Here is a 72,089-nt window from a genome sequence, read left to right on the forward strand (position 1 = left end):
GCAAAGTGACTGATCATAAAGATCTTGTGACATGAGTAACAGTAAACCAGAGGTTTAGTAAAGCATATAGTGAGTGTGTTAATGTTCACTCTCTTTCATTCAGACGTTTGGCTGTTTGGTGTTCTGCGCCCTGTGCCGGATGATGCTGTAAATACTGATTTTCCTCTGAATCCACAACTTTGTGACGTCACGCCGCTTTGACTGTCAATAGGAGTTTGCTGCGAAGGCTTGGCAATAGTGCGCACTGAGGGAGCTAGTGGTGGAACTGATCACAAAATTCACGGTTCGGATCATTTACAGTTTTTGAGCCACAGATCGGATAATGTTTTGGATCAGCCAAAAAACAAACAAAAACAATATATATACATATATATATATATGGGGGGTGGGTTACTTAAAGCTCACTTGAAGTTCTTCGATACTACATCAAAAACTACTAGCCTAACTGATAAAGTTCAAACATTATTAAAAACAAGTGAACAGTCAGTAATAAAATAATAACAAATACACAAATTACAAGCAGAGATGAATACTAAATAACAAAGTTACAAAGTCTAACAGTAGTATTCACGTACAGAAATGAATAATTAACCCTAAATGTAAAATAACACTTTTTGTTCACTGTAGAAATTAAATTTAGTCTCATCCTTGTTAAAGCTGAATTTTGTTGTTAATCCACGAATCCCATGCGTGTCGAACTGTGAAGCAGCCGATCCTTACGGATCACGGATACATGTAAAGGCCCTTTCACACAGGTGTTTTATCGATGAGCAAAGTCCACCATATGCTGCTGCTCTCTGATATTCATTTTAATAAATTTGACTTTTTAATTTGTTTGTACAAAGGCTATTTTTTTTTAGCTGTATTGATAAGTTGGATTGTAATATGTTTGCTTTAAAAGTTTAGTATGTTATTTGTTATTCTATTTATCTGTATATAATCCTGTTGGTCTTGTGTGAGCTTAGCCTGACGTCGTCACACTCAGATTCTAGTCAGAATAGGCTTGTTTGAGATGCGCCTTGCCTCGCCTGAAATGTAGTCGAGAGTAGGCGGCTGCAGTGAGAGGAGGAGTGAAAAATGTGCAGGCAAGCCGGACAGATCTCTCTTCTCGCAGTGGATCAGACACCTGTGAGATCAAAGGCGGATATCGCGGGATTCACGCCCGTGCACATATGTCATATGTCACTGATGTCCTGCTGACATATGTCAGCATGACATCAGAGCAAGGCGGACCGCACTCGGACACATTTCTAACCGGCATGCATCTCGCGCTAGTCACCGGTGATCGGTTCTGCGCAGATTTTGCTCATCTCAGGCCCTGTCCACACGGACACGGGTATTTTTATAACCGTGACTTTTTTTACGCGGTTCGGCCATTCGTCCACACAAAAACGCACTGAAACCGAACATTTTTGAAAACCCCTGGCCAGGGTGAGGATTTTCAGAAACGCCGGTTACAGTGTTGTCGTGTAGACAGTGAAACCGGGGTTTTTGCCTTGCGACGTCAGAGTGTGCGCCGTTATCCGCTGTGTTTGACGTCAGATTTGTGCTTCTGATTGGCCAACGTGGCTTTACGGTTAAGGTTTATATCGCCGCCTGCTGGCGTGGCATGCTCTTGACCGCGCTTGATAGCGTGTTTTTGCGTTTTCATGTAGACGGAGACCGAGCATGTGTGGACGGGATTTTTTTTTAAACGCTGTAGGAAAAACCTGTGTCCGTGTGGACAAAGCCTCAAACAAGCCTAATATGAGTCTGATGCTGCTCCATTGGGCTGTGAATATGAGGCGTGTTTCAACCGAACCAGGAAAGAAAATGCCTCTGCACTCAATTGGATAGATCTACAACCAATCAGAGCAACGGACAAAATTCAGGGCTTCCGAAAAGGAGCTGGCAACGACCGCTGGTTATGTCCTTTTACTGTCTATGGTTATGTCCACCTCGTCGTGTGAAAATTAATGATTTCTTAATTTGTGATTTGTAGAATAGGATTTGTCCACCTGCAATGAAGAATTTGAGAAGGTGTAACTGTTTGCAAGTTTGCAACTCTTAAAACATTTCTCTCTTGTGACTTCAAATTTACTGATACACATGTGTGGCTATTCTCTACAACTACAAATTTCACTGTCACAGGCCTTCAGCTGTTTTGCACCACATATACCTTCATACATGGATGGATGGATGAGTGGATGGATGGATGGATTGGTAGGTGGATGGATCGATGGACATACAGACAGATAGATAAAAATTTAAAATAAATATAAAATATAAAATACAAAAATAAAGTCTAATTAAAAATATTAATAAATTATAATTAATAAATTAATATATAACTTTTATTTCATTTTAGATTTTGTAATATCCTGTTTAATAATTTTTTCTATAGGCTACATTGGTCAGAACCAACATCAAGAGTTTTTCTTTAAAGGCCTGCTAGTGTGTGTGTGATGATGATGATGATGATGAAGATGAAGATGAAGATGAAGATGATGGTGATGATGTACCGGATGTGCAGCTGAGAGTATCTGGGTTCTCCGGAGGTTCCGCTGATGTCCATCATGACGCTCCTCCAGTTCTCCTGCGGGTCCAGCAGGTCAGATAAAGCCCTCAGTGTGGAGAACCGGAGCTTCCGAACCGGCGTGGCCCGCGTGACGTTACACATGCCGAACCGAACCGTGTTTACTCTTTATAAACACGCGCAGAATCTCTCCTGAAGAGTTCACACACATTAACGGCTTTTCTTCTTGTGTTTACCGAGATTGAACTTCCTTGATCTGTGCTCATTTCCCGTTCCTTCAACATCCGCTTTAAACCGAAACTAAATGAGATTACACGCTAATAAAAGGTGTAAACAGGGATCTCCACGCTTCACCTGGTATAAAAGTCAGTTTTATACATAAAAAAAGATAGTTTTTACTATTTGAGATTATAGAACACAATGAACTATGACTATAAAACAAACTTGCTGAAAAAAAAACAGTTCTGCGGAGAAACACACAGTTCTTCATGAGAACACGGAAGTGAAAGGAAGTTCAGTGCTTTTGATGATCGAGGTGCCATTTCAGAGGACAAAGAAACATCTGCAAATATTGTCATTATTCAAGGTAAGTTAGGAAATATCTTAAGTTACTGACCAATGTTTAAGTGTCATGTTTCCAGTGATCACAGAAGATTCATGCAGCACAACTAATAGATCTTTATTGGATTTTACTAGTCTCTGAGTGTTAGTGTAAGTGAGTGTGTGAGTGTATCTAGTGTCTGCTGACTATTTTTTCCATTAATCATTTTTTTTATTATTTTTTTTTATTATTATTATTAACAATAAATGTTGTAACTTTTAGTATGTTCAGTGTCACGTTATTCTTTGTATTCCAGTCTGGTCTGAAATGTAAAAGACAAGTCTTCCAAGAAGAGAATGACAAAATGTGAAAGTAGTACTTCTGAAATCTAATCATGTTGAGACTCAATAATCACCAACATTCAGCTGAATATTTTAGAAACAATAATCTACTGAGCAAATAACTCTTAAACTGAATAACAACCTGAAGAATTAGTTTTAGACCTTAAAAAAAAAAAAAAATGCTTCATAATAGTTGACCTGGCCACAGTGTCATTTCATTACGCACATTTATGTGCACATACTGCATAGATATCTGTTATAAAAGTGCAATTATCTAAATACTTTTTCCTTTTCCTTTGCTCCAACAGTCCATCAAGGACGATGGCATCTGATTTAGTGCTTCATACTCTAGAAGACCTGGAAGAACGTGATCTGAAGAGATTTAAGTGGTTCTTAAAGCAAGATGGACCCGTTAGAGCTGGTAAACTGGAGAAGGCTGATGTCACTGATATAGTGGATATAATGATGGAGTTTTTTGGACCTGAAGAAGCTGTGAAGAAAACACTGAACATCCTGAGGAAGATGAACCAGAACCGGCTGGCTGAAGAGTTACAGAACAACTACGCTGAAGGTAATAAAGGAAATGATAGAGAACGAGAGGCAGCATAGATACATATTCAGATTATTTAAAAAAAAGATTATTGTTTACCAAGGCTGCATTTAATTATCAAAAATAGTTGAAATATTGTGAAATATTACCATTTAAAATAACTTTTCTATTTGAATATCTAAAATGAAATGTTTTTATGTTGCGATCACAGGAAAACCCTCAAAGCTGAATTTTCAGTGCTGATTCATGCTGATTTAGTTAATAGTTTAATAGTTCTGCTGCTTAATGAAGTGTTGAAACATGATGCAGAGCCTTTTTCAGGATACTTTGATAAACATAAAGTCTCTTTCCTTTCTCTCTCTTCACAGTGCAAAAATCAGGAGCAGCTGAGAAACAAGGTGAATTAACCTTAGACACATCCATATGGAAGTAAAATAATGTATTTGAAACAAGAAATCATGTTGAATTGCACTAAATGAAAATAAATCCATCGCATTACTCTTGCTTGCATTTTAATGCATTGTATTTTCAGGGCTTGCAGTTTTTGGGTCTAAAATCCTTCTATTTTTCAATTAGTGCAATTCAACATGCTTTTTTGTTTCAAATACATTCGTCATTATTTTTCTTCCATACACGTCCTTACAGTGGGATCAGAAATTATTTTAGTATGTTTGATGCATATTGATCTCAGCACAGAACTGCTTTCAGTGCTATGAATGTAAATACCATATGTTTGCACCTGTTGATTTTAATGATAATCATGCTAAAAACCTTTGTGTTTAATTTTCTAGTGTTGTTTTGTTCACACCTTTTCCTGTATATTTTAATTTTTCATAACAGATGATTTCTGGCTGAAGCAATTCATGAAAACTCACAAAATGAACATGAAGGAGAAAGTAGAACACATTTTTGAGGGTAAAAGGGAAAATGAAGCACATCTCAAGAATGTTTTCACAGAACTCTTCATTACAGAGGGGGATCTTAAAGAAGTAAATCAAGAACATGAGATTCTGCAGATTGATAAAGCCATTAAACCCTATAAATCACAGGACAGGCCAATCAAATGCAATGATGTATTTAGTCTAAACAAAAATAAGAAAAAGATTGTGCTGACCAAAGGCGTCGCTGGCATTGGAAAAACTGTCTCAGTGCACAAGTTCATTCTGGACTGGGCAGAAGGAGAAGCCAATCAGGATATAGACTGTGTTTTCCTACTTCCATTCCGAAAGATGAACTGCATTAAAGACAGAGAGATCAGTCTGGATGAGTTTCTACAGATATTTAATCCTGAACTGAAGAAAATAGAAACAGCAAAGATGTGTCAGATATATAGTTGTAAGCTTGCGTTTATCTTTGATGGACTGGATGAGAGTCGACTCCCTTTGGAGTTTGACAGTGGAATGGTGACGAGTGTTGAGGAGCGATCATCTGTAGATGAACTGTTTACAAATCTGGTGAACGGGACTCTGCTTCCATCAGCTCACGTCTGGGTGACATCACGACCAGCAGCAGCCAATCAGATCCCTCTTGAGTGTGTAGGGTTGTTCACAGAGGTGCGAGGATTCACTGACCAGCAGAAGGAGGAGTATTTCAGAAAGAGAATCCAAGATACGACTCAGGCCTCCAGAATGATCTCACACATTAAGAAATCTCGTAGTCTCTACATCATGTGCTACATTCCCGTGTTCTGTTGGATCACAGCCACTGTTCTTCAGGCCGTCCCCATTGGGAATGATGCAGAGTACATCAACACGACACTCACTGAAATGTACATTCACTTCCTGGTGATACAGATGAACATGAAGAGCCAGAAGCATGACAGAAAAACAGAAAGAGAACGTACCAAGTTCTTAGATTCCAATAAAACAATGATTTTGAAGTTAGCTAAGCTAGCGTTTGAACAGCTGAAGAAGGAAAACATAGTGTTCTATGAGGAAGATCTGAAAGCTTGTGGTATTGATGTGGGTAAAGACTTTGAGTCCACAGGAATGCTGACTGAGATATTTCAGCAAGAAGCTGGACTTCATGAGATGAAGGTCTTCTGCTTCGTGCATCTGAGTGTTCAAGAGTTCCTCGCTGCAGTGCACGTGTTCCTCTGCTACCTGAACAAGAACATGGACGAGCTGCAGTTTTTCAGTGAAGAAACACAAAACGAGCTGCAGTTTCAAGGAACACTAAAAAGGCGTGAATCTGTCAGTAACAGAACACAAAAAGAGGTCAGATATAACCATTCATTTCAGTTTGTAAGACACAATAATAAGATTGTGTCTTTCTTAAAAGAGTCAGACAAAAATATTGCTTTACATGATTTACTAAAGAAGGCTGTTGAGAAAGCAATGCAAAGTCAGAAAGGACGTTTAGACCTATTTTTACGGTTTCTGCTGGGCATTTCACTGGAATCGAATCAGAAACTGCTCAGAGGCCTGTTCACACACACTGAAGACAGCAAAGACAGCATCACAGAAATAACCAAACACATTAAAGAACAATTACAATACCAGTACAATTCCATCTCACCTGAAACTTCAGTCAACCTGTTCTACTGCTTACTGGAGCTCAATGACAATTCATTATGTACTGAAATTCAAAGATACCTCAGATTATTTCCAGAAAGAAGCCCCTCGTCTTCCATGTGCTCATTGATGGCTCATGTACTGCTGAGGTCAGAGGAGGTGCTGGAGGAGCTCAACCTGAGTATGTACAGGACATCATTGGGGGAATACATGAATCTCCTGCCAGCTGTGAAATGCTGCAGAAAAGCAGAGTAAGTACTTGTTGACGGCTGTTTAATCAAAGTTTTTAACTCTGTAAATCAATTTTAGCGTACGATGCAGTGTAAAGCAGTGGTTCCCAAACCTGTCTTGGCGACCCACCAACACTGCACATTTTCTTTGTCTCCCTAATCAAACACACCTGATTCAACTCATCAGCTCATTATCACATGGGTTAATGAGCTAATGAGTTGAATCAGGTGTGTTTGATTAGGGAGACAAAGAAAACGTGCAGTGTTGGTGGGTCGCCAGGGCAGTTTTGGGAACCACTGGTGTAAAGTACCGTGAAATCTGTATTTACTAAAATTGATTTACTAAACACTGATTTTATAGACATCAATTTGAATGTTATTTTCACTTGGCTGTCACATCAGTTCCAGCATACATGACAAATATATTTTTTTCTAGAAAGCTTGAATGTTCACAGAGAACATTACATAACCTATCACTGTTACAACAAACACTGTTCCTACAAGATAAACTCACAATACATGCCATGGACAAATATCCTGTTTTTACAGACTCTCCTACTGTTCTCTGGATGACACCTGCTGTGAAACTGTGGCTTTGGCCCTGCAGACACCAAACTCACCCCTGATAGAGCTGGACATGAGTGGCAATGACCTACATGACTCAGGAGTGAAGCTGCTCTCTGATGGACTGAAGAGCCCAAACTGTCAGCTAAAGATACTGAGGTTTGATATTCATTCAATCCTTATACAACACCCACCTCAGTATTACTTTTACTAAAATTATATTATAAAATGTATGGCATTATAAAGTATGACATTATAAAATGCTTAACATGAAAATACTTAACGTGCCTTAATGCACAAAGACAGTGATTTGAATATATCAAACTCTGTACACACTGTATTGATGATGCTTAATATATACAGGCAAGCAGATGAACCCAGAATTTGAACACAGTGCACTAAATTGCATGTTAATTGTTTTTCTTTATAATGGTTTCCTATGGGGGAAAAAATTACATGAAACTTTGCACGTTGCGTTCATATTCTGAGTTCATCTATTTGCCTGTACATTGTATATGTTATTAATAAGGTGTGTACTAATATGGTCCTTCAATATCACTGCAAGAAAGATGATGATGATAAAATCAATGAAGCATGTATTGAAATAGGGACGTTTTCTCTCCATTATGTCCACACATGACAGATGGTGTCAAATCTTGCTGTACGTTTTTAAGATAAACAAATTAAAGTACCATCTCTTTTTTATTAGATAATCTGACAGTATTATATCATACCACAAATTGTACAAATCAAATAGTATATATCAGGCTTGTGCACAATTCAGAATTGAATTGAGAATGACTCCTGATTTCCAATTCAATTCTTGAATTTGAATTGGATTTGAATTGATGTAAAAAACAGGATCTAGAATTACAATTCGAATTTGAATTAATGGAAACAGAATTGCAATTCAATAAAAATTCTAAGAAATTCATATACATATTTTAAGTGAAGTGTTTAACAATGAAGCTTTACAGTATATGTCAGATATGATTGCATTACATATTCTATAAATTATATTAGTTTGAACTACTTGTACAGATTACACAAACAGGATATGTTTTCCCCCAGCAATGAATGTTAAGTTAATAATTAATTTTGATTTATTGTAATTGTAATTTTGTGGAACATGATGGAACATGACTCCATTTCCCAGAATAACTTTAGTAAATCTTTAGAAAAACAACAAAAATTTGAAGTGGACATTTGTTTATATATATATTAGAAAAATGTGTATGCAGGGTTGAGGAGTGACTAGTTACGTTTAATGAAATTGTTACTAAATTATTTTTTTATTTTTTTATTTAAAAGGGACAATGCATATGAATGAACATAGTTTTTCAGCAATGTACATATGCCAAAATAAGCCCCCAGGCTATTTTACATTTGTAGTCCCATGTGAGGTCATCAAACATTAGCCAATAACACAGCTAAACATTTAATTTAAACATGATTCGACATTTTTTTTTTTTTTTTAAAAGGACACACGATTAACAACAACCTATACGAAATGACACAAATTAGTAAACAGGGCAAAATTAATGTAATTGTATTTAGTTATATTACTGAGGTAAAATGTGCAATTCAATTAATCAAATTAAAGGGAAATTGCTTTACATTGATAAAGTAATCAAAATAAAGTAATCCAAACCGCATTTATAATGGGTAACTTATAACAGTAAGCAATTGTGACTCTGTGGAATTTCTTTGAATTGCCATAAATTTAATTCCACTTCCTGTCATTCAAATTTAACTTCCTGTGGGGCGGAGTCAATTCAATTCAAATTCCAATTCATAAATTGAATGGAGGCCAATACTGAAATTCTGAATTTTGCACAAGCCTGGTATATATATATATATGAATAGGAATAAAATAAATCAATACTTATATTTAGCAAGGATGCATTAAATTGATCAAAAGTTACAGTAAAGACATTTATAATGTTATAAAAGATTCTATTTCTAATAGATGAAATAGAACTTTCTATTCATCAAAGAATCCTAAAAAAAATTGTCCACAAATGTTTTCAACATTGGTAATTATAATAAATGTTTTTTGAGCATAAAATCAGCATATTAGAATGATTTGACACATATTGATTGACTTTAGTAGCCCGTAGCCCAAGACTGGTTGCCCATTGAAGCTAAGCAGGCTTTAGCCTGGTTAGTACCTGGATGGGAGACCTCCTGGGAAAACTAGGTTTCTGCTGGAAGAGGTGTCAGTGAGGGCAGCAGGAGGTGCTCACCCTGTGGTCTGTGTGACCAATTCTGGCGCAATATGGCTGCTGTCGCATCATCCAGGTGGATGCTGCACACTGGGGGTGGTTGGGGAGATTCCCCCTTCCATATGTAAAGCGCTTTGAGTGCTGAGAAAAGCGCTATATAAATGTTACAAATTATTATTATGATTTCTGAAGGATCATTTTACACTGAAGACTGATCTGAATAACGCACCACTGACTTTAGACTAGGTTTTTCCTGGTCTGTGGCGGAATTGTTTTCTGAAACTGCAAAATAGCACCAGGGAACGTTTGCGCCGCAACACGCCTCCTCTTTTCGCTGAACCGCCCCGGGAGCGCAAGTTCATTCTCTTATTTACTGATGTGCGTAAATAGGAATGATACATGCGTCGGTGTACAAAGTCAATTGCGCTGGGTGCAAGATAGGGCCTGCTTAACCTGTTAACCTTCACCAGTGCGTGGGCGCTCTGAAGCGTTTTTTTTTTTAAATAGTTCAAAGTTACTATCATATTTAATGTTATTAACTTGACAAACTATACATCATTAAAACGATATAAGACTCAAGTTTCAGTATTTGACCACTATTGTATTCTGAGAAACTTATAGTGACAGTTATGTCTTAATTTGTGTCAGGAGTTATGAAATTAAAAAATGAGTCGTTACCTTTAATATGAATTATGAGCGTCAGCCGGTCTCATTCAGAAAAAACACCCCGTGCGATCGTCATGACAGCGATTCACAAAACAACGTCCCTCAGGGCTTTTAGCTCAAACATTTGCAGATTTGGAGAAATATTGATAGATTATCATAGGTTTACATCAGATTTCTATAGACAGGAATAATATTTATTGAATTTATACCCAAATGCGTCGATGTAATCATTTTGAGCGCTGTATACTCTGATGTACTGAGTTATCCATTCATACTGAAGTCTGGGGCGCTGTTGCACAGTAAAGTCCATATATGGATCACATGAAGAAGAGCCATAATCATGTGACATTCAGGAAGTCCTGATACATAAACAAAGCTATCCGAGATCGCTGTAAAGTGCAGATAAAGATGTTTTGAAGACAATAAACATGATTGCAATGATATTTGATTTACCTGTGTTCTTCGAGTCATGTCAGGTATTTTCATAATAATAGATTATATGTATAATGTAATGCTAATCGAGATAGACTTTCAAATTGTGCAGAATACAATAAAATAATATATTTTCTATCTGATTTTTTTATCTGAAGCCAAATCAGATTACAGAAAGTTATTTAAAACACTCGACTTCCGCTATAAAGTAAGTTTAGAGCACAAACATAGTTTTATTCTCATAAATTGTCGTGTATTGATGGTGTGCTAAGCTAACATGCTAGCTAGTACTGAGCACCTGCTACCTAACTTCGGTGTAATTTTTATGATTTTTTTTTCTAAATAAGAATGCTTACTGAAATGTTTCGTTTTTCAAAAAGAGCATTTGATACAGTTTCACTGTGAAGTGAGAACTTTTATAAAAGAAATGAGGGATTGAAACATTGTGAATTGCTAGTCGTTAGTGATTATAATGCAGACAAAAGAAAAGCATATTTAGAGCAATAATCAGGGTGGAGAGGTGTGAATATGTGCAGGGGAGACTGACACTGAATGGGGCTCGTTTTTGCATCACAAAACAATAGAGGCAATAGACTGAATAGATGCTTATAAGATGACAATAAACCCCAGTCTAATCAAAATAAAGTCATATGACATGATCTTGAAAAACATTGAACTAAATACAGAGTTTTAGACTTATCATCTTCAGATTTTAAATATAACATGGCCAGACATGTGGCTTTAGCTGCAGTGCATTTCTAGATTGCTACAATGCCAACTTCAATTTTATTTTCATGAATATGTTTCATAAAAATAAATGTATAATAACTTTACAAAACTTTGAAGCTATTTATAACTATTTTTTTCATTATGACAATAATTAATTCTACCTTTACAATAAACTTCCAGGTGTCAGCTTTCAAATGAGATCTTACTTGTGCTTTTAGTACAAAGGGTTCATGAACTGTATCTGTTTAAGTTTGGGAATGCCATATCTGGGGATTTTTCAAAAATGGGGTTGCAGGTTAACAGGTTAAAGTCTGCTTTAAGTTTTTAGGAAGGTTCATGAATGGAAATCTTCTTGTGATCTCCAAGCAATGAATGGAAGCCATATAAATGCTAGTAGCAATAAAGAGGCCTTCTACAACAGAAGACATAAACTTAACATTAGCAGTAAAGACAGTGAAACCAATCTCAAATAACACAAAAAAAGCATGTGCAATGATAACAAACCAATACAAATAACACACCAGAAAATATGTAGAATAAATGAAGCAAATAGAAAATACTAATATTAATTGAGCTTAAAACCAAAGTTTCCCAATCAAGACTCAAAGTGCTCCCCCCCCCCCCCCCCCCTTCAAAACCAGTTCAGCGGACTACAGCTGAACTGGTACAGCCCATTCTAAAGATTTAATTGGTGATGTTAATCACTGTACTGATTGCCTACACCAGTGGTTCTCAAACTTTTTGCTTGCGCCCCCCTTTAAACAAATCTCGCCTCAACCACACACACACCTCTGACTACCAAATAATTTCACAAACAAACATAAAATGTAAAGATTTTTTAAATTGAAAAACGTGCAATGAAAAACACCAGCAATAGTTTCACTTTGTAATGACATTGAATCATATAACAGTAAGAGAGAATAATAGATCAGAACTTTTCTTTTAATTTAAATAAACAAAAACATTTAAATATTTCAGTGATGCTTTGGATGAACAATATATACAGTAAAAGTGCCAATATATAACAGCTTTGACAGCGGCTCACGGGCTCAGCTTCTTATTGGTCTTCTCACAGGAACACGCACAGCAGTGAAGTGGCGCGTTCACAATAGCAGCTTGTGATTACGGTCCGCTGAAGAGGTGCTTTTCTACGGCAAACAACTTCTATGTTGGGCTTGTTCCAACGGTGACAAGTGTGATGGATTTTTTAAATGAATCATAACAAACATTAATTTTCCTTGCAGGATTAACAATTATATGCTTGTTTGTTCAGCAGAACTTATAGTTTATAAAATGAGAGATCTCTTATCAGTTTATATTAAATGGATGTGTAATTAATCAACAGATTTAACAATCTTTTGTTGTGAGTTCTGATGTCACAGTCTCAGATATATTCATTGTTTCTGTGTGTGTTTGTAGATTACGGGACTGTGATGTGACAGAGGAAGGCTGTGGTTATCTGGCTTCTGCTCTGCGTTCAAACCCCTCACACCTGAGAGAGCTGGATCTGAGCGACAATCATCTGGGAGAATCAGGAGTCAAGATGCTCTCTGATCTACTGAAGGATCCAAACTGCACACTGAACAAACTGGATACTGAGCAGTAAGATTTATCTCATCCTGTGAATATTTGTATTTGTATTTCAGTCTTGCCATATACAAGTGTACAGTGGAGTGAAATGTTGAAAGGCTCTGTAGTAGAGCTGCATGGAGGAAAATATTATTTATTTACTTTATTACAATATCAAGGAGTAGGCCTTATGAAAAAGATGGTTCATGCAAACATTTAAGATCTGTCATAATTTACTCACCCTCACGTCATCCAAACCTGTATGCCTTCCTTTATTCTGTGGAGCACAAAAGAAGACATTTTCTTTTCAGTCAGTGGTCACCAAAACTTCAAAATATCATCTTTTGTGTTCGGCAGAAGAAATCCATACAGGTTTGGAACGAGTCTTTGAGTGACTGCACATGATCTTCTGTACAGGTTTTACATGGCATTTCTGATTGAGTTCCTTCATGGTGTTTAAAACCAAAATACTCCCATACAATTGAGGTGCTTCCATGTTTTGACACTGGATCTTCTTCTGCATCTTCATTGTCTTTACAATCAAGGGATCATTTTGACAAGCTAATACACGTTTGAAGTCTTTCATACACGGTTCTTTCATCTGTCTTCACTATTTCTTATAAACAAGCATTAAACCGGTGTCTTTGACCGTTGTGATCCTCTCTGTTTTTTCACTCTTGCTCATGTGATATTGCTTAATTAGCTTTATCTATAAAACACCTAAATCTGGTATCTCTTTATATATACACTCACCGGCCACTTTATTAGGTACACGTGTCCAACTGCTCGTTAACACTTAATTTCTAAGCAGCCAATCACATGGCGTCAACTCAGTGCATTTAGGCATGTAGACATGGTCAAGACAATCTCCTGCAGTTCAAACCGAGCATCAGTATGGGGAAGAAAGTTGATTTGAGTGACTTTGAACGTGGCATGATTGTTGGTGCCAGAAGGGCTGGTCTGAGTATTTCAGAAACTGCTAATCTACTGGGATTTTCACGCACAACCATCTCTAGGGTTTACAGAGAATGGTCCGAAAAAGAAAAAACATCCAGTGAGCGGCAGTTCTGTGGGCGGAAATGCCTTGTTGATGCCAGAGGTCAGAGAAGAATGGCCAGACTGGTTCGAGCTGATAGAAGGGCAACAGTGACTGAAATAACCACTCGTTACAACCGAGGTATGCAGCAAAGCATTTGTGAAGCCACAACACGCACAACCTTGAGGCGGATGGGCTACAACAGCAGAAGACTCCACCGGGTACCACTCATCTCCACTACAAATAGGAAAAAGAGGCTACAATTTGCAAGAGCTCACCAAAATTGAACAGTTGAAGACTGGAAAAATGTTGCCTGGTCTGATGAGTCTCGATTTCTGTTGAGACATTCAGATGTTAGAGTCAGAATTTGGCGTAAACAGAATGAGAACATGGAACCATCATGCCTTGTTACCACTGTGCAGGCTGGTGGTGGTGGTGTAATGGTGTGGGGGATGTTTTCCTGGCACACTTTAGGCCCCTTAGTGCCAATTGGGCATCGTTTAAATGCCACGGCCTACCTGAGCATTGTTTCTGACCATGTCCATCCCTTTATGGCCACCATGTACCCATCCTCTGATGGCTACTTCCACCATGTCACAAAGCTCTAATCATTTCAAATTGGTTTCTTGAACATGACAATGAGTTCACTGTACTAAAATGGCCTCCACAGTCACCAGATCTCAACCCAATAGAGCATCTTTGGGATGTGGTGGAACGGGAGATTCGCATCATGGATGTGCAGCCGACAAATCTGCGGCAACTGTGTGATGCCATCATGTCAATATGGACCAAAGTCCCTGAGGAATGCTTCCAGCACCTTGTTGAATCTATGCCACGAAGAATTGAGGCAGTTCTGAAGGCAAAAGGGGGTCCAACCCGTTACTAGCATGGGGTACCTAATAAAGTGGCCGGTGAGTGTATATATATTAATAAATAAACATTTATAATGGGCTTGTTCTAATTAATGTCCTCATTAAGTAAATGTGTGGTTTTATACTGTAAATCATGGAAAATGACACAGGTATGTTTGCACACACACATATATCTGTGGTTAATGTTGTTTTGTTCTCTCTTCTTGTCTTCAGATCCTGGTATTCTCACACTAGATCCAAAAACAGAAAACACTCTCATTCTGTCTGAGGAGAACAGAAACATGACACACGTGAGGACCAGCCGTATCCTGATCATCCAGAGAGATTTGATGTGTATCCTCAGGTTCTGTGTGGAGAGAGTTTGACTGGACACTGTTACTGGGAGGCTGAATGGAGTCAGTCAATGAATATCAGTGACATATAAAGGACTCAGCAGGAAAGGAAGGAGACACTGTGAATTTGGATTTAACAAAATATCCTGGAGTTTATCTGTTCTGATTACAGATTTACTGGCAGAGTAGGAGTATTTCTGGACTGACTTTGTTCTTCTACAGTGTCTCTGACATTCACACACATTCAACACAATCAGTTTATATAGTTTGTTCTTATTTTTTTGGTTGTAATACAGTCATGATTATTTACTCTTAATATGTTTAAATGTTTCTAAGGGAAAAGGAAGAAGTAATCTGCTGAAATGCTTCTTTAATCTTTTTGTTTTCTCTGCTTCTTCTCATATTTGATGATTTCTGAGGATAGTTTTATAAAAGAGCTTTACAGGGCCCTGAGAAGAGCTTGTGCTGATAATCATTAAATCATCCATTAGCCAGTTGTACAGAATATCTTCTGCTTTTGTGTTTCACCAGAAAGTCTACAAGCACATTCATTCAAGCGCTATGATGGTTATTTGTGCATGTTCATAGTTGATGATGCATTACATTGTTTCGATTCAGGTGAAATGTAAAGATTTAGATAATGTTCATTTACAGTGGCCACTGAAAGTATTTAGACACTTAAGCCACAATTAAGCATTTATAAATGTCTTTGCATTTGTTTTTCAATCAAAAAATGAAAATATGAAACAATAGATTGTTTTTGCACTCTCATAAAAAAAAAAAGTAAAACTGCCTTTTCATAAGATACACCTTTATACCCTATTTAACCTTTAATGATACATATGAGTACTTTTGACAACCTTTGTACCGGTTTCTGTTTTTTTTATATGGCTATTATTGCTAATAAAGTTTTATGATGTTTGTCCATTTAAACCTATAGAAAAGTTTATATCAGTATCGTCCCTCATACCAAATTTAACAACTATTACTGTACAGCAAAGTGACTGATCATAAAGGTTTTGTGACATGGGGAACAGTAAACCAGAGGTTTAGTAAAGCATATAGTGAGTTTGTTAGTGGTTTAGATGAAATTCAATTTCACGCTCTTTCATTCAGACACATGGCTGTTTGGTGTTTGGCGCAATGTCATCACCATCACCATCACCATACATATTTTTGCCAATAAATTATGTATACATCACAAAAACATCCTACAATTATATATATCTGACAATGTTGGACAGTCTAAATTATCACTGTATTAAAAAAGTTTTGATATATAGCATAAACTTAAAATAAGCTTATATTCCAAGCCAGGGTAGATTGATGAATCAGAAATGTAGATACTTAAATGACTATAATTCATCTTACAAGTAAAAATCAACAATCCCATTAAGTTCAAGATAAAATAGATTCCATGTGAACCCACAAAATGTTTTAAAAGCACTGATTTATCATTTAAGTTTTATTTTTTTACATATATTCGATGATGTGATGGTAATGACACATTTACTTGACATAGTTTAAAAAATGGCAAAAAATCATAAATTCCCGTATCTTATGGTCTCAACCAAGCTCATACCGTTGTTCCTGACTTAAGGACTGATAATTTGATGTATACCAATTAGTCAAATTTGGAATTTTAATTTTCAAAATTGCAGCAACCCAATTTACATTTACATTTACATTTAGTCATTTAGCAGACGCTTTTATTTATTTTTATTTTTTTTATGTTAAGTGCTCCCGGAAGAGATGAGTTTTCAGTTGTCTTTTGAATGTTGTCAGGGATTCTGCATTCCGGATGAGGGTGGGGAGATCATTCCACCAGCATGGAACCGTGAATGAGAATGTTCTGGAGAGTGATTTTGTGCCCCGCTGTGATGGTACCACGAGCCGTCGCTCATTGACCGATCGTAGGCTTCTGGTAGGGATGTAGACTTGTAGTAGTGAGTGAAAGTAGGAGGGAGCTGAACCTGTGGTCAATCTGTAAGCAAGCGTCAAAGCCTTGAACTTGATGCGAGCAGCGAGTGGTAGCCAGTGCAGAGAGATGAACAGAGGAGTGACGTGGGCCCTTTTGGGCTCGTTGAAGACCAGACGAGCTGCAGCATTCTGGATCATTTGTAGAGGTTTAGTTGCACATGATGGAAGTCCAGCCAGAAGAGCATTGCAGTAATCAAGCCTAGAAATGACCAGGGCCTGGACGAGAAGTTGTGTTGCATGCTCAGTTAGGAAAGGCCTGATCTTCCTGATGTTGTGCATAGCAAACCTGCATGATCGAGCTTTCTTTGTAATGTGGTCTGTGAAGGTCAGCTGATCATCAAAGATTACTCCAAGATTTCTGACCGACCTTGATGGGGTGATTGAGGATGAATCTAGCTGGATAGTGAGGTCGTGCTGTAGAGACGGATTGGCAGGGAGGGCGAGAAGCTCAGTCTTTGCCAGGTTGAGCTGCAGGTTTTGTTCCTTCATCCATGCCGAGATGTCCGCCAGACAGCTTGAGATCCGTACAGCTACTGTGGGATCATCTGGTTGAAATGAGAGGTAGAGCTGGGTGTCATCAGCATAGCAATGGTAAGAGAAACCATGTGCCTGTATGATAGGTCCCAGTGATGTGGTGTAAATGGAGAAGAGGAGCGGTCCGAGAACTGAACCCTGAGGAACGCCTGTGGTCAGTTGATGTGCTTTGGATACCTCACCTCTCCATGTGACCTTGAAGGACCTACCTGTGAGATAGGACTCAAACCAGTTGAGGGAGGTTCCAGTGATGCCCAGTGATGAGAGGGCGGACAAGAGGATCTGATGATTCACAGTGTCGAAAGCAGCAGACAGGTCCAGTAGAATGAGAACTGATGATTTGGAAGCAGCTTTTGCGATCCGCAGGGCTTCCGTGACTGACAGCAATGCAGTCTCAGTTGAATGTCCTTTCTTGAAGCCAGATTGGTTGACATCCAGCTGGTTGTTCAGAGACAGGAAGGATGATACTTGGTTAAAAGCAACTCGTTCAAGTGTTTTCGCAATGAATGGTAGGAGAGAGACAGGTCTGTAGTTCTCTAATTTGGCCCTTAATCTGAGAAATGCCCTGAAACTCATTCTTTCCAAGAGGATGATAAGTTTTGGTCTAACCAAAGGGGTGATCGAATACTGTTTAGTCATGGGACCAACAAGTCTGCTGGTGTTGTAGTTTCCTTTAATAGGTTTCCAGGTGATATAACTGCATACAGGACAGATATTCAAGGGGATTGGCTGATGGTGGTCTTAAAAATTGATGGTTATTTTTTCATATTAACTAACGTATATGGTCATAGAACCATTGCCCAAAATAAACAGATGCTTGAAGATGTTACAAACACTTTATCAGAGCTCAAAACATTTTATCCAACAGACTTTATTCTAATGGGAGGTGACTGGAATATGTCACCTGATGAATGGGAAGATAGATGGCCCACTAAATTTGACAGACACATACAATTGGGGATTTTATGAATAATAACCACCTGATAGATATTTGGAGAAGTTTAAATTTAGGAGTTAAACAATACTCCTGGTTTAAACCTAATAACACCTGTAAATCCAGGATTGACTACTGGCTCATTGATCATTCGCTTACAGAATTTGTCTCAGACATCTTGATTTCCAAAGCCCCATTAACAGATCATTGTATTGTAGAAATTAAATTAAATCCAGTTGATAAAATAAGTAAAAAAAAAAAAAGGCTACTGGAAATTTAACTCCGGTCTGTTGAAAAATAAAGATTATTGCACAAAGATAAAATAAATAATAATTGAAACTGAAAATAATGAGACAATTGATAGTTTTTGCAAAAAATGGGAATTTGTACAATATAGAATTCGAGAATGTTCTATTAAGGTTACCAAGGAGATTGCCATGGAAAAAAAAGAGAAGAAGTGAATCTGTTTCAGGAAATTAGTAAATACTGTGATTAGAAGCAAATTATTGATATTGCAAGCCAAATTAGATGACATGATTTGCAAAAGAGCTCAAGGTGCGTTTGTGATATCACGAGCCAAGTGGATAGAGGAAGGAGAAAAAACACCTCATATTTCAGTAATTTAGAGAAGAGAAGACAAGAAAATAAGGCAATATCAAGTTTACTGATGATAAATGGAGTAGAGTGCAAGGACAATAAAACATGGAAAATGCATTTTTTACATTTTATAATAATCTTTACACCTCTGCATATTCCCAACTAGATTCCTCAAATTTTTAAAATGAAATAAAGGACTTCATACCCAAGATTGAGGTTTCGTCTAAAGAATTTTGTGAGTCCGATTTAAGAGTAGAAGAATTGGATGACGTGAGCTTGAAATTGTCAATGAATAAATCTCCGGGTACCGACGGGCTCACTGCCGAGTTTTATAGATTCTTTTGGAAAGAAATCAGACATTTATTATTTAAGGCAATTCAAGAATGCATATTGAAGAACGAATTAATGACAAGCATGAAACAAGGCCTAATAATACTTATTCCTAAACATGGCAAAGATAAAAGATTGTTAGATAATTTAAGACCAATTACACTTCTTAACATTGATTATAAGTTGTTACCCCAGATAATAAGTGAAACTCAGTCTGGCTTTCTTGCTGGAAGATCTATCCATAATAACATACGATTGGTACTAGACTTGATCGAGTACCAGTCATACATTTGTAGAACATGGTTTTATTGTATTTTTAGATTTTTTACAAAGCTTTTGATTCAGTTGAACACCCCTTTATTTTAGAAACTTTAAATCATTTTGGTTTTGGACAGATTATCATATTGAATTAGTCTACTCTACAATGATATTAACAGCGGTGTATCTCTGGAGCACGGCACATGCTCACGATTCGCAGTTAAGAGGGGCATTAGACAAGGCTGCAACAGTTCTCCTTTATTATTTATAATGGTCGCTGAACTATTCCACGTATACTGGATCGGAGGATCATACAAGTTTTCCCCCTCGTGTTGACATCATCTCTCAGTTTGAACGGACAATCATTTCTACCCGCGTTATCATCTTCCACCGGTGGGTAAATGACTTTCATTTTAAACCTATAGGCACGAGAGACGCTACGGTAAATAAGCGCCGACAATCTTTATCAAGACTCTTGCTCTCTGCTCTTTTAATGATTGGAAATATTGAACTTAACCCTGGTCCTGAAAAAATTACCTTTATGTCCACTTTTCTATATTTCCTGGGATTTTATACTCATGTTTTAAATAACACTCTGGGCCTGGGTTTATATGCAGGTGCCCCTTACATGGACCTATCTCAATTGCTGTGTATTCGACAACAACCTATTGACACAACGATAATACCTCAGTTGCTATTTAAATCTCCTCCTGTTATTCCAGTATTTAATTCTAAACCTGTTAAAACACAAAAAAGACCCTTGTATCTAAGGAAAAATCCAGTTACTTTATGCCAGCTTGGTAGAATTAGAGGTTTTAAAATGTGTCATCTAAACATGAGAAGCCTTGTTCCAAAATTGGATGAATTTAAAATCATGCTTGCTCAAACTAAGGCTCATGTTATGGCAATATCTGAATCATGGCTGTCCCCTACTATATCTGATTCCTTTCTCTCGATTGAAGATTATTCATTGTATCGCAGAGACAGGACTGATAGAATTGGTGGCGGTGTTGCTCTTTATGTAAATAATAGATATGCGCATTCTGTAGTAAAACTATCAACAATTTCTGAGTCACTTCAATTAGTTGTTCACTTTACAAATCAACTCTCAGTTACTATTATTGTCACGTACAAGCCTCCAAATGTTTGTCCAACTGCATATTTACTGCAGCTTTCTGACTTAATAAAATCTGTAAAAACTAAGGAGCTTGTTATTCTAGGTGACATTAATTTGAATTGGATCGATAATTCATCTAAACTTTTGAAAGCAACTGCCATAAAACATGGTCTTCATCAATTAATCAAAGATCCCACCAGATTTGGCAAAACACGAAATTCTATTTTGGACCTCATCTTCACTAATCAACCTTCTAAGTATAGTATATCTGGAGTAATAAATACAGCAGTTTCTGATCATTCACTAATATATGCCATTAGGAAATGTCTTAAACAGCCAAAATCTCATAAAAATAGTTACATTAAAAAAGTACCAAATTCAAAATTGTCTCAGTTTAATGCTGAATTTGCTGATACTGATTGGAGTAATGAGATGTATTTGCAAGATCCTGATCATGTTCTATCAAATTTTCATAAAAGAGTGGAGACACTACATCAAAAATTTACTACTACTTGTAAAATATATATCAGGCAAAATACAATACCTTGGGTAACTCCGGACATTTTGCAGCTTTTAAAAAAGTAGGCCACCTATTTGAAAGCATACAGATCATTAAAAACACCTGAGGCTAAGCATATTTTCACACAGTTCAGAAATAAGTGCAATTTTGAATTATTCAAAGCAAAACAGCTATATTTTGAAAATCAAATTAATCGAACGGTCTCCAACCCAAGAACATTATGGAAAACAATTAAATCTATAACTGGTGAAAATAAATTAAAAAATAATAACAGTTTACAACTATCCATAAATGGTACTCTTCTCACTGATCATGATAAAATTGCTAATTCTTTCAACGAGTATTTTGTTGTATCTGTTCAGAGGTTATTTTCTGGATTTATTGTTCCTCAGTTTCTCCCATCAGTACCGGCAGCATCTCAGCAATTCTCCTTTTCTGAAATTGCACAAAGCGATATAACTAACATTTTGGGTTCTTTGAATGCTTCTCATGCTTGTGATGCAAATAATTTAAATATGATTTTTCTTAAAACTCACGCTAGTACACTTATTCCGCTCTTCCATCATTTAGTTAATCTGTGTATTAGGCAATCAGTTTTTCCTGCCATGTGGAAAACAGCCCAGATCACCCCGATTCTTAAGTCTGAGGATCCAACTAATATCTCGAATTACCGCCCAATTGCAATTCTTCCAACTGTTTCTAAGTTACTTGAAAAAACGTTATATAATCAATTAATTAATCACCTTGAATACAATAACCTGCTCAGTGATTGTCAGCATGGTTTTCGACCACTGCGGTCGACTATGTCGGCTTTGCTACTTTTTACTGAGCAGATACGGGCGTCTTTAAATAAAGGTCAGGTTACTGGAGTCATATACATAGACTTTCGAAAAGCCTTCGATACAGTCAATCATCACATTTTGTTAAATAAACTTTTTTCTTTTCATTTGTCCTCCTCTGCAATAGATATGTTTAAATCATATTTAAGTGACAGATCTCAGACTGTAAGAATCGGCTCAGTAACATCACAGTCACGAGTGTGTTCTATGGGAGTTCCACAGGGCAGCATCTTAGGTCCTTTACTTTTCCTTATGTACATCAATGATCTTCCTAATGTGTTTGATGTTTCTAATACTTTATTATATGCTGATGACACTGTCATTTTTTTGTCTGGCTCAGATATTGATACAATTAATTACAAACTTAACTTAGACCTACAGCATCTACATGATTGGCTCCAGGATAACCATTTAACACTGAATACTAAGAAAACAGAATGTATGTATTTCTATTCATCTAGGAAACAACTGTCTATATCAAATTTCATCACCTTTTCCAATCAAAAACTTTCAATTGTATCCACGTATAAGTATTTGGGAGTCTCTCTTGACTCACATCTTACTTATCGTGACCATGTCCAAATTTTAATCAGAAAGTTAAACCAAAAGTTATTTGTTTATAGTAAAATTAGACCATATCTACTGCATTCTGTTTCTAAAACATATCTTCATGCCATTATATTGTCCACTATGTCGTATTGTTTACCTGTTTGGTCACTCACAACAAATGAGATCCTTGAACCTGTAGCGAGACTCTACAATAGAGCCTATAAGATCCACAACAGGCTTCCAGGCTGGACTCACCACTGTGTTGCACTATCTTTGAGTAATGCCTTGACATTTCAGAACTATAGAATAAGCCATGGTTTGAACCTTTTTTATCAGATCTTAAATGGTCATACTACTGCGGGATTGACTGCGCTGGCTCCTAAACTCAGTTCAAGGCTCGTATGCACTACGAGATCTGTTGCAAATGGACTTCTCCCTATACCGGCTTTTAGGAACTGCTATGGACAGAGATCTTTCTTTAATTTGCTCACTAGAGCCTGGAATGAGACTCCACAGCACATCAGATCTATAACATCAATAAGACTATTTAAACAAACTTGTGCTCGCCATCTGATGGACAGGTATATCTGTGACCACTGAGATGGCTTTATGGCCTCCTGCTGATGCTTGTTTACTGTCGTGGTTTGTGTGCTTGTTGTGTGTTTGTTATTGTATGGTCTTGGAGTTCTGTTGTGTTTGATGTATTCATGTTCTGCAGAACAGGAACCTGCTGAAAATCAGTTTTATGCTGAGTCAGGCCCGATTGCTCTTAATCTTTTCCTGTTTAAATAAATAAATAAATAAATAAATTGTCTATTAGGATTAGAATGAACAATTCTGATGGCTTCAACATTCTGGGAAAGCACATAATAATAAGTCAGTTTGCGGACGACACGACTTTATTTCTAAAAGACAAAAGGCAAATTTCCAGAGCGTTAGATTCAATCAGTCAGTTCTCAAAGGCATCAGGTGTTAAATTGAACACTAATAAATGTGAAATCCTAGCTTTACATGACCAACCAGCTCGCTTAATTGATAATATACAGGGAAAATAAGGGAATATTGATAAATGCAAAGTAATATTGGATTCGTGGCTGCAAAGGGATATAACATTTTTTGGCAGGGCTCTTCTAGCCAAGATGGAGAGTATCAAGAGCCATTTACCCTGCCTTTTCTCTAGAAATTTCAAATAAATAAGATAAATTTCAATTTTATTTGGAAGGGTAAATGCCATTAAATCCGAAAAAATGACATGATTAAGTGTATTGAAGAGGGTGGCATGAATGTCATAGATTTTTCTGTGATGAATGGTGTACTAAAACTAAAATGGTTGAATTATTTTGTGTGTCATAATGACTCTTTTTGGTTTAGCATCCCGAATGCAATTTTCCAAAAAATGGGGGAATTGATTTTATATTGCGGTGTGACTATGATTTAAACAAACTACCTGTAAAATTATCTGATTTCCATCAGCAAGTTTCGAACACTCAATCAGAAATGAGACCTCTGTGTATTGGAGTTATTTTAAAGGTGCATTGCGCAACATTTCATGTTAAAAATACCAGTTTTTCTAACCCATACATGCTTAAACAATTGCCTGATGGGCTGAATGAGCCCTTCTCTGATCACTGCGATTGCCTCTATAATCCTGTACAGTAAAATAAATAAGAGGGATTCGGGACGGAACGTGAGACTGGGCGTGACGTCATGCGCGTTCACGCTCACCTGGCTATGTCTGGCAGGTTTGTGTATTCGCCGTCATTCTCCGTATCAGCGAAGACAACTCAAGCGCAGACATCCAAAGTCTCCCGGAAGTTCCGGGAGTCTCCCGCATATTGATAGCGTCTCCCTGATGCCCGCAAATTAGTTCAAATCTCCCGGATTCTAGAACGCGAATGCGAGACAGAACATACTGCGCGCATAACATACATAGCGCGCGCATGCACAACAGAGAGGGAGAGAGCGAGAGACCTTGCGTGTGGAGGGAGCGAGCGAGAGAGAACAGTTCAACATGGAGATTGATGGAAACAAAAACCGAAGTTTTCTACTACCCCCGTTTTCCCCTCACACATAAGTGTGTAATTATCAAATGCCTTTCCTTTCATATATTTAAAATGACTTGCAGATTTATAACTTTATTACCTCTGAAGACATTATGACTGTAAACAAAAGATTTGTGCGGCTGATGCGCCTTTGGTTATGAACAGCTCGTGCTCGTGCAAGCGTGCGTGTGTGTGTGGTCCATGAGCGTGCACACCTCTGGTTGCAGTTTCGCTTGTCGCCAGAGGGGGCATAGTTCTGCAAAAACTCAGAGACTTGCACTATGCACCTTTAAATAGTAATTCACGAGTTTACATGTTAATGAAATCTGATGTAATATTATAATGCGTATTTGGCTTGCTGTCCGGGGGGAGGGCTCCGAGCTCAGAATTCGGCCCGACCCCAGAGTACTCCCCCCATAACCTTAGAGATTATAGGTAACTATGAGCGGACCCAGCCGAATGTGGGGTGAAGGGGTGGTGGTGGGATGCTGAGAAATTAGTCATGAGACAGGAGGTAAGGGAAGGCTTTATTTATACTGGCTTCTTCTTGTGCTGATTGGATGATTACCTGAACATGCTCCTCCCGAACTTTGTTACATAAAACTTCATATAGTTTACAAATAAGTTTATTAGAAATGTGTTATCCAAACAGTTTCTCTGGTCAACTGAAAAGAAAACATGTTCTAAAAGATTTCAGTGACGAAGAGGCTAAAAAAAATAAGGAAGCGGTATTTACCTTACCCAATCTTTCCTAAGGCAAAAGAAGTGACATTTAAAATATTGAATGACATTTATCCATCTAATTGCTTTTTACATGAAAGATTCAATTGGGAAAACAATTCATGTAGATTTTGTGAGAAGGAAATTGAGACTGTAGAACATATTTTCTTTCAATGCGAATTTGTACAAGAATTTTGGCTTACATTTCAGAGTTGGCTACAATCTAAGGAGATATCGCTTCTCCCTTTGAATGTGAGCTCAATTAAAGTTGGAGTGTTTTTGAATGATAAAAACTTGATAAACAATCTGATTGTTTTAGGTAAACACTTCATCCACAGATGTAAATATTTAAAGACCAAACTAAGGATGAGCGAGTACAGCATTATCTGTATCTGTTAACCATATGAACGATCTGTATCTGTACTCGGACTGGGCGGGGCCTAACCCGGAAGTGGGTGGGATTTAACCCGGAAGTGGGTCGGGTTGTCTTGAAATGGGCGGGCATTAACCAGTATGTTATTTTAAGCATGCAATTGATATGGGTTGATCAGAAATTGTTATATTTATTGCTGATTAGAAAACTATATTTACATGACTGCATCAGCATTGAGCTTCAGATCAATGTTTTTTTTTTTATCACTATAACAAACGAACTATATACAGCACAAGTTTTGCAACAATGAATACAACACATGCGGTTGCAATTATGAAGTAAAATGTAATGAACAAGAGTTTTCATACTCAACATTATTATTATTATTTTTTTTTTTACTTTTTTTTTTTTAACAGTTAAAAAACTGGTTGGAGCCAGCAGACGGTTAAAAAAAAGTTAATTTGTAATATAGTTTTATACCACTACTTCCTTTATTTTTTTATGAAATACAGCAAGAAAGTGTCAGACACACTCAGTAAAAAAAACTGGTTAGAGCCAGCTGACGGTTTAAAAAAGAAAAAAAATCTCCGACAGGCAGAGACGCAACGCGAGTCGCATTCTATCAAGCACCACGTCTGAACAAACCCCACGTTTACCAGAACTCTACTGGTTAATAAGTAAGTACTACAAACCGAAGTAAAAAACAAACTTGAAGCTGAAGAAACCCTAAACGTTAACGGAAAAGACCCGCGAACCTGAGTGACTGAGGGAGAGACAGAGAGAGAGAGCTGTTCTCTTCTCAGTGTTCTGTGTGTGAGTGAGCACTGAGCAGAAGAGCGGGACACAGCAACACGATAAATCTGTATGTGTGTAGGGGTAGCCTTTCACAGAACGCAGACACAGTCAGCTACCCAATGAGGATTTTTATTCAATCCGAGCACAGATATTGACTCGTATTACTCGTATAATACTCGTACACGGCAAAAGTGCTTTATCCGGACCGGATACTCGTTTCAGCCGAGTATCCGGCTCAACTCTAGACCAAACCCCATTTCAATGGATGGAAGAATGACTTGAAGCTATTTGTAAAATCTCTTCATTGGATGACGGACAGAAATGCCCTGAAACTTCTTTCCGTTTTGGAATTGTTATTGGACTAAGACCCTCACCCCTTTTCTTTTTCTTTCTTTCTTTTTTTCTTTTCTTCTTCTTCTATGTTCTTTTTTTCTAAGTGATTCAACACAAATACAACTGTATGATCGTTGATTTATGCCTTAATTGTTTGTACTTGAATTCTCTATATTAATATATATATATATATATTTTTTTACTTGGGCCACAAAAGATGACGTTTCACAAAAACACAAGTACAGACAAGAACACAGATTGAGAAAGGCTTCATGAGAACACGGAAGTGAAAGGAAGTTCAGTGCTTTTGATGATTGAGGTGCATTTGATGTAGCGAGGTGCCATTTGATGATCGAGGTGCCATTTGATGATCGAGGTGCATTTGATGATTGAGGTGCCATTTCAGAGGAGAAAGAAACATCTGCAAATATTGTCATTATTCAAGGTAAGTTAGGAAAATATCTTAAGCTACTGACCAATGTTTAAGTGTCATGTTTCCAGTGATCACAGAAGATTCATACAGCACAACTAATAGATCTTTATTGGATTTTACTAGTCTGAAACGAGGCTCTGAGTGTTAGTGTAAGTGAGTGTGTGTGTGTGTGTCTGTGTGTGTGTGTGTGTGTGTGGAAGTGTGTGTGAGTATATCTGGTGTCTGCTGACTAATTTTTCCATTAATCATAATTTATATAAATTATTATTATTATTAAGAATAACTATTGTAACTTTTAGTATGTTCAGTGTCACGTTATTATTTTTATTCCAGTCTGGTTTGACATGTAAAAGACAAGTCTTCCAAGGAGAGAATGGCAAAATGTGAAAGTACTTCTGAAATCTAATCATGCTGAGACTCAATAATCACCAACATTCAGCTGAATATTTTAGAAACAATAATCTACTAATGAGCTAATAACTCTTAAACTGAATAACAACCTGAAGAATTAGTTTTAGACCTTAAAGGGTCATGAAACCCTGAACCCAATTTTCTGAGATTTTAACAGAGGTATGTGTGTTGAACACCATTGAAGACAATGTTAGTATCTGTTAGATTTAATAGTAGGGGGAAAATAGTTAAATTTTAGTTTTTTCCCGCTATTTTTGTCTTCCGGGTTTAAAATCTTCATCGTGTCCAGGCTGTGACGTGGCAGTGCGCTGTGAGTGCTTTGATGACTCATCGGTGTCTCATAATTATTCATGAGACTGAGTTTTCTTATCCTATAAGAAGACACTGTCTCTTAATTATTCATGACACCACACGGATCTTTCCAATGACAGACATGTCAAACTGTGATATCGCGCAGTAGATGAGCAAAAGTTCCAGTGCGTTGCATATCTTTCCCCGCGATGCTGCCAGAGCTAGACTCTGGCTGCGGGCGGTTGGTTGGCCATCAACCACGGACACATCTAAACTACGTGTGTGTAGCAAGCTTTTTTAGTAGCGAGAGAGAGCTTCGAGAACTGGAGAATGGTGGACTTCAGCCTTGTTCACCAATCCAAGTTGCCTCTTGCGAGTGATGCGGTACCAAGTCCCAAGGACTTTTCTATCCCTTCAGAGGTGTGTGTGTGTCTAAAATGTAACCCTGACAGTTTTACTTGCCTTAGTTTTGTTAAACCTCTGGGGTCGACAAACGCGCCGGCGCGTTTTGCTGGATTTTTTTCAAATGGCAGCAAAATAGACTTAAAACACTCCGTTATTTATGGTGAAACAGACTTAAGAAATATGAAAAAATAAACTGTTAAATGTCTACTTTTTTATGTGTCCACTTACAATCGGAAAAAAAACAGTGTGCTTTTATAAAATAAAGAAAATAAACAGGGTGTGCTTTCTGCCTCTCCGTGTCCGTGAACTTTTTTTCTGGAGCACGTCTCTAAACTTAAACAAAACATAGCGAATACTATTCACCCAGACAAGAGCAGTATATCTTTATAATCATTTAAAATGAATTATTTTCAAATATATGCATTTATAGTGTATATAAACAAATATATATTTTATAATGACATTATAATTGTACATGTAATTTAATATGTTTTAAATAGAATTACGATTACTGTAAGCTAATATAGGCCTATGTAGCAGGGCATTCAGTTACTTTTGAAAGGACAAAAATAAGATGTCAGTGTATTTCATTAGACTTTAACTTTGCCAGCTATAAAAAATCTAGCATTTCCTCACGTTTTACCACAGATTTTTAGTGACAGTTGATATGCATGGGCCACTGGCCGATGACAGTTACCCCCTCCCCCTCCCCCTCCCCTGCAGTGCCATTCCACACCCACTCCCCTCCCTTCTTCTCTCAGCCATCTACGCCCATTTCAGTTGCATTTTTCAAAAAGATTGTGAGCAAGACTTGAGCTGAAGGAAGGGGGTTTCATGACCCTTTAAAAGTAAAAAAAAAAAAAAAAGCTTCATATTGTTGACCTGGCCACAGTGTCATTTCATTGCGCACATATATTTGCACATACTGCATAGATATCTGCTATAAAAGTGCAATTATCTAAATACTTTTTCCTTTTCCTTTGCTCCAACAGTCCATGAAGGACCATGGCATCTGATTTAGTGCTTCATACTCTAGAAGACCTGGAAGAATGTAATCTGAAGAAATTTAAGTGGTTCTTAAAGCAAGATGGAGCCGTTAGAGCTGGTAAACTGGAGGATGCTGGTGTCACTGATATAGTGGATGTAATGAAGGAGTGTTTTGGACTGGAAGAAGCTGTGAAGAAAACACTGAACATCCTGAGGAAGATGAACCAGAACCGACTGGCTGAAGAGTTACAGAACAACTACACTGACGGTAATAAATGAGAGAATAGAGAACGAGAGTCAGCATAGATTCATAGACATATTCAGATTATTTTCAAAAAAGAGTCTTGTTCACCAAGGCTGCATTTAATTATCAAAAATAGTTAAAATATTGTGAAATAACAGAATTTAAATGAATTTTTCTATTTGAATATATATATATATAAAAAATGAAGGAATAGAAAATGAGAAGCAGCATAGATTCATATAAATGTATATTCAAGTTTAAAAAAAACATTTATATGTTTAGAAATAGTTAAAATATTGCAAAATATTGCAATTTAAGACAATTGTTTTCTATTTAAATATCTTTTTTTTAATCCTATGTTGCCATAAAAGTACGTTTCACAACTGAATTTTCAGCATCATTACTCCAGTCTTCGGTGTCTTCAGAAATCATTCTAATATGCTGATTATTTAATAGTTTAATACTTGTGCTGCTTAATGAAGTGTGGAAACATGATGCAGAGGATTTAATACTTGTGCTGCTTAATGAAGTGTGGAAACATGATGCAGAGCATTTTTCAGGATACTTTGATGAACATAAAGTCTCATTTCATTCTCTTTCTTCACAGTGCAAGAATCACCAGAAGCAGCCGAGAAACGCCCAAGAAAACAAGGTGAATTAACCTTACACACGGCCTTACAGTGGGGTCAGACATTATTTCAGCTTGTTTTATTTATATTGATCTTAATACACAACATAACTGCTTTCAGTGAAATGAATTTAAATACCATATGTCTGCTCTAGTTGATTTTGATGAAAATCATGCTAAGGTAAAAAAACCTTTGTGTTTAAGTTTTTTTATGTTGTTTTGTTAACACCTTTTCCTGTTTATTTATATATTTCATAACAGATTTCTGGCTGCAGGAATTCTTGAAAACTCACAAAATGAACATGAAGGAGAAAGTAGAACACATCTTTGAGTGTAAAAAGGAAAATGAAGCACATCTCAAGGATGTTTTCACAGAACTCTTCATTACGGAGGGGGATCTTAAAGAAATCTACCAAGAACATGAGATTCTGCAGATTGATAAAGCCATTAAACCCAACAAATCACAGAACAGGCCAATCAAATGCAATGATGTATTTAGTCTGAACAAAAATAAGAAAAAGATTGTGCTGACCAAAGGCATTGCTGGCATTGGAAAAACTGTCTCAGTGCACAAGTTCATTCTGGACTGGGCAGAAGGAGAAGCCAATCAGGAGATAGACTGTGTTTTCCTGCTTCCATTCCGAAAAATTAACTGCATTAAAGACAGGGAGTTCAGTCTGCATGAGTTTCTACAGAGATTTAATCCTGAACTGAATGACCTGGAAAAACCAAAGATATGTAAGATATATAATAGTAAGCTTGCGTTTATCTTTGATGGACTGGATGAGAGTCGACTCCCTTTGGAGTTTGACAGTGGAATGGTGACGAGTGTTGAGGAGCGATCATCTGTAGATGAACTGTTTACAAATCTGGTGAACGGGACTCTGCTTCCATCAGCTCACGTCTGGGTGACATCACGACCAGCAGCAGCCAATCAGATCCCTCTTGAGTGTGTAGGGTTGTTCACCGAGGTGCGAGGATTCACTGACCAGCAGAAGGAGGAGTATTTCAGAAAGAGAATCCAAGATACGACTCAGGCCTCCAGAATGATCTCACACATTAAGAAATCTCGTAGTCTCTACATCATGTGCTACATTCCCGTGTTCTGTTGGATCACAGCCACTGTTCTTCAGGACGTCCCCATTGGGAACAATGCAGGGAACATCAACACGACACTCACTGAAATGTACATCCACTTCCTGCTGATACAGATGAACATGAAGAGCCAGAAGCATGACAGTAAAACAGAAAGACAACGTACCAAGCTCTTAGATTCCAATAAAACAATGATTTTAAAGTTAGCCAAGCTAGCGTTTGAACAACTGAAGAAGGAAAACATAGTGTTCTATGAGGATGATCTGAAAGCTTGTGGTATTGATGAGAGTGAAGACTTTGAGTCCACAGGAATGCTGACTGAGATCTTTCAGCAAGAAGCTGGACTTCATGAGATGAAGGTCTTCTGCTTCGTACATCTGAGTGTTCAAGAGTTCCTCGCTGCAGTGCACGTGTTCCTCTGCTACCTGAACAAGAACATGGACGAGCTGCAGTTTTTCCTTAGAAAAACACAATTCAAGGTCAGGCCTGACAACATCGACAAGCCAGACAAAAATATTGCTTTACATAATTTACTAAAGAAGGCTGTTGAGAAAGCAATGCAAAGTCAGAAAGGACATTTAGACCTTTTTGTACGGTTTCTGCTGGGCATTTCACTGGAATCGAATCAGAAACTGCTCAGCAGCCTGTTCACACACACTGAAGACAGTAAATACAGCGTCACAGAAACAACCAAACGCATTAAAGAACAATTACAAAGCTATAAGAACAATACCATCTCACCTGAAACTTCAGTCAACCTGTTCTACTGCCTACTGGAGCTCAATGACAATTCATTATATACAGAAATACAAAGATACTTCAGATCATCTCCAGAAAGAGAGCTCTCGTCTTCCATGTGCTCATTGATGGCTTACGTACTTCTGATGTCAGAGGAGGTGCTGGAGGAGCTCAACCTGAGGATGTACAGGACATCAGGGGGGGGCCGCATGAATCTCCTGCCAGCTGTGAGATGCTGCAGAAAAGCAACGTAAGAAACTTGTTGACAGCTGTTTAATCAAAGTTTTTAACTCTGTAAATCAATTTTAGCATAATATGCAGTGTAAAGTATCATTGTTTTACTCATTTTAGAGAGTAAAATCTGTATTTACTAAAATGTATTTACTAAACAGTGATTTTATAGACATCAATTTGAACGTTATTTTCACTTGACTGTCACATCAGTTCCAGCATACATGACATTTATATTTATTTACATTTATTTTTTTCCAGAAAGCTTGAATGTTCACAGAGAACATGATATAACATATCACTGTTACTACAAACACTGTTCCTACAAGATGAACACACAATACATGCCATGGACAAATGTCCTGTTTTTACAGACTCTCCCTCGGTGGACTCACTGAAACCTGCTGTGAAACTGTGGCTTTGGCCCTGCAGACACCAAACTCACCCCTGATAGAGCTGAACATGAGTGAAAATAACCTGAAGGATTCAGGAGTGAAGCTGCTCTCTGATGGACTGAAGAGCCCAAACTGTCACCTGAAGATACTGAGGTTTGAGATTCATTCAATCCGTATACAGCACCCACCTCAGTATTTCATCCACTAAAATAGAGTATGACATTATAAAACGCTTAACATGGAAATGCTTAACTTGCCTTAATGCACAAAGACAGTGTTTTTAATATATCAAACTCAGTATACATCGTATCCATGATGCGTAATATTTACAGGCAAGCAGATGAACCCAGAATTTTAACAATGCATTTTAAACCCATTAAAATCTTGCTGTACGTTTATAAGATAAACAAATTAAAGAGCCATCTCTCTGTTATTAAATAATCTGACAAATACAACAAATTTTCCAAATTAAATAGCGTGTGTTCATTCAAACATGAATGAACATCTGAAGGTGTGTTGACAGATACAGTACAACTTACTGAAACATTATATCTCGTGTAATCGCTCAATCAGAGTTTCAACGCCGGAAATGCATCAGTAAAACAGTTTTAAAACAATTTCCCACGTAGCATTACATTTACCTCAGGCAGGTCATTCAGTGTATGATAGCTTGTTAATTCGCAGGGAAATGTACTATTTCGCTTAATATCTGCACTATATTAGCCTACATATTCATTATATTTTATTTAACCTGTTAGTGATGTCTTGATTATTTAATGTATGATTAAAATATCTGTCATGAAAATGTCAGCAAGTGTGTAATAATTATATTTCAACAACGAATTGGAGTAAAAACATAATTTTATATTTAAATTTAGAAGTTAATGCAAATGTGCAGTTTACATGTTTGCATACAATTTGTTATTTGAGTGTATTATATCTCAAATTTAATAGCTACTGAATTAGGCTAAGATGTTTGGGCTCTATTGTTAACCATTAACCCTCTGGGGACCAAGGTGTTTTTGGGGTCCTTGAGATGTTATGACATGCCCTGACATTTGTGCTTTTTTCAGTTGCTTATAAACATAGTAATGGCACAGGTGAAATTACACTCTATTTAGCACAAACAGGGCTACCATAATATGTGAGCAACATGTATGTACATGTTTGTATTTTTGAGAGAATATTGTTTATGCATGGTTATTGAAAAAACTAAAAATTAAAGTTTCTGAAATAAAGCCACAAAACACATACTAAATATGTGTCCACAAGACATTTGACTAATGGAAGTTGTGGCCTAGAGTTTTTGCTTCAAAATGATCTGAAAATCATCCTATCTAATCATTCACATAACACAATAGATTCTTTTAAATTGTGAAAAACATTTTTTGTTATCCAAGGCAATATGCGAATGGGCGTGAACGGCCCAACCCCATTGTGAATAATTAGGTGGTTGAGAAGACAAAGACCCTGCATAGTAATGAGCCTTTCATTCAGATGTGTCACACAAGAAAGAATGCAAGGACAATATATATACACACACACACACATACATACATATATATATATACATATATAATCAAAATATAAATGAAAGTCAAAAGCACATTTTTAGTCATACCTGGAAACAAATCCTGTTCAAATAGGTTATATGGGCCATTCTATAGAATTGGTTCAAAGTTAGAGTTGGAAACATCTTGAAAAGAAAATTGTCTTTTTCCATAAATGTCTTAGTAGGCCAATACATTTTATCATGCATATTTCAAAGTTAAGGATTCATTATTTTGATATAGCTTGCATTGGAAAAAACACTATAACATCTTAGTTGATTAGTTTATTGACAAATCATACTATATATTTAACATATGAGCAGAAACTGCTAACAAAAGCTTATTTGATGTCTATTTTAGAGTTAAAACTTTATAATCTATCCAAAACTAGTCACACACACACACACACACACACACACACACACACACACACACACACACACACACACACACACACACACACACACACACACACACACGCACACACAGAGAAACATGATTCAAATTTAAACAGTAGGCTATTTTAGCGTTTACAGACACTAACGTTATTATATATTGTGATTAGAACAAAGCACAAGAATAAAACACTTACAGCTCAGCGTGCTCCTCGAAGTGAAAATAAACCAGCACTTGTTCTGAGGTAGCTAAATGTCCCATGATTATTCCTCATAGCCGCGCAAGACGACAGTACATTAATCTGACTAAATATAGTGTGTTTACAGAGTTTATGTGGGCGTTTACACGTCTCAATGTGTTGCTTCAGATCATTAGCGTTTGAATAGCGCGCGCTCTCCGTGGGCGTGTCACATTAGCGAAATAATGAGATGCGAGAACGATAATGAGAACGGCTGACATCTCTCTCTTTTTATATAGATTACATAAACAGAATATTTATTTTAGTTTTAAATTAGATAATTTAAAAGTACAAACTTGAAATGATCATAAACATATATTGCTCATGTCTGGGTGAATAGTATTCGCTGAGTTTTGTTTAAGTTTAGAGACGTGCTCCAGAAAAAAAGTTCACGGACACGGAGAGGCAGAACGCACACCCTGTTTATTTTCTTTATTTTACAAAAGCACAATATTTTATTTCGATTGTAGGTGGGCACATAAAAAAGTAGTCATTTAACAGTTTATTTTTTAATATTTCTTAACTAGAAATGATGGAGTAGTTTAAGTCTATTTTTCTGCTATGTGAAAAAAATCTGCCAAAATGCACGGGTGCGTTTTTGGTCCCCAGAGGGTTAATATAGTGATGTGCAAGGGCTCCGATATAATTTACAGCATTAGCAGAGATCATTTTTTTGTCCTTAATGGCGTTTCTGGTTTCCTGATTTATGTTTTCTTTTCCCCAACATTTTTCAGTCAGTTAGTCCCTGTTCTTCCACCAAGCTCATCGTTAACTTCAGGCAGCGGCCGCCTCAACTCCGATTGATTCTGTTCACGAGCTGGGATGGGACTTACAACAATTTTATTGGGTCCATCTGATGTTTGTCACTGACTGAATAATTAATAAATACTTTAGATTGGACTAAACCATTTTTAGAGAGGTAAGAGAAGCAGATATTTGGAAAAAATATTTAACCAAATTGCATGATTTTGTGGTTTTCATTTAAATCTCAGGCATACAACTAGGGCTGGGCGATATGGGCAAAAAAAATTATCACGATATTTTTTTTATATCAGTCGATATCGATAATTATCACGATAATTTTTTTTATATCAGTCGATATCGATAATTATCAAGATTTTTTTTTTTATATCATTCGATATTGATAATTATCACGATAATTTTTTTATATCAGTCGATATCGATAATTATCACGATAAATGTCAAATCTTTATTTCTTTCAAGTTTAAAGGCAGATTTTTGCCCCTAAGTGAAAGTTGTAGAGAGTGTTAATTGTGGTTTTAAACTACTCTTTATTGTCAGAACATATCATGACAAACACTTGCCAAACAGGTAAACATTTCACAAATCTGAGGTACAACATCATTTGTCATTTTTCCTTAACAAAATAAATATCTGAATAGAAAGATATAATTCTTAGTTTCTGCATGTGCTAATGGGGGATATTGTTAAGTCTTGAAACAGTACTAATACTACTATGTTAAATTTATGTTCATTAACAAAAACAGTAACATCTGTTAAAAAAATGTAACAACCACATTTTTATTTGGTAAAATGTAATATTCTGAGTTTTATTCAAATTAACCATTGATTATCCAGTATCATGCATTTAGATCATGATAACCACAGATAAAGCCAGGCACTGCCTGTATAGCACCTCACTATCATGGCAAAATGTAACTTTATGGTTTCTATGGTAATTTGTATGAAAAAAAGTAGCCTAAATACATTATTAAATACTGTAATTATATTCCATTAGTCATTTAAAACATTGTCTACATTAATAATATAATACAATTCAGTATGTATATCCCACATTTCATGGTGCAGTTAATATTACTAGGCTAACCTTACAGTAAATCCATGGTAAATGGATTCAGTATCAATTTATATTCTGACTGTATCACAGTGTTTCTCCTGTTCGCCAGCGCTGTTTCATCTGCCTTTAAACTGGTTTAAATCACTGAGACGTTTGTGTTCTTTGCTGAATTCAAGCCTTCTCACTGGATCTCGTGAGCGAGACGATTAGAGTTCAATGCATCTGCTCTAGTGAGCTCGCGCTGCCGTTTGGACTTTGAGCCGAGCGGATGAACACTCCGTGAGGCGCGCGCGGTTCAAATGAGTTTCGTTCCGCTTTTGCCGCATAAACATTATCGAACATTTATCGAACTCTTGATATCGTTTTATCGAGAAATTATCGATAATTATCGTTATCGTTTTATCGCCCAGCCCTACATACAACTAATATAACTATTAGAATTATTCATACAACAGGGGCCTATATAGTATAACTGCTGGATTTTGTAATATATAATTGTCATTAATTATCTATAATTGTCACCACCTTTCACCCCACTAGCGACGGCCCTGGTTGCACCCCTTATACAGTATCTGTTTGAACTATTTTTCTATCCTCCTGTCAAAGGGCTCCCGCTCACTGATAAAAAAAAATTAAACATTAAAAAAGTTAAAGTCCCTGTAAAGTCAAAATTAAGTATGTGTTCTGAGTTTGTCACACCACAGAACAATTTGTTATTAGCCACCCAGCCAAAATTGAATGATAAAAAAAGTCGGCAAGTACATAAAATAAGCTATCAAAATCTTGAAAAAATGAGCAGTATTCTCTGCTCTCAAACGCTGGGGGCGTGTCCGCTGGCTGCGCTGAAACCACGCCCACTCGCGGGACAGCTGCCGATTGTGATATTAGCTGATACTGCTTTCGGGACGGGGAGATGAAGGCCGAGGCGGGAGATAGTCAGTTCGGGCCCATTCACAAGTAACAGCAGATTATCAGTGAATCCCAGTTGTCTCTGACTAAAGTTTATAAAACTATCCGTGTAAAATGATCGCTACAGAGGCGGGTGTTGGCGGTGATCCTCAGCTCTCCATCAAGGTTGGCTCTTCACAAAATTAATCCACCTCTTCTTGATGTGATCGTTTTTAGGAAATTTAAAATAAAGACACCGATCTGTTTTGTACATGATCGCATCCAGGTAGTAGCCTACGCATTTCCGTGTCGAAGGCATAGCTAGCTAGCAAACTGTAGGCTGTAACTAATAGTACAATAACTCGCGATTGAGCGCCAAACTGAAGCGAATGTGCTCTATTGTTAGGGGAGGAGCCAGCCTCAGTGGCCTCATTGCGTCATCAAGTAGGGGCGTGTCCAGGAGCTCAGGGGCTCCAGTGCGTCATCGAGCCCCGTTTTAGCCCCGCCCAAAAAATCCAGAAAATAGTTCGTAGATCGACTGGTAGAGACTGTTTTTCAAAGATGGCTCCTGCCTGTATTCGCGAAGTTGACTGTATGTACTAAATATCTTCTTATTAAACTGTCTGGACACTGACAAAGTTCTCAATGCTTCGGTTTGAAGATAGGGACCCTCATTATGCTACCGTGCTAGTGTGGGGCTATTTTGAGCCTTGTTAGTGGTATTAACAAGCGATTTTTATTTGTCATTACTCCATGCCCAATATACTAGCGTTATACTAGCTTTATAGGCTCAACTGTTTTAAGAGATAAAACTATTTACATTCGATAATCATGAAAACAAATCTCAGATAACGGTTGACTAGGTAACAATGTGTAATTAGACCAAAGGTTCATTTTGCGCCGGAGTTCTCCTTTAACGGTCTAACTCCACAATTCAGTACTTCAAAGTTCACAGTCTTTGTAATATGTTTTAGCAATACATTTCTAACATTTATAATGGGTTTAGAATTTTTTTTTAGAATTGCCTTTACAGGGACTTTAAAAAGGACATCCATGGTGAATTTGATTTTGTCACTGTGGGTGTGTGTGTGTGTGCTGCTGCCCAGAAGTGATGTCAGGTGAGTGTGGATTGCATCCGTTTTCTCCAGATCTTCAAAGTACAACGGCACAGGCACTTGTTGGTGGAACAATAGTGGAAAAAGTGTCAAGCTACTTTGATTTCTTTTGGCTACTGATGATGGACTGTGCAGAGAAAGTTGAAAATTACATGTCCATGAATGTCTCTGTAAGTCGTAAAAAAAGAGATGGGTGTTTATAAGTTTAGTTTAAAGAGAACTTGGTAAAGACAGAGTATGATAAAACCAACATTAAGTGCACATACCCTACATTTTAGTCCAGATCAGTAAGCTATTTTAAGAAAAAAATTATATTAAGATATAAATTAGATAATTAGATCATCTCATTTATAAGAAACAACTCAAACCAGAATCTACATTCAAACCATATGCGGAAAGTTTTTAATGTGGATTTTATCATGTATGATGTTGCAAATAATCAAAATATTTGAGTGTGCATTTCAACTCTTTACTTAGAGAGAGAGATTTACGCACATATATACATATATGCCTCTTATAAATGTGTCTTTTGAGTGTTCACACCATAGACTGAAAAAAAAAAAAGTTCACATATTTGCAATTACCTACTGTAATGTTGCTACAGAAACCATGTAGAGTGTTTTATGCAAGGAGTAAACAGGGTCTTACCAGAAGAGGCCATCTCACACTAGCTAAAGACAGGCAAAAAAAGAAAATTAAAAAGAAAATTAATTTTAAAGTGAGTAGAGAAGACAAGGGGCAGCTAAACCTACACGTGGTTAGCTAAATTTAAGCCAGATAGAACATAAACCCATAGACAGTAAAAGAAATGGACAGAGCGACCCCATTGATTTCAACGGAGAAGACTGAAGCCCGATTATTGCACTTCCTGTCTGATGTCTGAGCGACTGCGCAGGCTCAAACTGAGCTTGACGACAGTCTGGCAGTTGAAAATCTTCTAGTAGGTGTGCCAAGCCAAATCTGAATCACCTAATTCCTCAAAAACGTTGTTGAAATATTTGGTCCCATTGCTTTTATAGACTCTCTATTTATGGGCTTCTACCTTGACTTTGTGCCTCCAAGTCCCCCCGATTGCCTCATAGACAGTTAAAGATTGCCTGCGAGCTTCTCCTCCTGTCTATACGGTAATGTCTCTATTGTGCGACAGAAAGTCCCGTGGTTATGATGCAATCTTTAGCCTATTTTTTTTTTTAAAACGGCTTCTACGGGGCCGTAACGTAAGATACAAAGTAATGGAACATTTTATACATTGTCGTGTTTCTTTAGAAATAAATAATGGACAAATGAAGTCTTTGGACGCCTCAGATGTAAAGTTATTCGCTGTCAAAGTGACGCCAAAATGAATAGGAGTCAATGGAATGCTAACAGCAGGTGAAGTTCTGCTACAATGGCGGCTCCTGCGAGGCTTCAACTTCCGGCTGATGGATTACCCCCTTGCATAAACCTGACCGTCAAGAACTTGTTGTCTCTCGAAATATATTATAGACCCATCCATTGATATATAAATTAATTGATATCTACCTACCCTAGCTCTATCGAGCTAATTGTTTATAAATAATAAATGTTGCATCATTGCTAAATAACAATAACTTTAGCAGATTATTTAACATACAAATGACAGAATCTATAATATTTTTGTCAGATTTTCATTCTAACGATGTTAATCTTGATTATACGGTATTATTAATTTGTCTTCTGGGCAAGTTTCATCTTCATAAAGACAGAACCATTCAATGTAATCCTGATTTTAGAATATTCTCCTCTGATATAAAATCCCTTTTTTTCTTCCTTTAAGAAAATGTCAAAAACTTTAAACTCAAAGGTTTCTAAAACAAATAATATCCTTGAGTCTGTTGTAAAGAACCTTCCATTTTTTTTATATTGACAAAATGTAATATTGTATTGATTTGTGTACCCTAATTCAATCTCTTTTGATGTCCGTATACTCCCCTTGTTTGTTTCTTGTTTTTTTCTTCTTCTCACTGTTAATGTTTGTATCCTTTCATTTGCAATAAAAAAATAATTAATTAATTTAAAAAAAGATGATTTAACATACCTCAATTCGTGTCGCTGTACAGCCTCCCCCTGCTGGACGCATCAGGAACAACAGGGTCGTAAAACTGCGTGGGGCGTATATCTACCGGCTCCAGGTCTGCAGCCTCTCCATACTCATCTTTTGGCCCGACTGTTTACACTCACTTTAGACAGGACTGGTGTCCGATATCTATGTTTACATTAATTCTCGCCCAATATGATTTTCTGTGATCATTTTACTATCCACATGAAAGACCCTGGTTTTAAGTGGCCGTGCTATTAAAATTATTTATTTATTTTTATTTATTTATGGACAAGATAACTAGCCTGGTTAAAACCAGACCATTCTCAGATGTAACTGAGTTATGGTCTGGCAAAGCGTCATAGACAAATCATTTCCAAAGGGGCGTCACCAACGGACGTAGCTCAAATGCCTCTGGGCGCAATTGGATAGACCTAAAACCAATCAGAGCGATGAAGGAGATGACGTATGCAGAGCGATGTTCGTCTGTTATAGAACAACTTAGCTTGAATAAACGAGCAGACAGCTCTACGTTTATTTAAAATTAACAGCAAGACAACAAGAAGTGCTAGCAACACTTAGCAACAATAAATTAAGTGAGGACGGCACTGCTTTACAAAGGTTGGATTGGAAGCACCAGTTGTCTTTCCCAAACGCCAGAACTTGCAGTTGGATGCAGGAGGAATGGAGAAATAATGACTCTTTGAAGCTTTGACACTGTTCTCTGATTGTTCTGGTACAAGATTTTAAGCATCAGGAGTTGTGAAAAAAGTGTCACTTTGTGGCAGGTCAAATTTATAGCAGCCATAAACCAGAGCGCGCAGATCCGTTGTTTTATAGCCTGACAACGCTAAAAGTGTTAATTTTCAGTACATATTGTAGTGTAGCAATAAATAATTATAAATATTAATAATAATAATACCAACATTTTTTTGAGGCAAGTAAATGGTGCTCTGATTATTTTGTACTGTTTAGCAGACAGAGCCGCCTAGACCTAATGTCAGGCCCCGGGGCTGAGAGATTTTGTAGGCCCCCCATCCCCTCGATTTATAGAGTCTCATTTTAAAAAAAAGTATACTATCTAGGTAATCTACATCACAGTTGAGAAATTTAAACTTTATGCAAATGAGAAGCGATTTTCGCGAGCGACAACCAAAAGGAAAGAAGCCTTTCAGTAGAGCTCAGCTACCGTCACCGTCTCGAGTGCAGGCAAGACAGAAGAGTTAGAGGGCGATATCACTGTTTTATATGATTTGACTGTAACTAACCACAAACATGGATATAATAAAATGATGCTTGGAAAATAAACTGTCGACAGTCTCAGTGAGTTTAATTCATACATTTATAGTTCGAGTGTTGTAGTTCCCTTTCGAGGGAACTCTACACTGCGTCAAGAATCGACACTTTGGGGACGCTCCCTAAGCGTGCGCCTCTGAAGTATTAATGAAACTAATCCAATCCTGATTGGTGTTGCGTCGTGACGTAACATGTGACGGCATACCTGGAAGTATAAAAGTGACGCTGTCACAACACACACTAGCTTTCGCTCTTCAGCAAGCGCTCTCTGTGAAACTGTCTGTCTTATTTGGTGTTGTTTGTCTATGACAAAGCTCTACATATGGCGAGTGAACATTACACTAGTGTGTGTACTCATGTACATGTATATCTCACGGGCGGGGACACGCATCAGTTGTGTGTGTACAGTTATAGGAGCACAGCACACACAGGCAGCTCTCGAGAGGGCTGCCTGTGAACACTGTGAAGCACTTCCTAATAGAGTGCTGCCCTCCCGCTCGGCTATATTATTTTCTGATGATGGCCAGGCTCGCGATCCCCGCGATTCGGCTCCCGCGTCCGTTGAGGCGGCGCGGTGGCTTGGATTGCGAGGATCGCAGAAGGATCTCGCGGATGAGAAACGAGACTGCTGAGGCATTTTTTCGTTCATCATCTGCTGAGATGCGGTTTCTTCTGCCCGTGACAAGTGCATGTTGCTCGAGCTATCTGTTTCTGAGGAAGTAGATTATGCTCAGCGTTGGGAACGAGCAACATGAGTCACACTCGCCGGCTCATGTTTCTGCTTATCTAGAGCTTGTGGAGGTTGTGATGCATACTGTGGAGTCCACTCATAAATATATGTATATATATATATGTTAGCTGGCCACAAAATAAGCAGGATGATCCTTGTCAAAGCAAAAAGAGCTAGACGAGAGATTCCTGTAGTACTATTCACAACCTCAGCGCCGGGCTAACTGTGTTTTTCCCCAAATCTTCATAAAGAGATAGAAACTCTCCTGGGAAAAACCCCACTCTTTTTCATATCTCATCACATTCATTAAATGATTATTTGAATGTGGTGGGTGTGAGAGAGGCGGGTTATGGCAAGAAGCTGTAAATGGAGGAAGCTTTAGTGAGCTATCTTTCTCCTGATGTGGCATCTTCGCTTAAAGTCCCGGCGCTGCCCAACAATCGTGCAGGGACACCTCTGCACTGGTTGGCTGGGCTTATATGGCGGTTGGTCAGGCTGGTACGTTCCTGTACTCTAAGACGATTTTGCAGGCGTACCATGGCACTAAACGTACCATAGCTTATTGTAGCAGTTATGATGGCTTTGAAGAGACATCAGTGGCTAAATTTGTCTGGGATAAAAAAAGGGAAAGACAAATATTTTCTGCTGAACGCTCCGCTATCACCTTCTGGCCTGTTCTCCGACGCTGTAACTTCAATCGTCGACAGGTTTATAAAATATATATATATATAAAATATATATATATATATATATATATATATATATATATATATATATGGGTGTGTTGTCCCGCCGTTTTGAACGTTTCGGGCTACATCGATTTCCAGCGAACGCACACCGTGGCGTTCACCCCAAGAGCTTGCAACCAGGCACCGACTATGGTCACAAAATTTTTCTAGACATTTTCCTGCCGGTCATCTGCTTCAGGAAGTCGAGAATAGTGCTCGAGAAACACCCGAGGCCGGTCTCAAGGGGCTGGTTCCCTTAGTAGATTTTGTAGAATGGCAACGCCTTCCAATCATCTATATGGGTCCTGAATATTTTTAAATATGGGTACAGACTGCAGTTCGGTTACCGACCTCCCAAGTTTGTTGGGGTCGTACCGACCGCAGTGGTTCCAGAACAGGCTCGGGTTATGGAACAAGAGGTACAGACTCTACTGAAGTTAAGGGGCCATGGAGAGTGTTCCCCTACCAGACAGGAAGTCCAGGTTTTACAGCCGGTACTTTTTAGTTCCAAAGGAGGATGGTGGACTGAGGCCAATTTTAGATCTAAGGCTATTGACTTGTTCTTTGAGGAGATCCAGGTTCAAAATGCTTACAATTTCTATTATCGGAAACCAAATCAGATCCGAGGACTGGTTTGGCATGGTAGATCTAAAAGTTGGGGCTGTCCACTCAGTTGCAGGGCAACCGATGTTGTTCTTGCAGCGGGGCCCGGAAACGATGTGTATTGCCCGCCGTCTATGACGCTTCTGGCCGCATCATTTTCCAGCGAATGCACTCTGCTTCGTTTTTCCTCAAAAAATAAAAAAACAAGCATCAGTAATGGTCACGGAAACCGTATCGACTACAGCCTGCCGGTCTTCCGCTTCAGGCAGTCGAGAAGGGTGCTCAAAAACCACCAGAGGCCAGTCTCGAGAGGCTGGTTCTCTTAGATCGGGTTCTTCCGTTCTGCCTAGCACTCTCTCGCCGCATGTTCATGTGTAGGTATATGGATGCGACTCTGGCTCGACTGAGGCTTCAGGGCATCCGTATACTGAATTACTTCGACGACTGGCTCTTATTGGCCCAGTCTCGAGGAATGGCAGTTCGGCATTGAGATGTCGTCCTTGGCCAGAATTAGAATCGGGGGTTGAGACTCAACACTAAGAAAAATGTGTTGGACCCAGCTCAGAAGCCTGCTCTTCTGGGCATGAAATGGAATTCGGTTACAATGCGGGCACGTATGTCTCCCGCTCGTATCGAATCCATCCTGGCCATGGTGTCCGGGATAAAGCTAGGCCAGGCCATCACTGTAAAGCAGTTTCAAAGACTGCTGGGCCTCATGATAGCGGCATCCAACATTATACATTTGGGCCTTCTACACATGAGGCCCCCTTCAGTGGTGGCTGAGAGCCAAAGGTTTTTTACCTCAAGGGGAATCTGTTCCGTATAATCAGAGTTACGCGCAGATGCCTTCGTTCTCTGGTAATTTGGAAGAAACCATGGTTCCTATCCCAAGGGCCAGTGCTGGGAGCGTCATGTCGCCGGAAAACCGTTTCGACAGTCGCCTCCCTCACTGGTTGGGGCGCGGTCATGGACGGCCGCTTTGCCAGGGGTGTGTGGCAGGACCATCATCATTCTTGGCACATAAACTGTCTAGAGATGATGGCTGTGTTCAGGGCTTTGAGGAGCTGCCTCCCAGACATCAAAGGTTACCATGTCTTAGTACGATCTGACAATACGTCAGTGATAGCCTATCTGAACCGACAAGGGGGACTCAGATCGCGCCCTCTGTGCAGACTGGCGCATCAGATTATTCTTTGGTCCCAGGGGGAAATACTGTCTATCATAGCAATGTATATTCCGAGGGTTCAGAAATCAGGGAGCAGACATCCTGTCAAGGCAGGGACTGAGGCCCGGGGAATGGAGACTTCATCCAGGTAGTGGTGAAGTTGATATGGGAGAGGTTTTGGACCAATGGAAGTGGATCTATTTGCGTCTCGAGAGAGTTGGATGGGGAACTGGGGTTGGATGCCATGGTACAGGCCTGGCCGAGGCTTCGCCTGTACGCATTTCCCCCGATTGCTCTGCTCCCGGGAGTCCTGGAGAGGGTCCGTCAAGAGGGCATCAGTCTACTTCTGGTTGCCCCAATGTGGCCGACCCGAGTATGGTTTTCAGACATAATATCACTCCTGATAGCTCCGCCATGGCAGATTCCTCTGAGGAGGGATCTGTTGTCTCAGGCGGAGGGCACAATCTTCCACCCTCGCCCGGAGCTGTGGAAGCTGTGGGTCTGCCCTCTGAGGGGGTTCAATACCTAAATGCTTGTCTATCAGCCGGGGTGGTTGAAACCATACTTAGCTCTAGGGCCCCATCTACTAGGAGATTATATGGCCTCAAGTGGAATGTGTTTGTCACTTGGTGTAGAGAACATGAGTTAGATCCAGTCAACTGCCCGGTGGCTTCAGTTCTGGAATTTCTTCAAGATCGTTTCTCTGCGGGTCTCTCCCCTTCCACGCTTAAGGTATACGTGGCTGCCATTGCGGCTTTCCACTCACCTTTAAGTGATGGGCCTCTGGGGAGGCACCAGTTGGTCATTCGTTTGCTCCGTGATACTCGGAGGATGAGACCGGCAACCAGGTCCAGGGTTCCTGCCTGGGACCTGGCAATAGTTCTTGAAGGGTTATCCCTGGCCCCCTTCGAACCTTTGCAGTCGGCTTCGCCTAAGGACTTAATGCTAAAAGTGGTATTTCTCTTGGCTATTACCTCACTTAAGAGGGTGGGAGATCTCCAAGCCCTGGCAGTGACACCAGCTTGCTTGGAGTTTGCCCCTGGCAGAGTGAAGGCCTTTTTGCACCCGAGTCCGGGCTACGTGCCTAAAGTTCCAACTAATACGACTCGATCTACAGTCCTTCAGGCATTCCATCCTCCACCTCATGTGTTGGCAGAAGAAGAGAAGCTTCATTTGCTCTGCCCCGTCAGCGTTGAGCGTGTACCTTGAGAGGTCCTCTTCTTGGAGAAGGTCGGACCAATTATTAGTATGTTTTGGGTCACCTAAGAAGGGGCTCCCGGCATCCAAGCAAACTATTAGTAATTGGATTGTTCAGGCTATTACTGAGGCTTACAAGGTGCGCGACTTGCCTTCACCTTTAGCCGTGAGGGCTCATTCAACTAGAGGCATGGCTTCCTCTAGGGCCCTTATTTCGGGAGTACCTCTACAGGAGATCTGTGAGGCAGCCGGTTGGGCTACTTCACATACTTTTATTAGGTTTTACAGTCTCCACCTTCCTAGTACGCCTGGCGCACACGTGCTCAGTCCTTGCTGAGTGCCTAAACAGTTTCACTCCGGGACAGGCCTATTCCGTGCGTGGCCTAGTGGGCATTCGTTCCCCAAAGTGTCGATTCTCGACGCAGTGTAGAGTTCCCTCGAAAGGGAACGTTTTGGGTTATGAATATAACCCTTGTTCCCTGAGAAGGGAACGAGACACTGCGTCGTTCTGCCATGCCCCTTGAGGCCTTAGAGCGTCTTGCTTCATCGCGAGGCTAGTGTGTGTTGTGACAGCGTCACTTTTATACTTCCGGGTATGCCGTCACATGTTACGTCACGACGCAACACCAATCAGGATTGGATTAGTTTCATTCATACTTCAGAGGCGCACGCTTAGGGAGCGTCCCCAAAGTGTCGATTCTCGACGCAGTGTCTCGTTCCCTTCTCAGGGAACAAGGGTTATAGTCATAACCCGAGACGTTTTATGATGCAAGTTTAGCACTGCTGCAGTTCATTTGACAGTTTCCCCTGCATTATGTTGACTATTAGGGACAAGAAAATTGATTATTTGTCAAATTCGGATACACACACTCTGTCTCTCTCTTTCTCACAGTCTCAGATATCTTCATTGTTTCTGTGTGTGTTTGTAGATTATGGCGCTGTGATGTGACAGGAGAAGGCTGTGGTTATCTGGCTTCAGCTCTGTGTTTAACCCTCTGGGGTCTGAGGTGTTTTTGGGGCCATTTGGATGTTCTGTGATGCCCTTACATTTGTGCTTTTTTCAGTTATTTATAAACATGTTAATGGCAAAGGTGTAAATTCACTCTATATAGCACAAACAGGGCTACCATAATCTGTGAGCAACTTGTATGTACATTGTTTGTATTTTTAAGAGAATATTGTTTATGCGTGGTTATTGAAAAAAATTAAAATGAAAGCTGCTGAAATAAGACCACAAAACAAATACTAAATATGTGTCCACAAGACTTTTGACAAATGGATGTTGATGCTTCGAGTTCTGGCTTCAAAATGATCTGAAAATCATCCTTCCTAATCATTCACATAAACCAATAGATTGTTTTAAATTGTGAAAAACATTTTTTTTGTTTGCCAAGGCAATATGCAGATGGGCGGAACGGCCCAACCCCTATCATGAATATTAAGTGGTTCTCAGACAGTGACCCTGCATAATAATGAGCCTTTCATTCAGGGGTGTCACACAAGAAATAATGCAAGGAAAATATATATATATATTGTCATTGCATTCTTTCTTGTATATATATAGCCTAAATATATATATATATATATATATACACACACACACACACACACACACACATATATATATATATATATATATATATATATATATATATATATATATATACAAACAATCAAAATATAAATGAAAGCCAAAAGCACATTTTTAGTCATACCTGGAAACAAATTCTAGTCAAATGCTATATGGGCCATTCTACAGAATCTTGAAAAGAAAATAGTCTTTTTCCATAAATGTCTTATAAAGTATTATTTTTTAAAGTAGACCAATACAATAAAAATAAACCAGTCGCATTTCAAAGTCGTTCGCGAAATGACCGCCAGGTGGCGCAAAGGGACATTTATCAAAACGTAAGTGGGGCTAATGTCAATTAACAGTAAGGATGAAATTCTACAAGTTATGGTAATTTGCAAATAAGCCTACAACAAACATTTATTTTTAAACAAATATTTTTAAATATGCAACATGCACGTTTAAACAACAAACAATACAATCTGAACCAGCGCTTCTGCTCCTGTATTGAGACATGCAGCGCGTTGCAGTTACGATCCTGGTTCCAGTGGCCTTAATACATTCACGGCTTTTTAAAATGTCACAAAGCGTTTTGAGATGGTTTTGAATGAAATATTGAAGTTTATAATTAGGGTATTTTGGCACACCACGCCGAGTGGCTATGCATTATTCTAAAATCTGGCTTTATTCTGGCATGTTGAATTAGAGTTTGACAAACGCGGCGGCGCGTTCATTTGAATTTATTTTTCTCATAACAGCTAAAAGAACTTACTGCGTAATTGTTGGTCATACAGATAAGATATCATCTTTTAAAACTGTAAAAGGTCTACTTTTATTCATGTAGGCTAAAGTAGGCCTACACTCACAGGCTAACGACAAAACGTTTTCTCGCTCATGACAAACAAACGTTTGGGCATTTCTCAGTGAGAAAATTCATAGCCGAGCGGTAGAACTGACGGTTCGATCATCAAGATGACACGGGTTCAAATCCCGAACAAACATGGTCTACTGCAAATTTTATATTTATTAATGCAGAGAGATTTGTGTAGCTCTAAAACTCTGTTACACCATACAGTTTTTTGCTTATATTTATAAAATAAAATTACCATGCATTTCCATTTTACACTAAGGAACAATAGTATCCAACAGAACGACTTTGCATCTGTACCAATCGTATGAGGCCAATCGTAATTTCAAAAGCAGTTCTGTAAAAAAAGTAATTTTATATATATAGCCAATATATATATATATTTTTTTTATTAGGCCTATTATTATTATTTTTTTGATTCCCTACAACCTAGAGTTTTTAAAAACATGGTTTTAAGTAAAGTGTGATTTGCCAGGGGGACGGGGATTTCCTTCTGGTCTAAACATCCCTGCTTCTGCTGAATTATTTGAATCCCCACACCCCTCCCTCCACAGCTAATCAATGCTATAGGCTACTTCACCAATAGACCATATCAAATATAAAATAGAGATATGCAACAGAACAAGCACGTTTAAACAACGATAAACAATAAAATCAAAACCAGCGTTTCAGTTGTCCATTAGTTCAAGTGGCCTTAATGCATGCACGGCTTTTCAAAATTTCACAAAGCGTTTTGAGATTATTTTGAATGAAATATTGAAGTTTATAATTAAGTGTTTTGGCAGACCACGCCGAGTGGCCCTATGCATTTTTCTAAAATCGGGTTTTATTCGAACTTTTGCTAACGACAAAAGTTTATCTGTCGTCTCTGTCTCCGGGAACTGCGCGTCACAAAAATGAACCGAAAGCCACTTCAGCTCAGTCACTATAAGAAATCGGCTCTGTCTAATGCCTTTAAATGTCTAAATATTCAGGCTAATAAATGTTATCTGATTATGTAATCCATATGAAAACGAGAGGTACAGAGGATCTACTCAAACATGTAGCCTGTAAGCGCTTCCCAATGAGAAAATGACAAGGGTGAAAATCTCGCTCTAATGAAATGTAGCAGGCTAAATCGCCCTGAATTAAAATGTAAAAACAGATCAAATAATGTATTTGTCGAAATGTTGCGATATTGTTTCATTTAAGTTCATAATTATTCTATAGGCCTACATGTTATTTAATTTAGCAGCATTACCACGAAGCACCGTGGTTCGATATTTATTTGAATAATAAAAAAAATAATAAAAACTTAATTCACAAATTGCATGCCTGGTTGAAAGGATCCAAAGATCCCTGTAGAATTTAATATTAAGTTGAACATTTTGTTCATGACAACAAACATGCGTTTTTTCAGATTATATTTAGTTTTGCTTGGAAAAAGCTGGCCCAAACCAGTTTTATTTCATCAATTATTGAAATAATGAAATATTTAGTAATAAACTTTTATGACAGAAATTTCACTAGGCTACATGTAACTTAAATCATTTAATTCCTTCATTATCAACACTGTCTAGAATAGCGATTTAAGTGTGAATTACGACTTCTCTTTGTGTTAAATCAGCCTCAGACTCCGATAGCCTGTGGGGGGTTGGAGGGACAGTTCAGTGCTGTAGCCTATCGAGCGCGCAGGACAATAGGCCTAGGTGTTAATGTTCCTCTTTCATATGGAGAGCGAGGGAGACTAAATAAACTTGTTAAAAAGAGATTCAGCGCGAGAGAGGCAAAGAAAAACGCATGTTTTAATTTAATTATGTTGCTTTGGACAATTTTCGTTTTGTAGGCCTACTGTTTTAATTGTTTAATGTCATTTATTTGGCAATACAAATTTAAAATGTCGCAAGAATAATATTAGCCTAGTGTTTCTTATTTTGCATCGCAAAAGAAATAAACTCTAAACCCGATGCAACCCTGTTTTAAATAAAAAAAAAACACTTTATTTAAACCTTGAAATGTTCGAACTTGGTTTCAAACTTAAGTAATTTTAGTGTTCTTTTACATTACACAATAATTTAGCAGACTAAAGACGAGCAGACTAATGCACTCGGCTGACAATCTTCCTTCATCAGTTTGTGTCCTTTGTGCAGCGGCTGCGGTTCTACTGGAATGTAGCAAATTTATGTTGTAATGATAATTAAACAAAACTCTTGACTTTAAATAAGTAAACAGTTATAAACAGTTAGCTATTTAAGCATCAAGAAGGTAAAATATAAACGCTGTTGGCCAACATCGGTTAACAACATGTATGCCACATTGAGATTCGATCTCGGGTCGATTGAAACTCCCTGAAGCTTGTGTTGTTGCGTTGATCACTGAGCCACCGTTTGTACGCTGTTAGAGTTAAAGTCTTATGCTCTTGTAAAGCTTCATTGATGTAGCCTAAATGTTTTTATTGCAATGTTTTATGTTTTCATTATTTATTCAATTTCATTTCAGTATTTCAGCCTAATTTCAGTATTGTGATTATGAATTATTTTAACTACGTTTCACTTGTTGAATTCATCTGCTACCAGCTTTCAATCGCTCTGAATGAGCAGCAGATTACGCATTAGAGAGAATAAACGAACACTTTTCAGAGTCTATGATTGTAGCGCCTCTTAGCGGTAAAAGGTAGCAAATACACCCCACATTTTACCTCCGCGGTGGAACGGCTGATGTGGGCATTGTCATGGCTTTCCTCAACATTTGCGTTTGAATAGCGCGCGTTCTCCGTGGGCGTGTCAGATTAACGCGTAATGAAGTGTAATGAGCTGGGGAAAAAAATACTGACAGCACTCTCTTTTCATACAGATTACATAAACTGAGAATATTTGTTTTTTATATAAATTACTTCATTGAAAAGAAGAGAATTCAAGCTTCATAAAGAAAAATCTCTCGTGCCTGTATGACAAGTATTTGCAGAGTTAGAGTTCATTTTTCGGACGCGTTTCAGAATGGACTGCACTGACAGAGAGAAGGCAAAACTCGCATCATGTTTATTTTTCTTCATTTGACAAAAAGCACAACACTTTGTTTTTATTGTGAGTATACAGAAAAATAATATACACTAAACAGGATCGACTGATGTATAACACTTACATGTAAGATTAAAATCAACAGAGTATTTTGAGTCTCTTTTGCACTGATAAGAAAAAAAGTCTGCCTATCGCGCCGGCGCGATAGCCGACCCCAGGGGGTTAAACCCCTCACACCTGAGAGAGCTGGATCTGAGCCTCAATCACCTGGGAGACTCAGGAGCCAAGATGCTCTCTTATCTACTGAAGGATCCAAACTGTGCACTGAATAAACTCAGGTATGTTGAGCAATAAGATTAATCTCATCCTGTGAGTATATGTATGTGTATTTCAGTCTTACCAAATGCAAGTGTAAGTGGAGTGAAATGTCGAAGCTGCGTGGAGGAAAAGATTTACTGATTTACTTTGTTACAATATCAATCTCAAGGAGTAGGCCTTCTGAAAAAGAAAGTTCACGCAAACATTTAAAATCTGTCATTATTTACTCTCCCTCACGTCATCCAAACCTTTATGACTACCTTTATTCTGCCGAACACAAAATAAGACACTCTTTTCAGTCAGTGGTAACCAAAATTTCAAAATATCATCTTTTGTGTTCGGCAGAAGAAATCCATACAGGTTTGGAATGACATGATAGTGAGTAAATGATGACAGAGTTTTAATTTTTGTGTAAACTGTCCCTTTAAACTGTCCCACCGCTGTACCGAACCGTCAGTTTTGTGTACCGTTACACCCAGTGCTTTAAGTGGGCCGGTACGCACCGGTACTCAGTACCGCCACTTCCAAATATAGCTCTTGAGCGTACCGCCACCTCTCCGTGCGCCCAGAACGTGCTTTTAGCGTACTGGTACGCTCATTTGCACATCTGTTTTAATCCTTTGGCTGCGCTGCAGCTTTTCAGAGCTCCCTTCACAATGCACGCCTCCTAATTCGTCCCACCGAGAGCAGAGACTACATTACCCATACACCCTTGAGTTTTACAAGTGAAAAGCGCATGCGTCGCTTTTTCCGCTGTCAGTGCTAGCTGCTCGGTTAAAATACAAATAGAGCATCACAGTGCGTGCCGTGTACCTGTCTGGTTAAACCCCGCGAAGGTCCGTGAAGACTGAAGATCGTGTAATGACGTAGGGCTAGCTCATTGGTCGCACGTCAGAGGCGCCCGCGCCATTGGATGTGCAGTTGGCGCAGTACAGCCTATGAGCGAGCCAGATGCTCAATGTGTTTTGCATATAAGCTTCATTAAATCAGAAAAGGTGTTTCCCTGCACATTCACCATATAAAATTCACTGGAGGAAGAAGTTCGCGTGGCCGTCGTCAGATTTGGAAGTCGCTCAAAAGGCTCTTTTGCGGTTGTGGCTTCAGTCGACTTCAGTGAGGCGCGGTGGTTTATGGGATGAGTAGTTCCTTCGCTCGGAAATGAAAATATGTACACAGTCTTGTACCTTTGATTTTATTTGGATTTTCTCTCCGTTTTTTCACTCGAAATGATATGTTGTTTGCTTATAAGTGCAGCCGTAGCTGGTTATCCTCAGACATGCTCTAAAAATCTTTAGATACGGTTTTTCCAAAACGTCAATGGGAGAAATGAATGGGAAATGTACTTCCGGCACCGAAGCTCAGAATAAAAGTTTTTTTTTTTTTTTAAATGTAATTTTACTCTGTTTATTAATGTTTTTACTCAACATCTGTGCAGTTTTGGGAGGATTTATGATATCTTTTAAATTTCTATAAATTAATATTTATTTAAATAGGCTTTTTACAACAAAAAAAACAGCATTTTATGTCAAATTCACTTTATAAAAGACCCAGATTTCTAACTTTCATTCATGGAGATAACATGGATAATTTTACATGGTTTAATGTAAGATTTTTGGCCATTTTTTGGAAAATGCAGTTTTAAAATAAAATAAAAATCACTAGATGGCTATAGAGCTTCACTATATGCTATTTGCTATTTGACTAATCAAAATATATCTTTTCACAAGTTTTTCCAGTTGGATTCATATCCACATTTTGTACATTTTATTTATGTTCAGTAGCTCTTTCTACTGTAGCTCTTTCTAAGGGTATTTTTTCAATACCATTTTGCACATTTTATTTACCCGTATTTTCCGCACTATACGGCGCACCGCATTATAAGGCGCACCTTCAATGAATGACCTATTTTAGAACATTTTTCATATATAGGGCGCACCGGATTATAAGGCGCATAAGATACTGCAGTCAAACGTTTGACTGGGTTTGCGTTATGCATCCACTAGATGTCAACAAATGTCAACAAAACAGTCAGATAAAGTCAAACTTTATTAAGCTTTCTGACAACTCCGTTCACTCCCATGGTAACGTTGTTCAAACGTTAAAGGAAAACTCCGGTCAATTTTAACATTGAGCTCACTTTTTTGTAAATTTGGAGTGCTGTCAGTACAGATAACAATGACAAAAACCGGTGTTGCCTACACCGTCTTATCCTCTTTTTAAAATTTGCACCCTGTTGACTTAAACGGGAAAAGTTTTAAACCTGCTTTTAGCCTCTTAACAACCTTAATGTGTCATTACAAGTGCACAGCCATGTGAGTGAACACGGTGAATCTGACGGCAGTAAATGTGAAAGATATGAATAAAAATTATGTTTATTCAGCCAGCTCACATACCCGTATTTTCTTCCCGTTTTCGGTCGAAGTCCACAGTAGGCGATTGTCGAGTGCGCGCACGCGATCATTGGTAACTAAGCAACAGTGGAGACTCAGACTGTCAGCTGTCAGCCGATGACGGTGCTGTGTGGTGTTCTGAGAATAACAGCTCAAATGGACAGTTCATCCGAATCCGATGTTGAACACACGGAGGAGGTTTGATCGCGCGCGCGCGAACTCGATAATCAACTACTGTGGACTTCGGCCGAAAACAGGAAGTAAATACAGGTATGTGAGCTGGCTGAATAAAGAGATTATTCCTGCCTTCTTGAAAGCTCGGATCACAGTTGAGACTGATATATCAGCCCAGGCATCCACGATCCATTGGCAGATAGTGGCGTAAGTCGCCCGGCGCTGTCTCCCCGGCTTGGTGAACGTGTGTTCCCCATCCATATATAAGGCGCTCCGCATTATAAGGCGCACTGTCGTTTTTTGAGAAAATGAAAGGCTTTTAAGTGCGCCTTATAGTGCGGAAAATACGGTATGTTCAGTAGCTCTTTCTAGCTAAAGCAAATCCACAAACTAATAAAAGGATTTATTATTTTTTATAAGGTCGTCTGTTGACTGCTGTTTATATAAACCCCCTTCAATATAGTTTTTGTTACCTCAGGGGAGGAGGGGAGTCAGCAAAAAATAAAAAAATAAATAAATAATAATAGAGTACCGCCACCTCTTTTGGGCCACGTAAAGCACTGGTTACACCCCTAATATATATATATATATATATATATTAGTGCTGTCAAGCGATTAAAATATTTAATCTCGATTAATCGCATTAATATCATAGTTAACTCGCGATTAATCGCAATTAATCGCACATTTTTATCTATTCTAAATGTCTCTTGATTTCTGATTTTGATTTGCTCTTATCAACATGGAAAAGTGGATCGGCTTGCTTTGTGTTTGCTAGGCCAAAAAGGCCGTTAATCGCGCGATAAAAAAATTAACGCCGTTAAAATGGGTTTGCGTTAATGCCGTTAATCACGCGTTTAACTGACAGCCCTAATATATATTTATATACACACACTGCTGATCAAAAGTTTGGGATCAGTACGATTTTTTATGTTTTTAAAAGAAGCCTCTTCTGCTCACCAAGCCTGCATTTATTTGATTAAAAAAACAGTAATATTGTGAAATATTATTACAATTTAAAATAAACACACTCACTCTCACTCTAACTCTCACTCACACTCTCACACTCACTGACTCTCCTTCACACACACACACACACACACACACACACACACACACACACACACACACACACACACACACACACACACACACACACACACACACACACACACACACACACACACACACACACACACACACACACACACACACACACAGACTAACCTGACCCCTAAATCTACCCATCACACAAACCTTTTTGCGTTTTTCCAAAACCTTCAATTACTTTATTTTTATACCAGATTTACAAATGAGGACGTCCCTAAAGGGTGATTTTTCAAACCACGACGGGACACCTCGGGTTTAAGTCATCAGTGTTTGTACTTAAGCTCCTTCTGTTCAGTCAGTCCTTGTCAGTTCTACGTTGTATCTGGTGTGAGTTGCTACCTGTTCGTCTGTGTTGCGTTTAATTACAATTAAACCTTGTATTTGGAATTTGATCTTCGTCTTCGCCTGCCTGCCTGCAACTACCTGTGACAAGGAAGTCCCTAAAGAGAGATTTTTTAAACTTTGACTGGCGCCATCTTGTGTCCACTTAGAGATTGCCCCGGTGTTAAAAACTGGTAGAAAGTGGTCAGCAAAGAAATCTGTAGTAGTGGCAAAGGCTGACCTTCAAATTGGGGATATCGTGGGACAGGTACAGCATGGAAGAGGGGGTTTTGGGCTCAGTTTAGCTCCTCCTAAATGGCACAAGGCAGGCCCAGCTCAAAGGAGGAAGCTGGTAGTCAACGAGGTGTGAAAGCAGGAGGAGAGGATGAGGTGTATAAAGGCCATTTTCCAGGCCAAGTAGGGAGAGTGGATGAGATGGGAGAGTGTGGAACAACGCAAGATGGGCTGGCAAGACCTTTGGTCAATGGAAGAGAGTAGGATCAGTTTCCTTATTAGGTCAACATATGATGTTCTCCCATCACCACAGAACCTAAACCTCTGGGTAGGAGAGGATCCCTCTTGTCCTTTGTGTTCATCACCTGCCACATTAAAGCACATTTTGACAGGATGTAAGGTGGCTCTCAGCCAAGGTCGGTTTACTTGGCGCCATGACCAAGTACTCCGATGTTTGGCTTTAGCATTGGAAGGCAAGCGTAGTATGACCAATAAGTTGCGCCTGTTCTAGCAAAACATTACACGCAGATGACAATATTCCTCCGCCCAGGCGAGCTACCACCAAGAAAAGGTGTTAACACCAATTCTCGCCCAGGACAACTGGAAGCTGCTAGGGACTGGAAGATGCTGGCTGATCTTGATCAACAGCTTATTTTTCCATCTGAGATTGCCACCACTAACCTACGACCAGATATTGTTTTGTGGTCTGGATCAGCACGCATTGTTCAACTGATAGAGTTAACAGTGCCATGGGAGGATGCGGTAGATGAGGCATATGAGAGGAAGAAACTGCAGTATGCTCATCTGGCCACTGAAGCAGAACAGCGAGGATGGAGAGTCCAGGTTTATCCAGTGGAAGTGGGTTGTCGAGGTTTTGTGGCACACTCTACAACCCGGTTCCTCAGAGACGTCGGATTCAGTGGCCAAGAGTTGCGTCGCACAGTAAAGAACTTATCTGAAGCAGCAGAAAGGAGCAGCAACTGGCTGTGGTTGAGACGGAAAGATTCTAGCTGGCTGTGTACAGGCCGCCACGCTACGGTTTCGTAGAATTCTTGAAAACTTGAAGAGTCTGTTGGTTTATTTGTATAGGTTGTATAGTATTTACAGTCATTACGTTCCTGTGTATATTGCGTGGTTGGGCAGACATTGTGTTTTGCGGTAGGTGGTATGCCATACGGAACCGTTGCCACTGAAACTGCTTTAACGCACCAGTGGGGCTCGACAGCCTTAGTCAAACGGGTTGGCGCGTATGGTTGGGTTGCGGAGAGATTGTGAGATTGTGGTTAGGTCTCAGCAGCAGGAGGGATGTAGAGGTCAGTAAGCTGGGCTGAGTTGAGTGGGGGACGGAGGGGGGTGACTCTGGGACGCCAGAGTCACTGTCGAGCCCTCTTGAGGTGTCGTGGGCTAGTCGACGAAACACTGAGGACGGAAGGTGCCCACTTGAAGACCCTAGAGATGACCCCTACTCGGCTCAATCCAGACGGTTGTCGTGCTGGTCCAGACTTGTGAACATCTCTGCCTCAGTATCTGCTAGATGGCTGTATAGATCTGATCAGAACCATATTCTCCTTTCAGCAGAACTTATAGTTTATGAAATGAGAGAGATCTCATCAGTATATATTAAATGGATGTGTAATTATTCAAAAGTTTTAACAAGCTTTTGTTGTGAGTTCTGATGTCACAGTCTCAGATATCTTCATTGTTTCTGTGTGTGTCTGTAGATTACGGCGCTGTAAGGTGACAGGAGAAGGCTGTGGTTATCTGGCTTCAGCTCTGAGTTCAAACCCCTCACACCTGAGAGAGCTGGATCTGAGCAACAATCGCCTGGGAGGATCAGGACTCAAGAGGCTCTCTGATCTACTGAAGGATCCAAACTGTGCACTGAATGAACTGTATGTTGAGCAATAAGATTAATCTCATCCTGTGAATATATGTATGTGTATTTCAGTCTTACCATATACAAGTGGAGCTGCGTGGGGGAAAAGATTTACTGATTTACTTTGTTACAATATCAATCTCAAGGAGTAGGCCTTCTGAAAAAGATAGTTCAGGCAAACATTTAAAATCTGTCATTATTTACTCTCCCTCACGTCATCCAAACCTGTATGACTACCTTTATTCTGCCGAGCACAAAAGAAGACACTCTTTTCTGGTCACCAAAACTTCAAAATATCATCTTTTGTGTTCGGCAGAATAAATCCATACAGGTTTGGAACAACATGAGAGTGAGTAAATGATGACAGAGTTTTAATTTTTGTGTAAACTGTCCCTTTAAGAAAGGGTAGGTTTTATTTGGCTCACAATCAGTGGATTGCTTCTTTGGTGCTGGTTTGGTAATAATATAACCATGTTGTGCTTGGACTGACAGGTTTATCATATTTCCTCTTTGAGAGGCTACACATGATCTACTGTACAGGTTTAACATGGCATTTCCGATTGAGTTTTTAAAACTAAAATACTCCCATACAATTGAGGTACTTCCTTGTTTTGACACTGGATCTTCTTCTGCATCTTCATTGTCTTTACCATCAAGGGATCATTTTGACAAGCTAACACACGTTTGAGCTCTTTTACACACGGTTCTTTCATCTGTCTTCACTATTTCTTATAAACAAGCATTAGACAGGCATCTTTGACTGTTGTGTTGTGTTGTGTGATCCTTGCTGTTTTTTCACTGTTTCTCATGTGATATTGCTTAATTAGCTTTATCTACAAAACACAGAAATCTGTTAAGTCAAGTCAAGTCAAGTCAAATATATTTATATAGCGCTTTTCACAATACAGATTGTATCAAAGCTGCTTCACAGTATCAATCAAAACAACTTAACAGTGTTTGTTTATTACTGGAAAAGACATCCAAGTTTGGTAGAGCTGATCAGTGGTATGATGGGTCATTTAATTTGAATATGTTATGTGTTTATATATTAATAAATAAACATATTTAATGGCTTTATTCTAATTAATGTCCTCAGTAAGTAAATGTGTGTTTTTATAGTGTAAATCATGGAATATGACACAGGTATGTTTGCACACACACATGTATCTGTGGTTAATGTTGTTTTGTTCTCTCTTCTTGTCTTCAGACACTAGTAATCTCTCACTGGGAAACACAGCAGTCACTCGTCTCATCCTGTCTGAGGAGAACAGAAACATGACACACGTGAGGACCAGCCGTATCCTGATCATCCAGAGAGATTTGATGTGTTATCCTCGGGTTCTGTGTGGAGAGAGTTTGTCTGGACACTGTTACTGGGAGGCTGAATGGAGTCAGTCAATGAATATCAGTGACATAAAGGAATCAGCAAGAAAGGAAGGAGACACTGTATATTTGGATTCAACAAAATATCTTGGAGTTTATCTCTTCTGATTACAGATTGACTGGCAGAGTAGGAGTGTTTCTGGACTGATGCTGTTCTTCTACAGTGTCTCTGACATTCACACACATTCAACACAATCAGTTTATATAGTTTGTTCTTGTTGTTTTGGTTGTAATACAGTCATGATTATTTACTCTTACAATGTTTAAATGTTTCTGAGGAACAGGAAGACGTAATCTGCTGAAATGCTTCTTTAATCTTTTTGTTTTCTCTGCTTCTTCTCATATTTGATGATTTCCGAGGATAGTTTATGAAAGAGCTTTACAGGGCCCTGAGAAGAGCTTGTGCTGATAATCATTAAATCATCCATTAGCCAGTTGTACAGAATATCTTCTGCTTTTGTGTTTCACCAGAAAGTCTACAAGCACATTCATTCAAGCGCTATGATGGTTATTTGTGAATGTTCATACAGTAGTTGATGATGCATTACATTGTTTCGATTCAGGTGAAATGTAAAGATTTAGATAATGTTCATATACAGTGGCCACTGAAAGTATTTAGACACTTAGGCCACAATTAAACATTTATAAATGTCTTTGCATTTGTTTTTCAATCAAAAAATGAAAATATGAAACAATAGATTGTTTATGCACTCTCATAAAATAAATAAATGTAAAACTGCCTTTTCATAAGATACACCTTTATACCCTATTTACCCTTTAATAAATCATATTAGTACTTTTGACAGCCTTCTGTATTTTTTTTTTCCTGGCTAAACTTTTTTTTAAGGCTATTCTACTGGTTAGGATGTTATTATAGTAACTGTTGTTGTTATTAAAATTTTATGATGTTTCTCCATTTAAACCTATATAAAAGTTCATATCAGTATCGTCCCTCACACCAAATTTAACAACCATTACTGTACAGCAAAGTGACTGATCATAAAGATTTTGTGATATGGGGAACAGTAAACCAGAGGTTTAGTAAAGCATATAGTGAGTGTGTAAATGTTCACTCTCTTTCATTCAGACGCATGGCTGTTTGGTTTTCGGAGCCCTGTGGCGGATGATACTGTAAATTACACTAGACTAGTAAACCATTAAAGTCACTAAGAAATCAAAATGGACAATTCTTGTTTTTTATGGAATATTGCAGTGTTTATTCTAAATTATTTATCGATGCACATCATTATTGTGTTAAATTCATTATAGGGATTAAACTCAAAACCGCACGCTCACACAGAGACTAGGTGATAGGAGTGTCACTGAAACTATCATCATATGATCAATATTGAGACAAATAAAACAGTAATGAGGACAAGTAATATAGTAGGCTTACAGTAATAATGAATTATGATTGTTATGAAATATAACCACTGCCATGTGTGCAGAATTATAGTCATGTCCATTTGTCTGTGTGTGGGGCCTGTAACTTGAAACGTGTTGCTTTTCTTAATGCTGGTCAAGATGGACCAATCACAGTCCTCTATGAGCCATTGTACTGATATTAATGCATACAGTGATGACACACACTCATTTGTTTGTTGTTGTTATTTTTTACTACTACTACTAATACATTTCCGTTTTTTTCCCCTTCACATTTGTGTCTAAAATGAAATTAATAGATTTAAAAGATTCTAGTTATAAGCAAACAGGAGTCCGTTGCAGTGTATGTGTTTGACCACTAGGTGGCGTCATAGAATTGAGTTTTGTCCTGGTTTAAGTCTTTCACCATGAGAAAACTGTTGTGCAGAAATGTGCAATCACTGGTGTACATACAGCGGGGTCTTAATCAAAATTGAGGATTTAATGAAAATAAATTGCATGATCAACCTATAAGAGAGTTATTTAGTCATTTGCTTGAAAAGATCATTCTTGATTTATGGTTATTTACTATACTTGTCAGGGCGTTGCTCTGCAGTTGCTTTTTGCTTTGAGTTTTTATTTTTTATGTGTGTTTTTTTTGTGCAGTTTCTAGGGTATTATGTTTTGTTGCCAGGGTGTTGCTATGTCGTTACCAAGGTCTGTGTCTTGTGTGGGTTTTACTTTTTAGTATGTTACTATACAGTTTCATACTAAAAATGAAACTGTATAGTACAGTTTCATACAATCTTTATAATAAGATTATTATAATTTTTTTATTTTTTACTTTTAACAATGTTGCAATGCAGTTTATAAATTATTCTGGGTGGTTGCCAGTGTGTTGCTAAGGTATTTTATGTTTTTTTTTGTTTTGTTTTTACAATGTTGCTATGCAGTTTTTGATTATTTTTGGTGGTTGCCAGGGTGTTGCTAAAATATTTTGTGTTTTTTACTTTTTACAATGTTTCTATGCAGTTGTTAGATTATGGGTGGCTGCAAGGGTATTGCTATGTAGTATTTAGATTATTCTGGCTGGTTGCCAGGGTGTTGCTATGTAGTTTTTAGATTATTCTGGGTGGTTGGCAGGGCGTTGCTATGTAGCTTTTATATTATTCTGTGAGGTTGCCAGGGTGTTGCTAAGGCATTTTTTTTTGTTTTGTTTTTTACAATGTTGCTATGCAGTTTCTAGATTATTCTGGGTGGTTGCTAGGGTATTGCTATGTAGTATTTAGATTATTATGGCTGGTTGCCAGGCTTCAGAACCCCTAAATAACTTTTCATTTTTAGAGTGAAGATGTTGTCGAATGGTTGTTGTGCTGAAAATGTTTTTCATTTTAAGGCAGCTTGAGAGAATGAGATGGACCATGAAAGCGAGAGTGTTTTTCTTCTCTCTCAGATGCACAGGGTTATTTATGGAGGATATTCTCTCGTTCTATCTGTATTCTTCAGACTGGATGCCAAAACCTGCTTCATTGAGAAAACCATTGAGAAAACAGGATGCGTCCTGAATCCTGACCTGTTTTAAGTCACACATAACTACGTTAATGATTCCAGCCGTACACAAGCTGGACTGTTTGCTTCAACACAAAGACTTCCGCAGTGGCCCATTGACTCGGGACAGCTGGCTTTAGCGCATTAGAGGGTGTTTTATACACATCTGTCATAGTTTTAATGTATACACCACCAGAGGGGCTTTCGGCTCGTTTATATCTTTAAACAAATAATTACATGGCTGCATCTGTGCAGAAAAGTAAGTGGATTATATGTTAGTAGTGTGAAAGAAACTGATGGGAAGTTGGACTGAGACGGGGCTCCAGGTGCATGTGTGATGTCATTTCCTTTCTGAAAAAGTGAAGATGAACACCTGGGATGGATTTCATTAGAGTTGCTGATGCTTTAAGAGAGTTTGAAAAGAGCTTACAGTAAAGAAAAACTGCCCGCAGTCACTACAGTACCACGGTGAATGTGCTCTTATTTGATTATATTATTAGTGTTTTAATAATACAGACTAAAATTATTTTTAAACTTATCAGGCACTGTCAATGCTTCAGCAGCCCACATACTGTAGTTTCCCCAACAGCATATAGAGGGCAGCAGTGAGCTTCAAAATAAAGAGATGTTAAGAGATTAGATCTGTACATTTTCTGAACATGTGAGTTGAGTTTACCTGTGCAAAATTCAACATTATGATTGGGTGTTGTAGGTGGTTTCCAGGGTGTTGCTATGCAGTTGCCAAGGTATGTTTTTTTTTACTTTTTAGAATTTTGCCATGCCGTTTCTAAGTGGTTGCTAGGGTAATACCAACATTGAGTTGTTTTTGTGTGGTTTTTACTTTCTATCTTGTTGCTATGCAGTTTATAGAGTATTCTGGGTGGTTACTAAGCTGTTGCTAAGGTACTTCATGAGTTTTATTTTATTTATTTATTTATTTATGCTGTGCAGTTTTTACTCAAAATAATTTTTTAAACATATTTTGTTTTAATCATTTTTATATTTTCTGAAAACAAATTGCAAAATTCAACATCATGCGTGTTTTATTTTTACTGGTAACCACGTTACCACTTTTTAGTTTATTCTGGGTGGTTACCATACTATGTAGTATGTATTGTGTTTGTGTTGTTTGCTTTAAGTGGTTTTGTTTTAAGTTTGTATGTTGTTGTCTATCCCACCACGTTGCTATGCAGTTTCTAATGTGGATTTTACTTTTTACCATGTTACTATGCAGTTCCTATGGTATTCTGGGTGGTTGCCTCTTGCCAGGGTGTTCAGGGATATCATGTGGCTTTTACTTTTTACAATGATTCTACACTTTTTTTAAATTAGTCTGGGTGGTTGCCAGGGCGTTGCTATGCAGTTGCCTTGTTTAAAAAAAAAACTTACTACCACATTGCTATGCAGCCTCTAGAGTATTCTGGGTGGTTATCAGGGTGTGGCTAAGGATTGTATATGTTTGTTTGTTTGTTAGGGTTGCCAGGGTGTTGCTATGTCATTGCTAAGGTATTTTATGTGGTGTTGACTTTTGGTGACCACTTTTCATGCAGTTTCTATGTTATCTCATAGCTATAAAAAAGATAACAGCTTAACTTGTTTGGTTTTAGCAATGTTTGACCAAAATTGCATTCTGCCAAAAAAGTGTCTGGCCTTTTTTAGGGGTTTTGTCAGCATTTCTAGTAACATCTGATCTTAATACTGCAGAGTTAGCGAACACTCGTGCTACACATTTCCCATTGCTTTGACCTTTGACCCTGACAGTCCTGCAGGGGTTCATGTGATAAGCACAGCATATGAGAGAGAAGGTCACTGTGGAGGAAACCATATTAAGAGCTTAATAAGGGGTCTAAATCTATACCTAGAGCATTCAGACTGATCTGAAGTCAGGGCTAAAGGGCAGAACTAGTCAGTGGAGCTGATCAGGGCTTAACTGTGGGAATCAGAGGGAGTGGAACTGAACCGGTGACCTCTGATTAGACAGAAATCACTCCCTCCAGCGCTGACCGATCACTGATTATAATGAACCTCTTCAGGCTGGTACCCAGGGTTCCCCGCTCATGATGACTGTGATGTGTGTTGATATCACTGTTACTGAAGCGTCTCTTTATGACGTAATGCAGGAAACTCGCATGCACAGGAAGTCTGAGAACGCCTCCCTCTAGAAGACGATCAGAAGATTCAATACATGATTCTCTCTGTTATGATATTGCATTGATAGTTTAGATCAATGTTTCAATATTGCATGGTTTTTCAATTACAAAAACTTTTATGTTCCCTTTTCTGGTGTTTATTAAAAGAAAAACGAAGAATAGTTTAAAGTTTGAAGAATAGATTATAATAGTTAAAACATTTAATGTCTCTTCATTATAGAAAGGTTGAATTAGCTTTTTGGTTGAGTTATTTTATTTAGTGTTCGCCTCTCACTCAGACCTTTTAACTATACATTTATATATTGTTAATATCAAGGACATTTTTTGGTGCTTTTTCTCATTTTTTTTTTATATATATATATTTTATTTTTCAATATGGGAACATGAAAAATGTGTGATTTCACCATGTTGTTATGAAGTTTCTAAGGTGTTCTGGTGGTTATGTGTTTTTCTGAACTTTTAACTATGTTGATTTGCCATTTTAAGGGTATTGTGGTGGTTAACAGGGTGTTGCTATGTAGTTTAAGGCGTTTTTTCCATAATATTTTTTTTAAATAATAATGACTCTGTATCAACCACTATTGTTTTTGCTGTAAATAGTTAGGAAATTAATGTTTAAAAATGTCAGGGTCACATGACCTCAATTATTACTTAGCATGTTTAATTCAGTGAGTGCTGTCAAATGATCCTTTTGGCATGTATAATTAAATTTGATGTGGTTTTATCTTGACTTTTGTCAAGAAAGATTTCTTAATAATAGTTTATAGTAGTGTATTATACTGAATGCAGCCGTTCTGTTGTAAATCATACCTGCAGTCTATTATATCTATAAAGCCACAGTAAGACAAATGGGAAAGCTTTACGGTGATATAATGAGTGAATGAAGACATGAAGTCTTTGAAAGGGTGTTTGCTAATGCTTTCTTTGTGATGTAGAGGAAATGTGGCTTTTGTGGATGGTGTTTACATTTGCCTGTTCGTACGTTCGACTAGAATTGACATAAACGGTGTGAAACGCTGTAGATTCTGTGTTCTTCATCCCTTGTTCAGGTTTCGGCCCTTCTCACGGATGTACAAACACAAGCTGCTCGGCTTTCCACAGTCTGGAGTCTGAAAAGACACGGACACACGCAGCAGCTAAATAAACAGAGCCGCTGGATTTATGAACGTCTTCAAAGAGTCTTTAGCTTGTGATATAAAAGAGCCGTGTGACAAAAGCAGCGAATCAGTGAGAAACACAGCGCTGGGTTCCAGTGCGGGCCTGTGCGTGTGTGAGCTGTGTGTGTGAGCTGTGTGTTTGAGCTGTGTGTGTGAGCTGTGTGTGTGTGTGTGAGCTGAACTTCATATTCAACATCAAATATTGATCATCTGATTGACTGTGATTGTGTTTAAGATTCTCTTTCAGTGTTTGTAGTTTACGGTTGATGTCAGTTGTCTCTAGATAACGTGTATTTTGGGTAATGTTGTTGTTAGTGGTCGACCAATATTTGCCCTTTTTACATGATCGATCCGTTTTCTGCTTGGCTAATAAGTGTGGGAAGCAGTTTTTATTTTGAAAGTGAACAGTTTGTAAAATTAATCTAAATTTCATTGCAGCAATTGTCATGCATGCCCTTTAAAGGTGACATATGCCCCTTTTCACAAGATGTAATATAAATCTATGGTCTCCAGAATGTGTCTTTGAAATCCAGCTCAAAATACCAGATCATTTATTATAACTTGTCAAATTTGCCCCTTTTTAGGTGTGAGCAGAGCACACTCCGGAGCAGAAGGTGGCGGTAATGCACCTGATACGCTGGTTGACAGCCGCCGTTCAAATAACCACACAGGCCGATCTCACTGATCCAGAATCAGGAGTAACCAGCAGCGAGTGCAGCCTTACGGAGAGACTCAGGGAGAGCTTCACTTTTACACGTTTCTGAATGTTAGCGGAGACATTTCTGTAGTTGTTGTGGAGTGACACTGATCATCTCCTCATCATGTTGAACTCTTCCACAAGTGTCCACAGTTCCTGAGGTGTTTATAAGACAGCGGTGACATGTTCTGGTCAATAGTGTTCAGTGTCGTCTGTGCTCGACCACAGAACAGTTTCAGGCTTTGCTGGATCTTCTCCAGTGCGATAGAACTGGTCTAACTGAGCTTCTAACTCCACCTGGAGCGTGTTATTTGTTTTGAAAAAATCCACAGCTCCCGGATCATCGGGTCCAATCAGCGCAGGGGGGTGTGAGATCTGACTGTCAATCACAGATCGGGCACACGCCACCCCTCGCGCACGTTACAATCACATGCACACGCCTGAAGTTCGCGGAAGTTCGCGCAGTAACGAAGAGTGATGGCGGAAAATCAAGTAAGCTCATTTAGAGTATAAATGACGTTAGCAATTGCAATCTATCGGTAGATTAGCCAGGACAGCATACCTCCAAATACTCCATGGTTGTTGATGGATGCTGATGAGACGGGCGCGTTCACAGATAACCTGGTGCACACTAGTCTCGCGTAGCCAGACCTTCAGACTGACGGCTGAAGGTCTGGAATTCATAGCAGCTTTCTTTGGCCAAGGCCCGCCCATAAGGCCGTTTGACCGACATGTCAAACAACCAATTACAGTTTGTTTTCGTTCCGCGTCACGTTTCGGGGCGTGGAAATCTCCCCACAACAACAGACCGGCGTGCAACAAGTCAGTCAGCATAGAAAATCAAAGAAGGAGAAGAAAACTTCAAGAGTCTATGCCTTGAACCTCGCATACTTTTGAGAATCCTACGTTTAGCTGATCTTGATAAATGCTCATTGTCACTCATGTAAATACAACAGTTTTTCTTCCGCAATCACACGTCTGCGCTTTGTTTTCCGAAAATAAACGTGACACTCGCGCCCCCCGGAAATACGATAAAATTCAACCAATCAGATGACGACTTTGACATTCCTGAAGTGTTTCCAGTTAAGTGTACCATATGCATCAGACGTTTAGCCAACGTTCCGTGGGCGTCTGAGGCTGAGACTAGGTGCACACGCACTGACGAGCACAAACTCGGTGGGAGGGTATCCGTTGATAGTGGGGGAGGGGCATGAGAGTTTTAAACATTCAAAATGTTCCTAAATCCACTCAATCTGCCAGACTTGCCGACAGCAGCTTTCAAATTCAAATTCAAATTCAAATTTTATTTGTAGAGCGCCTTACAACAACCAAAAGGTGCACAAGGCGCTTTCCAGTAAAAACATCAATAAACAACAATATATAAAAACATAAGTGTACATAAAATAGCTAATTGAAACGGGACGGAAGCTACGGGTTAAAAGCTTGTCTGAATAGATGAGTTTTCAACTGCGATTTAAAAGTACTCAACATAGTAATACTTCGCATGTGAGGTGGAAGTGCGTTCCACAGCTTTGGGCCTTGGACGGCAAATGACCTACCACCAAACTTTTTATATTTGAATTTAGGAGTCACCAAAGAGGTGTGTTCAGAGGAGCGCAGGGTTCTGACTGGTTGATAGACCCTTAACAGTTCTGCGAGGTAGGCCGGGGCCATACCATTGATGGCCTTGAACACAAACAACAGGACCTTATACTCCACCCTAAACCGCACCGGAAGCCAGTGGAGCGAGCGGAGGACTGGGGTGATATGCGAACGTTTGGAGGTATTGCAAAGGAGTCGTCCTGCTGCATTTTGAACCAGTTGAAGCCTATTGATGAGTGATTGATTAAGTCCAATGTAAAGGGCATTGCAGTAATCTATCCTCGAGCTGATAAAGGCATGAATGGCCTTTTCAAGATCAGCTCTGGATAAAAATGGTTTGACCTTACTCAGGAGCCTTAACTGATAAAAACTCGCCTTCACGACTGCACTGATCTGTACATCGTACTGCATACTCTTATCAAAAATAACACCCAAGTTACGCACATTGGGTGCAAAATGAGGTGTTAGAGGGCCGAAACTGAGAGACCCATTGGGTGAGTCCGGGTTGAACAGGATGTACTCAGTCTTTCCTTCATTCAAATGAAGGAAATTCTGGGAAAGCCACTGTTTGATGTCCTGAAGACAGTTATGGAGAGGATCCAGCGCAAAACGATTTCTCAGAATCACAGGAAGGTAGATCTGGAGGTCGTCAGCATAAAAATGGAAATTAACATTGTGATTGGAGATGAGTTGACCAAGTTGACCAGCTTTAATGACATTATATTGTGCTGCACCACCAGAACAAGACTGAAAGATTAAATTCTCAGGAAATCTTTGCAGGTGTTTTGAGTTGATTAGCTGATTAGAGATCTTGTCAGGTCGTATAAAAAAATTCTTTGTTCTAAAATTCTAATACATTTTGAGATTACTAACGTTAGGTAGGTTACTACTGGAGTTTTAATTTCCATGAGCTGCAATCCCTCATCATCAAGATTAAAACAATAAAAGGCTTGAATTATTTTACTTTTTTTGTAATGAATGTAGAATATATTAAATATTTACTTTATAAATTAAAGTATGAGGGGAAAAAATTACTTATTAACGATATTGATGCATCTGTACCGTGACTTGTAATTGTTGTCATCAGGAGGAAATAGCCTATACTTTCTCATGACTTTCTAATCTTCTTTAGCAATATAGTATTTCTCAATTCTCAATTAGTCTCTCTTCTTATCCCACTAATGTGCCGAGATTAGATGTGCCCCCAAATCATCAAGCTGCGTTCACACCGGACGTGAATAGCGTGTCAGGCGCGAGTGATGTCAATTTTAAGCGCAAAGACCCGTAACACTTGTCCGCGGTTCGTCTGACACTGCTTCTGAATCTCTCTCCGGCCGGTGAGGTTTAGTTTTCTGTATAAAAAACGTTGTTATGTCCAAAATAATTTATGTAAGCTCGCTACGACGCCAGTGAAACATACAAAAAGCCCGCTAGGCGCCAGCAGCCAGCCCCTGATGACAACGACGATGAAGTTGCGTGATGAGTGATGCGCGATGCGTTACCGTCCGCATCCACGCATGGTAATACAGATTTTGTTTAAATTTTTTGCCGCTCCAGTCAGAAAGACTGAGAGAAAATGAAAACAAGTTAATTTTTTTTCTAAAAACCTAAAAGATTCGGGGCTTTTGACAAAACATTCGGGGTTTAAGCCCAATTAGCCACCCCCTCGCTCCGCCCCTGGCCGGTAATATTATAAACGTGCAGATTAAGGGATATTATAAACGTGCAGATTAAGGGCTGGGAATATTATAAACGTGCAGATTAAGGGCCGGTAATATTATAAAACGTGCAGATTAAGGGATATTATAAACGTGCAAATTAAGGGCCGCTAATATTATAAACGTGCAAATTAGGGGCCGGTAATATTATAAACGTGCAAATTAAGGGCCGGTAATATTATAAACGTGCAGATTAAGGGCCGGTAATATTATAAACGTGCAGATTAAGGGCCGCTAATATTATAAACGTGCAAATTAAGGGCTGCTAATATTATAAACGTGCAGATTAAGGGCCGCTAATATTATAAACGTGCAAATTAAGGGCCGCTAATATTCTAAACGTGCAGATTAAGGGCCGCTAATATTATAAACGTGCAGATTAAGGGCCGCTAATATTATAAACGTGCAAATTAAGGGCCGGTAATATTATAAACGTGCAGATTAAGGGCCGCTAATATTCTAAACGTGCAGATTAAGGGCCGCTTAAATTATAAACGTGCAAATTAAGGGCCGGTAATATTATAAACGTGCAGATTAAGGGCCGCTAATATTATAAACGTGCAGATTAAGGGCCGGTAATATTATAAACGTGCAGATTAAGGGCCGCTAATATTCTAAACGTGCAGATTAAGGGCCGCTAATATTCTAAACGTGCAGGTTAAGGGCCGCTAATATTATAAACGTGCAGATTAAGGGCCGCTAATATTATAAACGTGCAGATTAAGGGCCGGTAATATTCTAAACGTGCAGATTAAGGGCCGCTAATATTATAAACGTGCAGATTAAGAGCCGGTAATATTATAAACGTGCAGATTAAGGGCCGCTAATATTCTAAACGTGCAGATTAAGAGCCGGTAATATTATAAACGTGCAGATTAAGGGCCGCTAATATTCTAAACGTGCAGATTAAGGGCCGCTAATATTCTAAACGTGCAGATTAAGGGCCGCTAATATTATAAACGTGCAGATTAAGAGCCGGTAATATTATAAACGTGCAGATTAAGGGCCGCTAATATTCTAAACGTGCAGATTAAGGGCCGCTAATATTCTAAACGTGCAGATTAAGGGCCGCTAATATTCTAAACATGCAGATTAAGGGCCGCTAATATTCTAAACGTGCAGATTAAGGGCCAGGAATATTCTAAACGTGCAGATTAAGGGCCGCTAATATTCTAAACGTGCAGATTAAGGGCCGCTAATATTCTAAACGTGCAGATTAAGGGCCGCTAATATTCTAAACGTGCAGATTAAGGGCCGCTAATATTCTAAACGTGCAGATTAAGGGCCGGTAATATTATAAACGTGCAGATTAAGGGCCGGTAATATTATAAACGTGCAGATTAAGGGCCGCTAATATTAGGAACGTGCAGATTAAGGGCCGCTAATATTATAAACGTGCAGATTAAGGGCCGCTAATATTATAAACGTGCAGATTAAGGGCCGCTAATATTCTAAACGTGCAGATTAAGGGCCGCTAATATTCTAAACATGCAGATTAAGGGCCGCTAATATTCTAAACGTGCAGATTAAGGGCCAGGAATATTCTAAACATGCAGATTAAGGGCCGCTAATATTCTAAACGTGCAGATTAAGGGCCGCTAATATTCTAAACGTGCAGATTAAGGGCCGCTAATATTCTAAACGTGCAGATTAAGGGCCGCTAATATTCTAAACGTGCAGATTAAGGGCCGGTAATATTATAAACGTGCAGATTAAGGGCCGGTAATATTATAAACGTGCAGATTAAGGGCCGCTAATATTATAAACGTGCAGATTAAGGGCCGCTAATATTAGGAACGTGCAGATTAAGGGCCGCTAATATTATAAACGTGCAGATTAAGGGCCGCTAATATTATAAACGTGCAGATTAAGGGCCGCTAATATTATAAACGTGCAGATTAAGGGCCGCTAATATTATAAACGTGCAGATTAAGGGCCGG

At 38.6% G+C, this 72,089-nt stretch overlaps 1 protein-coding gene across 3 annotated transcripts; it reads left to right on the forward strand.

The window, feature by feature from the left end:
* Positions 1 to 2,989: 2,989 nt before the first annotated feature.
* LOC130086518 (NACHT, LRR and PYD domains-containing protein 3-like) lies at positions 2,990 to 58,609 on the forward strand. 3 transcript variants are annotated; one of them, XM_056252586.1, is made up of 8 exons: positions 2,990 to 3,101; positions 3,706 to 3,968; positions 4,316 to 4,345; positions 30,697 to 32,518; positions 32,874 to 33,047; positions 47,605 to 47,658; positions 52,328 to 52,447; positions 58,378 to 58,609. In XM_056252586.1, exons 2-8 carry the CDS (start codon positions 3,719 to 3,721, stop codon positions 58,562 to 58,564), a joined length of 2,637 nt encoding a protein of 878 aa, XP_056108561.1. In that variant the 5' UTR covers positions 2,990 to 3,101; positions 3,706 to 3,718; the 3' UTR covers positions 58,565 to 58,609. The 3 variants fall into 3 exon arrangements, with proteins under 3 accessions (XP_056108561.1, XP_056108560.1, XP_056108562.1); XM_056252585.1 differs by lacking the exons at positions 2,990 to 3,101; positions 3,706 to 3,968; positions 4,316 to 4,345 and adding exons at positions 27,413 to 27,481; positions 29,569 to 29,831; positions 30,415 to 30,459; XM_056252587.1 differs by lacking the exons at positions 2,990 to 3,101; positions 3,706 to 3,968; positions 4,316 to 4,345; positions 47,605 to 47,658; positions 52,328 to 52,447 and adding exons at positions 29,470 to 29,831; positions 30,415 to 30,459.
* The last annotated feature ends 13,480 nt before the right edge of the window (positions 58,610 to 72,089 follow it).

The sequence above is a fragment of the Rhinichthys klamathensis genome, unplaced genomic scaffold (genome assembly GCF_029890125.1).
Source record: "Rhinichthys klamathensis goyatoka isolate OS25496 unplaced genomic scaffold, OSU_Roscu_1.1 h1tg000096l_1, whole genome shotgun sequence".
Classification (NCBI taxonomy): Eukaryota; Metazoa; Chordata; class Actinopteri; order Cypriniformes; family Leuciscidae; genus Rhinichthys; species Rhinichthys klamathensis.

Excerpts from the sequence above, each read along its gene's own strand:
- LOC130086518 (XM_056252585.1), top strand. The coding sequence starts at position 29,582 with ATGGCATCTGATTTAGTGCTTCATACTCTAGAAGACCTGGAAGAATGT. Across the intron at positions 29,832-30,414 it reads ACAGAACAACTACACTGACG|TGCAAGAATCACCAGAAGCA; the intron begins GTAATAAATGAG and ends CTTTCTTCACAG. Across the intron at positions 52,448-58,377 it reads TGTGCACTGAATAAACTCAG|ATTACGGCGCTGTAAGGTGA; the intron begins GTATGTTGAGCA and ends GTGTGTCTGTAG.